The following is a 71,043-nucleotide window of genomic DNA, read 5'->3' as shown; positions in this document are numbered from 1 at the left end:
GACATTATTCAGGTGGTTTAAAGTGAACTCAGGTAAAAGCCGAGTCTTAACAGGGAGCTGACTATCCATATATATGGACTATTACAATCAATAATATATTGAAATGAATTAAAATAAATCAATTTCTGTACAAAAATGTGTCTGTCTGTTGTTTGCGTGTGTCAAGTTATATACAGCCCATGCCTACCGTGCGCAAAAGCGCTGCTCGCGCCTAGGCTATTTCATTGTTTAGCCTTGATAGGCTATGTGCGTGGTGCGCCAACTTTTTTAAGAGATATCGACCCCCTTAGAGACAAAAAGATAATTCGAACCCTGCTCCCCGGTGAGGGATGGCTACCGCAAAAAGTCCACGTTTTCTGTCAACAGAGGAGTGGATGGAAACCCAAAGACGGTGGGATTCTACGTGGGCACAGGCCGGCAGGGGAACATCATCTGCGTCAATGGAGACCACCTGCTCAACATGCCGGAGAAGCTCAAACAAGTGGCCAGATACTACCAGGACTTCATCCGCCTATCCCCCTTAGAGCCCTGCCTGCAGTTCCACACCGGGGGTCACTGTCGAGAGGTCACAGTGAGGACCAACACGGAGGGCCACACCATGGCTATAGTCTACTTCCATCCGCAGAGTCTCACTCAAGAGGAGGTGGCGGTCCATAAGGCTGACCTGGTGGGTCACTTCACGCAGGGTCCTGGATCAGTCTGTCAGCTGGATTCACTGTTCTTCCAGGAGAGTAGCATGACTCACTGCACTCATGAGGAATCCCCCTACCAGCTGCTGCATGGTCAGCCACACATATACGAGGAGGTAATATGGACCAAATGGGCACAATAACATTGTTGTCATGGCTTCTAAGTGACATAATCCTGAAGACACAGATTTTAAGAAACAGTTTTTCTCATTATCAACAATAAAAAATAATACTGGAAAAGATCCTTTTGTAAAAGATACTTACAAATACCTGTTGGACATGACTTCTAAATGTAAAGTTGGGAGGGATTTAAAAATATCAGACCTGGATGTTTGAGCCGAGTCTTTTTTGGTTTTCAAGTCGACTGACTTTAATGGGAGTCTCCTCTCTGCAACATGAGACACACACAGAGGTGAAACTGAAATTTTATTTAGCTCAAAGGCTGCAATTGCTGCTGTGGCAACATGTTGGGGTATTGTGATTTTTTGACTTTTGTCCTGTGAGAATGTGGATGTTTGTATCACAGTTTCAGAACCGTTACACCCAGAAGGCCGCTCAGAGAGCACCTTCCTCTGCCAAGACTAACGCCCTTTCTGGCCATGTTGAACAATGGACAAATTCTTGCATACACACCCAAAATTCAATGAGTTCGTACAGGGGTTATTCCCCTCCCCTCCACAAGATTTTATGATAATCAGTCCACTAGGTTCTGAGTACTCCTGCTGACAGATGACAATGAAAACATAATCTGCTTGGCTGAGTAAGAAATTGGGGATAGTAGTAAGTATTGACTTTAATATTTGTTTTCATTTCTGATCCTATGTCTCTTGTCATTCACAGTTGCTGGGATTCAAGTTCCGCATCTCTGCTGATGCCTTTTTCCAAGTGAACCAGGCGGCTGCTCAGGTGATCTATGGCACAGTGAGAGACCTGCGTGTCCCAAATACAGAGGAAGGCAGAGAAAGAAGGACACTTGATGGTAATCTTTTAGATGTGTGCTGTGGGACAGGGGCTATTGGCATTACCATATCACCCAGAGTGGACAAAGTTATTGCTATAGAGCTCATAGAACAGGCAGTGGAGGATGCAAGACACAACGCAGCTTTCAATAACGTCCCGAACTGTGAGTTTATTCCTGGTAAGGCAGAGGTGGTGCTTCCTGGACTCATGTCACAGCTCAGTTCCACAGGTGGAGGCCTCACAGCTGTGGTAAACCCTGCTCGGGCAGGCCGGCACCCCAGAGTGGTCAGAGCGTTACGAAACCAGCCTTCTATTCGCCGTCTGGTCTACGTCTCCTGTAAACCACACGGAGAGGCTATGAGGAACTTTAGGGAGCTGTGCTGTGAACCCGACCCGCAGAAGAAACTCACAGGAGACGCGGTCTCTCCTACTCTGGCTGTGCCTGTGGACATGTTCCCACACACTCCTCACTGTGAACTGGTGCTCCTTTTTGAGCGCTAGCAAATGTGTCACACTCAAAGGTTTAACGGGTTTAATCTTTCACCAACAACGCTGCTTTAGAAGGAGTACACAGGGTTGAATAATGATTTACATTTGCTAGATGATAATAGAGATGTTTGTTACCACCACTATCTACACACAGAGTGGTTTTTTACATGATTAAACCTCCTTTCAGAGCTATGTGGTACCACTGATTATTACCTCTGTTAAGAAGGTTATGTTTTCATCTTAACCATTTATTTGTTTGTCAGCAGGACTATGGGAAAAACCACTGAATAGATTTCTTTGTGCAAGTACAGGACCTGGGCATAGAAAGAAACCATTTCATCTTGGGGTGATCGAAGAATAGTTTTTCACTTTATTTAGCATTTTGAGATATGTCTATGTGAGATACATTTTCATAAATTTCCCAGGGAATAATACTCCTATTGTCTTTCCCCATTTCACACTCGCACGGTCCTGTCAATAAACGCAAAAAGGGCCAAAAATATATGTGCGTGCAATTTGGTGCAGCTTGAATTTAAGTGGATGACGTGGAGGTCTGCGCTCTAATCATTTCCGTTTAGCTATAGGGACTTTTTTTCATTAACCATTTACTCCATACAATCTCTTACACTGTCTTTATCTGAGGCTATCACATTAGATTTATTACATTATAGTATCAACTGTGCACAATCTCTGTTGGAATTGCCGCTTACTCTGCCCTGCAGTAGCTGTGTTTGTGCAATAGGTGGTGTCAGTACTGCCTCTTTGCCTCCATCCCTCAAGGAAACTGGGTGAAAACAGCTGTTGCACAACCCCCATGTTGGTCCATCCCATTCATATCAGTTCACTAAAGTTCAGAACATGGTGTCTGAATGGTATAACCGTTAGTGGCCACCATCGTTTAAGTGTGGTCATACATTACGACAGGGCTCGAAGATAGGATGATCTTTTATCTCCGTGCATGAAGTAATGGGATGATTATGCTTAAATCATCCAGGCAGTTCCAGGGTAAACACTCAGTCAGGGAACTGAACTATAATAGCCCCACAACAGCTGCCAGGGTTACTTGGTACATAAATGTCACCAGTTATGTTTTAGTCCGATTAACTTCTGCTCTTGAAAACGTTTTCACAAGTGAATATTACAAAATATATGTATATATTAGCTATGTCTTTAAGAAAATAAAATCTAAACTTTGTTAAGTCATGGCTGCAAAGTGCTGTCCCACTTATTTCAGGTTTAATGGGTACAAATGTCCGTGTTGCCTGACATCATGGTGTCTGCAACCTCTTGCACTGTTTCACCAGATAAAAGAGTAGAGACGTTCATATAAATGATTGAGTAACAGTATCCCTCTTATGATAAGACTGATAATAAAAAACTGAGGGTGGTAAACGTGAGTTAAGCAAACAGCCAATGAAAATTCAGAGCATGTGACATCAATTTCCCCTTCGAGCATTTGCTTTAAAACAGACCCCAGAATAGGTAATAAGAGGATTTCAGAAACCAGGGATCCACTTGACACAGCTTTATTTTTCATCTTTATCTACATCTCAAGTGTTGCCTGCATCCCCGCAGCTCCGGGTTCCTCTTCTGTAAGGAAACATCTCAGCGCACAGTGAGTATAAAATTACCCATATTTTATTCTTTTAGAGGGACTAAATAAGCTGATCTTTAAATCAGCTTATGAAGTCAGTTTAAAACTTGTACTAGTCAAATTGTATGTGTCACTGATGTTTGAGCTCTTCACACCACTTTATGATGAGTGATTACTGTCATAATGCTCTGCTGTGTGTTGCTGTGCAGCTGCTGTGTGGTACATGAAGGCATCACTGTTAAGCACTGCACCTGTGGGGGTGCACACATGGCCAGATTAACCTCCCAGGGGGCCCCGGGGCAAAAGTTTGTAGGGTCCCCATTGACCCCCATAGTATAGCTTACATGGCTGTTTCATTATTCCCCTTAAGCAGAAACCAACCAGTGATCTGTGGCACTCTGTAAGAGAAAGAATTGGCACCAATCTTGGTTATGGATTATTAGTTTAACTCATTATTTAATTAGATAAAATGCCAACAACTCACCAATTGCAGCTTTTCATGTGAATACTTGCAACTTTCTACAACTTTATTAGACAGTAGACTCAAGAGATTTGTGTCTTTGACTTGTAGGACATAAAATCCATTTGAATATATTGTCTAATAAATGTGACGTATTCATGTCTAACAAATGTTGGGGCTTTGGGGGCCGCTGAGGGTCTTTGGCCCCTGGGCATGTTATAATCCAACCTTGACCACTGAGATTTGGCACATGTGGTGTAAAGTGGAAGCCAAACACAAGAGACGGTTGTCTATCATGACCATGGGCGATAAACAGGTATTCACAATATAATTTTCATTGATAGCAATATAACGGAAATCCGGTAGGCTTATATACATATTGCGTATGCATTGTGCAAGCACTATGAGGACGTATAACAAATAATTGATCTACCTCAGATGTGTTTTTTCAAACTTACATAATGTGCCATTTATCATGATAATTATTCATATGCAATTTTTTTCAATCCTGATATGATGTTTGACCATATCGTCCAACATTACACATAACACTGGATGAGCAAATAAGAAGCCAATGGTACAATACATGTCCAATATCTTTTTGAAACATTTTTCCTAAGTTCTTATCTTACATAACTAAGTAGAAATGTAAAAAAAATTTTTTTCCAGATTCAGTCATTACAAATGATCATTGTATATGGTTTTCATGTGTTGACATGTACATATTTAATACATCTTTAGGATATGTCTATTGTGTTGTTCTCCTACAGTAGAAATGTAAAAAAAAAAGTTAGGTCATACTGAACATGAGGGGTGTAGGGATCAGTAAAAAAGTTTCCAGATCAGCATTTAAAGTGATCATTATATATCGGTATATGTTTACATGGCGAAAATGTTTTCAAAACATGGCTAAATTCTATCCAACATATTTCCCAAATGGTATTCTCTTACATAACCATTAGAAATGTAACGGAATCGTCACAATTTTCCGAGGGGAATTAATGAATGCAAGGGCTGGGTTCTATTAAACTGATTATGAAATGTCAATTATAATGTTGTCATTGTGACAATATTTGTATACAAGGCTGGGTGGGGTCCTTTGCCGAGATACATAATAGTTTATGCCAACATGGAATAATAACTCGTGTTTTCAGTCTGTACTTGGCTCGTGGCGCCGCGAAGTGCAGTATGTACTCAGCCAGCCTCCGTACCTCCCCCCTCTCTCGCTCTCCCTCCCCTCTCTATGTAGCTCTCTTCCTCCCCTCTCTCTCTCTCGCTCTCTCCCCACTGCCTCTCCCCCTGCTCTCCGCTCTTGCATCCTGCTGTGCGCATTAATCTCACCAACTTCTCCCCGGATTTGCTCTGCCCCTCTGCGCTCCGCACACAGGCAAACCTCCCCTCAGCCCCCCGAAAATGACCGAGACGGGAACCAGGGAGCGCCAGCAGCACCACGGCGGCGACAAGCAGCAGAACGGCGACGCCGTGGCAGAATTGCCGACGACGACGACGACGACGAGGGATGATGTTTTCGACGACACCTACAAGGAGAAAGAGGGACCCAAACCTCCGAGAATGCTGGTGTGGAGAAACATCATCCTCATGGTGCTGCTGCACACCGGCGCACTTTACGGACTCACCCTCCTTCCCTACGCCTCGGCGCCAACTCTCGCCTGGAGTGAGTATTGTGGCGCACACGATGTTTCAGCCTCCGCAGCTGGGTTTCCTCTGCTGCCTACAGGCCACAGGCAGAGGACAGAATGTGCTGATGTTGTGTGATCACTGTTAATACAGTACACACCGGCCGAGGGGTCATGCCACTGGCAATAATGGAGAATGAGTCACCCCAGGCCTTGTGATTTTCATTATAGGCGTACACGCTTGTGTAAGTCTGCCAGTCTATGTCATCCTCCTCAGTTATTTAAGAGCCCTGACATGTGGCTGCGTGTAAACTACTTGTTGGTCTGTCAGAAGTATGTGGATTTCACTCTGTGATAAATAATTAGTGTTTTGTGATCTGTTTAGACTTATGTAAAGGCATGACTCAGATTCGTGAACAGTCCCAACTTTGTGTCGTCCACTCTGTTGCTGCATAATTTTTCCCCTCTCATTGCAATGCTGAGCTGCATATTATTTCACCAGGGGGAAGACAAAGCACAATCAGCCTTCCCATAGACATCCCATTGTGAGGCTGCATGCATGGCACTACAACAGAATGCTCTCTGCCAGCCCAGAAGCCCCCGCTTCTCAAATCCTGTGTCGTCTTGTCTGGCCCTCGCATAGTCAACACATTCAGCGCGTGGTTTTGAGAGGAGCAACACAAAATTGAGAGGGCAGAGCTGCCCCTGTGCCGTCCCATCTCCGCACACACGTGACTTTTCTCACAGTCCTCCTGGACAGCAATGGAAAGAACTTGGCGTCCTAGTGACTCTGCCCCCTCGGGTGGTGTAAAAGCAATCTCAGGGTAGTGGTGACACTTCCTGCTTAACATTTCCACCTCTCTCTTCCTTCCAGCGGTACTGTGCTACCTCCTCAGTGCCCTCGGCGTGACTGCCGGCGCACACAGATTATGGAGCCACAAATCCTACAAGGCTTCATTCCCCCTGCGAGTCTTCCTCGCTCTCGCCAACTCCATGTCCTTTCAGGTAAAGTTAAAGAGTCAAATAATCCACCTCCTCCTCTGTGCAGAATGATGCACGTGCAGGGTTTGACCACATGAGGCTGTCGCTATGTTCATCTGTTGAAAGTTTCACAAGTCTAAACACATTATAGACGAGGTAGAGCATGTGACTTCTTGCATCATACATGTTATCAAAGATGCCAATGGGGGATTTATTGATTGAAGTCAATGAAAAGATATAATCTGAGCCGTAAACATTTATTGTTTTGTTGCCACATGTTTCCTGACCTTAATCTGATTGTGCATACCAGGGGTGCCTCAAATAATCCTCTCTGTAACTCTGCCTGTGTCTGTCCCTGTGAGCAGAATGACATATACGAGTGGGCGAGGGATCACCGCGTCCACCACAAGTACTCAGAGACAGATGCGGACCCCCACAATGCCCTGCGGGGGTTCTTCTTCGCCCACATCGGATGGCTGCTGGTTCGCAAGCATCCCGACGTCATCGAAAAGGGCCGGAAGCTGGAGCTGTTGGACCTGAAGGCAGATGAAGTTGTTATGTTTCAGAGACGGTGAGCAAAAATACCTTGTTTGTAGATTTACTGAAGTCATAGTAGGGCTGCTCGATTAATCGAAATTTAATCGTGATTACGATTATGGGGTCAAACGATCTCCAAACTACAATAATTGAGTTGAAACGATTATTTGGCATTTTTTTCAAAAGAGACGCGGATGCGCCTTTCAGTCCTTCCCCCAAAGCATTCAGCGGCCCAGCTGACTGGCTCTCACTCTCAAACAGCAGTAAAGTGAAGGAGGCGAGTTGTGTGTGTGTGGTGATCGGCGGTGAAAAAAACAGCACGAGTGGAAAAGCAGGGAGGGCAGCAGCAGACCATGTAGCAGCCGCGCCGCGCACCGCTATTCTCAAGCGCGCTCCCGCCTGGCTGTTCAGACCGGTCACACCGGACCAGCATTTCTCCGCGCCGGTCAGTCGGTCAGAGAGTCTTAGGGTTGCCATCATTAAGGGTTTGAATAACCGGGCACCGATATCCTGGTTTCACGGAGGAATAAGACACACAGCCGTCATCGGTGTTTACCGGAACCGGAAGTGATTCAAAAAATAAAGCATAGACTTCAGAATAAGGGCACATATTAATAATCGTTTAAATAATCGTGATTTTGATATTGTCTAAAATAATCGTGATTGCCCTAATGCCCTAAATCCCAGGTTCTGGTACTTCACTATTGTTTCAGTCATCTAGTCTTGTGTGCATCTGTTTTCCATAAGCAAACATGTTTATCCCTTGTAAACAAAACATTCATACTACTTACATCATGTCTTTCTTCAGAGTATGGTAAAACTCTCCTTTTTAGATCTGTGTTAAAGATCCTTGAGGTTATAGAACTAAAACCAATTGGAAAAGAACAACAATCATCATTGACGATTAGGATGTCATTGACTGTATAGCTGTTCTCAGACATGCTCTAAAGTCCAAATATTTTCCTGACATTATTCAGAGGAGCTCTATGTGAACATGCAAATGTCCCAATCCGCTGCTCTGGACATTTTACTGAACTCTCACTACCAACAAACTTGTACATGTCAGAGTGAGCCCATGAGAGAATACAGAAGGACAATGTCGCAGCAGACACAACACTAAAAAAAACTAAATAGCAAAGCGAATACAAGTATTCCAGAATTAAATAAAGATGCCACACACGTGGAAGATGTCGGCAAAGATGTCAACCTGGAAATACAAACTGATTTGAGAGCTTCTGGTGTCAAGAGCGGATGCTGGGTTGCCTGGATGTTCACATCTTTCCCTCCTAAAGTGATATATGAATATCAAATTCCTCAATTGGCAGTGAAGGTTAATATTGAATATATCATTAATGACGTATAGTTACCATGTACATTTATTTCCGGGGTTTGCAAGTATCTGACACAAAGTCACTTCCCCTCTGGCTCAGACAGGATGTGGTCGCGTGGCTCATACGGGCCAGAGGTGCCTCGTAGTGACAGACCCAGCGATAAGGGACGTTTCTAGAGAGTGAATCACAGCGTGCTCACGCAGCGTCCACTCGCTGGTCATTTGTCAACCTTTCTACTCGTCTCTCTGGAAGCGGTCCCAGTTTTTTCATTTGTGCTCTAAGGCAAAGGGGATTACCATTGGCATGAGTGACCCAATCAAAGGCCCTGTCAACTGTGAACAGTGAACTGATGTACATAACTGTGTTACCATGTTAATAATGTAACGTTTAGTGTTTTCTGGTGTTTTTCTGCTTTGATTTAAAAAAGATAGGAGAAGTGAGGATTGATGGTTCTTCTCTTGTTTACAGTCACTACAAGATGTCTGTGCTGCTCCTCTGCTTCGTCGTGCCCACCGTGGTGCCCTGGTACTTCTGGGGTGAGTCCTTTGCCGTGGCATACTTCGTCCCCGGGCTCCTGAGATACGCCGTTGTGCTCAACGCTACCTGGCTGGTCAACAGCGCTGCACATTTATGGGGCAACAGGCCTTATGACACCACCATCAACCCGAGGGAAAACCCGCTCGTTGCTTTCAGCGCCATGGGTAAGGAAACAGCATATTGATGACCTACTTATCCTAAAGCTGCATTCATGTTTGTGCGATTTTGTGTGTCATTTGTTTGATCTTTGTTTTTACTTAAAACTTTCCTTTTCGTGGTGACTGGTAACACCATGACGTGGCAAATGTCATCAGCTTTGTTGTAAATAACTTTAAATAAATCACAAGTACAAACAAATATATAAAGCTTGAATTAAGAATAAAAACATAATTTTCTTTATGTAAAACATTAACATAAATGCACATCTTTTCTGCATTGTTTGTTTCATAAAATAAAGGTGAAACAACAGCAAACCTAAACGCACATACTGGTATGTTTGTGGAGTATCTTTAAGAAAAAGCATCTGAAGTATTTTCCACTTAAATTCACAAATGTAGGTTTCTGATGATATCCGAACATCCGGATACACAAAAACCACCATCAGGATTGTTTACTACTCGGTGCAGGAGATGGGAATCAGTTGTTTGAACATAGTCAGAATGTCATTGTAATTAGGGGAAACCGCTGTACTAAAAGTTTTAGACCTAATCCCAAAGAGACCTGAATAAACTCTTACATATTACCTGTGCTGGTTACAGGGTCTTACTGCAGGTCTCGCTGGGATTCACAGCTTTTCAATGAAGTCTTTATATAGGAACATCTTTTACTGTAACCATGACAACTGTGCAGCGTGATAATGATTACAGAGATTAATTCAGCAGATCTGATTACGATGGTTTGTAAATTACATCATGTGACAGTACGCCTGTAAGGTTTTCCCATCCATAAATAAGTCTCCACTTTAGCCTCCAGTTCATGGTGTCTCCACCAGACACTTCATGTGTCTAAATTATTGTACATTCAACATATCATAATAATTCTCCTCATTATAAAGTATATAACATTTTTAATTGTTTTTGTTTGTTTTACAGGGGAAGGCTTCCACAACTACCATCACACATTCCCCTTTGACTACTCCACCAGCGAGTTCGGCTGCAAGCTCAATCTCACCACTGCCTTCATAGACACCATGTGCTTCCTGGGTTTTGCCCAGGACTGCAAGCGGGTGTCAAAGGAGGTTATCACCGCTCGCGTTCAGCGGACGGGTGACCGCAGCATCAGAAGTGGCTGAGTCCCGTTCGCCTGCGAACTCGATTGCAACTGATACCAACATGTCGAACCGAGACAGAACGTAGCCACAGGTATAGCAGCATTTCAGTGGTGGGGTGGTGATTGCCATGCTTCTGATTATAAGTTAAAACTCTTCCTGAGATTAATACTGGCTTCAAAGAGCTATAGCCCTTTTTCATAAAAATTGTGTGGGTCTCTTATACGTTTTGAAGTGTCCTCACCGATTATTAGCCACAGCCAGCCCCTTTGGCGGCAGATGCAAGCACAGCGTTTTTTTCACCATAATATCAAAACAGGCACAAAGAGAATGAAGGTGACTAAGTAAGGATTTAAGTCTTCTTTTTGGCAGTGGTAGGACAGACAGCCAAACTGGTCTGTGTGAGCGCTGTGTAAAGGCCGACATTACAGAATAATTTACTGTATCTCCTATTTATTAATGTGCTATTTATTAACAGTCTTTGGCACTTTTTGAGAGCTTTATGAAAATCTTTAACGGTGTGGTGTTTCTACAAGCCAGACTGAGGGCCTTTCTCTCTGAACTTCTGTCAGTGCTTTGTCCCATTCCAAAAGGAGTGGTGCTTAATCCTTGTATTTGTCTATTTTTCATTTTTTCATTTTTGTAAGCTCGTAGTCTTACTAAAAATAAGCTGCTATGTTCAAGGCCGATCTTTCAAGGGCCCGTTTATCATAGAAGAGTGACCCTGGCTGAAAGTAGGGATGCGTTCAAACCCACCCTCTCCAAACTGTCCGAGGGAATCTAGAGGAGGATTGATGTGGAGCGCTCTGGCGTAGCATCGCGTATACGTTGAGCCGCCTCACACTTCGTCATTAATCCTCCTCATTCAGATGCTTCTAAACTGAAACACAGAACCAGACTGCTCGCTCTTAATCTGAAGAGACCGAGGTATTTGCATTTACATTCTATTGGGTTTATATACAGTCAGTTGTTTTATTGCCTCTCCCTCAGATACGGCCAATGACGCAGGTGTAAGAGGTGCATTTACCTTTTGTGCTCTGTGATATTACATAAACATGCCAAGACTCTTGACCAAATGCCTTACGAGGGTTGCACATCTGTTTAAAGAAAAAAAAAAAAAACTAAAAGTGGGAGTTATGAAAGACAATTAGTGCTTCAATTTTTTGTCTAATCTCGGCTATGTGGTATCTGTTTATAAGGAAAACTTGAAAAACCTGTCGTCCCTTATTTATATTGAAAAGAGAGGGACCTTTCAACAAAACAATGCTTTTGAAATATGATTTAATTTTCTCTATCAAATACTTTGCTCTTATACAAGAACCAAACTTGTCATGAATATCATTAACAATACTGTTGTAATACTTGTCCAACTTCCTCTTTTACAGAGCAAAGTTTATTTTTATTTTACAGTGTTAACTTCTTCAACTTCGAATGCCTTAAAACGGCACAGTTTTTTCAAAGAATGTTTTTGCCCGCAGTATGTGTACAATGAATAAAACCAAATTTTCTACTTGTGTAAAGTATGTTTTGCTGGTTTTGTTGGAATTCTGTAATATTCCTTATTCGTATACTGAATAAAAAAAATATGATCATACCCTTTCTATTTCATCATTTATCTGGCATGCTGCATCAGCAACCTATACATATATTGGACTATTATTGAAGTATTGTAGGAACTATACTATAAATAACTATTAACAAGTCCCTTTAGAAACATGTATGACATCAAGAAACATGGCATAAAAGAATAAAACGTAAGTCATCGAAACTGGATGCGTCGTTATATATTACAAATCATATATATTACTCACATGTAAAAAGCTATGTTTTCAAACTAAGCAGTGGTACATTTGTTATTTTCAGAAATTAAGTGATAACAGCAGAATTAAATGTAAAAATTGGTTTCATAAGTGTAACCGCTTATAACCATGTGTAAACATTTTCCCATAATGCATCACAGTGACGTCTTTTAAGTGATGGTAGGAGTTAAGAATTTTTGACGGTTTTTATCCTTATCTTATCGCTGCCATATTAAAGCCAGGGCGCCTCAGCCTACATGGTTGGGATCATACTGTACCTGTGCCGTTCAGGCTTTATCTCTCGCTTGTCTCACCCTCATCTGTTCTCGGGCGGTGGCCTTTGCACCTGTGACACCTGCGTAGTGCACATATTTAAAATGTCTTCAGATATTGTTTCGGACATTCCTAGTGTGCACATTTCTATAGATACAGCACAGTGTGTGGGGTAATCTGCAGCTTTGTGTGTTCACCTCTGCAAACAGGCTCTTTATCACTTATTTGTGTGTTCAACTCTGCAAACAGGCTCCTCGTCACTCTGTGTCCGCATGATGGGAGCAGCACGGTGTCGTCCAACAGGCTGAGATCCACATTTCTTGTCAGCAGTTACCGGGGCCTCTAGATCAAATTCATGGCAGCTCCCACTGTGTGAGTCTGGTGTGTTCCGAGGAGGAGAAGCAAGGAGAGAAAGCCTCCTGCATTTGAAACATCTGTGCACTTGCTCCCTCTGCTGGAGAGTCCCTTCACAGTAAACCCACCCTGCCTTCCTAGTGCATCCTCCTTTGTTGTGTGGGAGAACAATACGTGTGTTTTGTTTTTTTGGCAGAAAACAGTCCGCAGAGCACAGGCACCACAGTGAGTCTGAGCCCAAATACTTTAGCAGCATTGATCCCTGTTGACCCGGTCGGTGACATCAGCTCTGTGTCTATTGGCTGCTGACTGTCAGGCCATCGTCCTCTTCATGTAACACCTCAGTGTGGTCACACAGTCAGCTGGAGCTCGGACGCTCTGCTGGGGTCACTCTCTCGCTTGTGCAACATGGACTTGTTAAAATTTATAATGCTGCTGCTGGTGCTGATGTTCACTTTGTCACAAGTTCTTATATATATATATATATATTTTCCTATATACATGTCCAGGGTCACATTCCTGTTCAGGTGATTCCATTTGTGCAAAAGTTAGAAATGCACGAACAACACAAAGCCTGTTGCAAGTTTGCTAGTATAGTTATTTCTTCACTGGTTATCTCCTTAAGCCAAAAACAACAGGATGAACCCCCCCACTTTTGTCTCATTTTACTTGTCATTCCTCTTTAAATCGTAATCCAAAAACATCCCTCAGAACCGCCACCACCCCCTCCTCCTCCTCCTCCCCCTCCTCAAAATCACTTTTGCTCTAAATCCTAATTTGCACACAAGACGTTTCCTAAAGGGGGAAAGGGACCTGTGGGTCAGATGGGGTTAGTGGGAAATAACCCTTCATCTCACTGTCAGCTGTATAGGGACCATCTGGATTAGTGATGCAAATGTAGCCTATCATACCTGATCAATGGCTCAGTCCCAATCCTCCTTTTTGTTTTCTGATGGGGGGATTCTCTGACCTTTTAAATTCTGCAGACACAGGCACCCACGGAATTTAAAACATCGAAAAGGTACCTCGTGGATGTTGTTGTTAATATTGTCCGCAATGAGACGATTGCAGGCAATTACACACATGCATAAATAAAACTCGTCTTGATGACACGAAACAAATAATAATACTACTAATAAACATGCACCACCACGGATTATAGCTGTTAAATTGATTATTCATTGGTTATTATATCAATATTATGATTGATGCCTTATTAGGATAATCATTTCACCGCATGAGATAGAAATTTAGTAATAGTAGTATTGTATGTCATCATCATCCAATAGTTGCGTAGATCTAGACTCGCTATTCTTGATGATTATGCGAAGAATCTGTTGCGCATCCACGTGCAGTTCATTTCTCTGGGGAGATCTTTTTGTTTATTTTTGCGTGAATTGCTTATTCTGCTAATTTAACGTCACTCGACGCTTTTGGTTCACTGGCGTCACGCGCCTGAGTGATAGATAGATAGATAGATAGATAGATAGATAGATAGATAGATAGATAGATAGATAGATAGATAGATAGATAGATAGATAGATAGATAGATAGATAGATAGATAGATAGATAGATAGATAGATAGATAGATAGATAGATAGATAGATAGATGATAGATAATAGATGGATACTTTATTAATCCCGTGGAAAAAAATTCAGAGTGAGGGACAGTCCCCGTGTTTCAGGACGATAAACTGATCCAATCACACTTTTGTTACAGCCATGAACAACTTCCTCTAAAACAAACACACATTTCTCTGGTCCTATCGCAAAGTGTCCTCCTCCTTCCACCAAATCCTCATCTGCGTAAAATAACTTAAATAAACTCGATCTCGCTCCTCGGAGCTGCAGAAACTCGGGGGATCAGTGTTACACTTTCCTCTGCGGGATTAAACTGATCTTCCATCCGCCGCTGAATGGAGGCAGGGCAGCCACGGTTGTCCGGCCCCGAAGGCCCAGGGTGCCCCTTTGATCACTTCACTCTCTCCCCGGTGCAAATACCTCTGATTGGCCCGGAGGCTGAGAAGAGGGAAAATCTTTAATTAAGCAGATAATCTCTCGTTGGGACGAGAGTGGCTCCATTTCACAGCCCCCTCCTCGACTCCTGCAGGCCCACTGCTGAAGTCTGATGTGCAGGGAGCTCAGTTTCCTCTCCATCGTCGGAGCGTCTGGACCTCACCTGGCAGGATGTTCATGCATCTGGAGGTTTTCTACTACATCTTCATTCTCCTGGCTCACTCGAAGTCCTGCTGCTGCTGGTAAGTTTGGTTTATTATAGTATATTGTTTGTTTTTAAATCAGCACATCCCTTAATTAGTCTTCCTTTTTAACTCCAATATCACTTGGATTGCTTCATTGACTACACCAGCACTACTTCTTAATAAAGTATGAACCCTTATAGATGGTTTATAATTGTAACAACCTGTTTTAATTAATGTGTTAATATTCTATAAATCAGTTGTACCATTACTAAGAACAACATTTGGCTTTGCATGTTATTAAAACTCATTTGGACTGGATTTTATCATCTACTTGCAATAGGGCTGCACCAAATTCAAATTATCAACCATCTATCATCACTTAAAACCAAACAATGGAGGATTTAAAACCATTTATTAATAATTCCTTGACATTTTGACAGCCGATTTGATGCTGTATCAGAAAAATGAGACATTCAAGAGCTCATGAGACTAGAACAATATTTTTATACATAGACATTCCGGCTGCAGTTAGGCTAGTCTGCTGGTTTATTTATTTACTGTTTTACAGATTGCTTGCTCTTTAATTATTAAATCTGTTAATGCCATCCAATGCCGCAGAGCTGCTGAATGGCTTACCATTGTTCTCAGAGCACATTGACAATAAAAATCTATCTATATCTGCTTTATTTCCAAATATAAGGGATAAACAGCAGCCAACATCATTGACAATTTAATTGAATTAAGCATTTATATTATATTTAATTTCCTACCCAGTGTGCTTCAGCTCCTACATGTCCTTACAGTTTTTCCTTCTTTTATGAATGTATAAATATTGCTCAGTAATGTTTGGATGCCAACCGGTGTCACGGTTTAACAATTTACAAAGCGCACTAATGAGAGATGTGAGCGGAGGAATTTGTGAAGCACTCTGAGCTTCCCTGAGTGAATAAGCTGTCTTCTTTTCCAGGTCAGTGAATAATTTCTTGATGACTGGACCCAAGGTAAGCCAACGTTCTTTTGATCTTTTTTTTTTTTTTTTTTTAACCCTGTCCTTTTGCGAGAGAGTAGGCGGTGAAACATGGTTTTCGGTCTGTGTTGTGTTTTTTAGGGATATTGTCCTTGAGATCCCTTAAATCAAGGGCATGGACGAGCTCAGGTATCTGCTCAAATGCAACAATGGCTCTGATGATATATCAGTGATGTTCTTGGCCCTTTGTGATTTTTTCTTTCCCCCCTCCGTACACTTGACCTTATTCAGCGGCTCATGTGCGGGCTGAATGTGTGAAGAGGCGAGGGCAGCCATGGCTGTAGTGGGTGGTCATCATTAGCGGGTGAGACCCCTGTGAAAGAGGTGGTGCTCCATCTCCCCAACGGCCACTTGAGACATATTAGTTATATTATCGTTCACACAGTCTGGACAAGCAGCAGAGCGGCAGGCGAAAGCCGAGGACAGAGCCCGCGGGTTAGAGAGCTCTCTGCAGTTAAAAAAGTATGAAGATGTCAAATTTCAATCAGGTTGTTATAATGACAGTGGAAGTCAGTTTTTATCTCAATGTCTGAATTGTTGAGGCCTTTTTTTGTAATATTTATTATCTACGTCTTTAAAAGCAAAGAGGCGAGACACATTTTAAAAACCCCAAAGCTAAACAGTGACAGAGATTTATCTCAATATTTGACATTAAAATGAAGTTATGAATATAAAAGAGGTTAAAAGAAACTTTCATCAATTGCATGACCCAGGAATGTTCTCATAATTTGTTGCATCCATCACATCTGACTCTTTGGGTGGAATCTGTGTCACACTTTTGCATTTGGTAAATCTTTACTAAAAGGGTTATGATGTATTTCATTTTCCTACTGTGCACATATCTGGGTACCACATCACACCACAACCACCTCATCTTCCTCAACCTATGTTTCTCAGGATGGTGGTTTAATACGTGTCTTGTTTGCAGGCGTACCTGATCTACTCCAGCAGTGTGGCGGCGGGCGCTCAGAGTGGCATAGAGGAGTGCAAGTATCAGTTTGCATGGGACCGCTGGAACTGCCCCGAAAGAGCTCTGCAGCTCTCCACGCACAGCAGCCTGCGCAGCGGTAAGTCCCCCGAGCTCCACCAGCTTTCAGACATCTCCAGATAGCAGCCATACGCTCACAAACAGAGAGAGAGAGAGAGAGAGAGATGGAGTTCTGGATGGTAAATATCCAAAGAAGTTTGAGAAAAAAACATCTTGTGAGCCTCTGCGTCTTTCAGGCTGCGTGTCCCGTCTCAGGGGGCAGGGTTTTGTTTCCTCCGTGAATGGGAGATGTTTGCTCAGTGAAAACATTCATCAGCCTGTAGAATAGTTACAGTGGCAATGGTCAGAGGCAAATCAAACACGTTAATCCACTGCACAACAACACCAGAATTACTGCCTCTCTTGGCAGCTTCTAAAAGAATATGTTGACAATCACAAGACCAACAGTCATTGAGTTAGGGAAGAAAAAAATCTACTCTAAGTTTAGAAACCTGGATTCATGTTGTTTAACAGAATATGAGAAATCATATCTTCTTTTTAGAGCCATTTTATACATGAAATGTTCACCTAAATACTGCATGTAGTCATCAGTTGTATGCAATTACTCTTAGAGGAGAGTTTGATATAAAGGATAGGAGTCCTGACTGGCCTCTGAGTGATAGTTAATAAGTGTCTCTGTTTGCAGCAAATCGGGAGACGGCATTCGTTCACGCCATCAGCTCTGCTGGGGTCATGTACACTCTAACCAGGAACTGCAGCCTCGGAGACTTTGACAACTGTGGCTGCGACGACAGCAGGAACGGACAACGTGGTAAGACGGACGTCTGCATATGTCCCCACTGCCAAATGCTAACTTTTGAATATCAATGAAAGAACAGAGGTAAATTTATTCTTTAACATTTTCCCCAGGTGGTCATGGTTGGCTCTGGGGCGGCTGCAGCGACAATGTCGGCTTTGGAGAGGCCATTTCCAAACAGTTCGTAGATGCGCTGGAGACGGGGCAGGACGCACGGGCAGCCATGAACCTCCACAATAACGAGGCTGGGCGCAAGGTACAGTAGATGCTCCCTCCGTCAACTTGGCAGTGAGAGTCGAGCCCCTCGTGGGAGCTGCAGGACGATCATGAGACTTCAGTGGCTTGATTTTGAACCATACAGTATTTAAACGGTGCCTCGTTGGAGATTTTTTTGGGGAATCTCTCCCGGGGCCTCCGACTGATTCCGCTGTGTAAAGCACCTTTTGAATAATTTTTTCCCCGCTTAGAATTACACTGAGTGTGCCACCCAAGCATCCCTTTCACGTCGCTATAAGTGAGGTGCCACTCGTCCCCAATCATAACAGTGTGTTCGGTGTACCAGAAGGGCCTATTTACCAGTGCTGAATGCCCCTTATGACAATACCTCAACTCGAGAATCTCAGGATCACTGGTGCAGGCTTAATTAGAGATCCTGCGGAGCCAGACATTGCACAGCATTCTGTATTAGGCTGCTTTTTAAAATAAGTGTTTAGTTTTTATTCTTGCAATAAGGATCCCACATTTATGTTGGTCTTTGTTTGGCCCCGAGGGAGTCTGAGGGGACCACAGGCGTGCAGCTGAAGTGCTCTTTGTTTACGGTGCCTTTGCTCCCCCCCGTCGGGCCCTAGGATCCCCAAGGCACCTGGAGCATCATTGTAACAGAAAAAAATGGGGATAGAATGAGAGAAAAACTCCTTTTTCATTTCTCCACTCAATGGGACCCTCCATTTGGTCTTCTCACACTAGAAAACATGTTGATAATGAACATGCTAAATAAATACTCCTATTTCTTCCTGGGGGACAATGGGGCTCGATGTGAAACTTTGATTCAGCCTCACCTCAACAGAAAGTTCATCCCCTCCTTGCGAAAAGAAAACGCTCCTTTTCAGACGACAGCTCTTTTGTGTCGAGTAAAGTCAGGAAACACGGGGGACGACACAGAAACTCAGCAATGGACCATGAAACTATCATTTCTTCCTTTCAGCGTATTCATCCTTTCTTTACTTAACTGGAAAACTAGAATACTATCAGTTAATCGTACAACACATCAATCAGGACACAATGGACAACCAGGCCTTCACCAACATACTCTTATGCACATTTAAGCCCACAGAGAATCCTATTGCACACAACCAACTTCTTACTATTTTCATATACAACTGTGGGCAAAACATAATATTCTTCAACAAACCATCTCTCTGTTTCTCCCCCTTTAGGCTGTCAAGGGGACCATGCAGAAGACGTGTAAGTGCCACGGTGTGTCGGGAAGCTGCACCACTCAGACCTGCTGGCTGCAGCTGCCAGAGTTCAGGGAGGTGGGCAACTACCTGAAGGAGAAGTACCACAGGGCGCTGAAGGTGGACCTCCTCCGTGGAGCCGGGAACAGCGCGGCCAGCCGAGGGGCCGTGGCCGAGACCTTCAGCTCCATCTCCCGCAAGGAGCTGGTCCACCTGGAGGACTCCCCAGATTACTGCCTGGAGAACCGCACCCTGGGCTTCGCGGGCACAGAGGGCCGCGAGTGCCTCAAGAAGGGCAAGAGCCTGAGCAAATGGGAGAAGCGGAGCTGCAAGAGGCTCTGCGGGGAGTGCGGCCTGGCCGTGGAGGAGCGGAAAGCCGAGATGGTGTCGAGCTGCAATTGCAAATTCCACTGGTGCTGCGCGGTGAAGTGTGAGCAGTGCAGAAAGACAGTGACCAAGTACTTCTGTGTGAAGAGGGGAGGTCAGAGGGGAAGGAACGAGAGCGCCGGCAGCCGCCGCAAGAACCTCAGACTGAAGAAGAAGCACTAAGCATCTTCATCATCTGCTGTGCCACGACCACTTTCGGACTCTGTGCATGTTCAAATAGTGTGTGTTAAGGACAAAAATTCACAATTTTTTTCTTCTCTTTCTACAACCTTTATTGCCAGTTTTGTATTAAAAGTTAAAAAGAGTGGGCCGCACACAAAGCCACATGAAGCCACGTTTGGAAGACATGTATTGAAGATATATTTTTTTATTCTTTTTTAACATTTTAATAGTCACCAAGCATTTGATCATAATTTCTTTAACTTCAAAGTTCTCCACAACATGATTTATTTATTTCCATACATACAGAATAAAATCTAGGGGAAATAATTAAGCAATAAAGCATAATTATTCTTCGAGTGATGGATGAATCGACTTTTGAACATTGACACAATTAGCATTTAAAAATCCCAATTTTTAAGAATCAGTCAGGGTTGTGTTCTCATGAATTGTGCAGCGGATGAATGCCATGTATCACTGCCAGGCTTTGAATTTATTCAGAAAACATTTTAACAATTTTGGACTCTCTATGCTCTCCCACTGCCCTGGCCTTTGCTGCCCTCCTGATGTATTTAATTGTACATAAAATGAAGCACTTTGTACTGTACATTGTTAATTTATTGCACAGCGTTTCCTAGTTTTGTTTGTTAGTCGCTTATATGGTTTGTTTTCTATTAAAATGTAAGGAAAGACAAATAAATTCTTGGATCTTATATATTATACTGCCTGAAGAAAGCGCTCGTCCTGCTCTTTGTGACAGTAATACCTGATGCTCCGCAGCAAACTCAGCCTCGCTCTCCTCATTGTTCACGTCGGGGTTAGGATACTCGGGGGCCACAACAAGAAGAATGGAAAACTTTCCAGCGCACTCTTCCGTCCATCACGCCTTTCTCAATTTCGCCTCAACAAATACCTCCCCGTTCTCCCCCTCATCATGGTAATCCTCAAAGAGCCCCCTAACTCCCGGGCGCTTGGAAGTTTCTTTACTGTTTAATACTGGTTTAATTAACTTTGTCCAGACAGAGTAGGGCTGTGGGGGTGGAGGGCATGAGGCAAGTTGCCCTTAAAAAATCATCCCGCCTCTAATTTTGTATGCTAATCTCCTTTTTCACGCTGCACCTCCTTAGGAGCAGGGAAAAGAAATGTTGGGAAAACTTTGGGCTGCCTGTGCAGGGCTTCCTGCGGCTGTTTTATTTCTGGGCCCACCTATTTGGATCCTTTCACTCCTCTAGGGCCTTCCTTTGCTCGATTTAACAATGAATGCAGAGCTAATCAGCTCTCTCGGAAATGCACCACTGTCGAGGAAGGTAATCCCTTCTTCTCCTCTCTCAATGGGCCGTCGCCTTCTAAAGGACTTTGGGAAAAGGCTTTGCACAGATTCACACTGTTCGCTCAAAAGAAGTTAGTTCAAGTATTGTGCCCAAACAAGTGGGTTTTATAAACACATGCTTGCCAGGATACTCACCCCACCTGCGAGTAAGAGGTGCCAGGCCCAGGCGGACCAGCACATGGCAGCTGAGGCCGAGACCCTTCAGAAGAGACGGGACATGAAAGAGCAGATTAGAGTTCCCATTGAGAAGGGGGCGTTCATTTCTGCACCTTCCTCCTTTTGCTCAATGAAGTGTCAAGGAACCACCTTGTTGACATCTTATTTACCAAATAATGATCATAATCAAAACTCCTCCTTCCTCTGGTGACCCCTGTGGTCCGGCTGGATTGCTCTGCCTGGCACGCAGCGAAAACCCTCTCAGCAACAAAAGGACCAGCATACCAAGCTTTTACCCCACGGCTCTGTGGAAGCTCTGCAGTTTACTGTGATCAGGGAGAAAGACTGCGCCACATCCAAATCCAAAAGGTTCACTTACAATATTCTAAAGGCAACGCAAACATTTTAATCAGTACTTGGTAGTTTGTGGCAAGACATGTTTTAAAACCTTGAAAATCATTTCAACATTGCCTTTTCCTTTTTATCAAGAACATCTTTGTGAGGAGTAAAACATTTGCAACAAGTAGAAACACATTTATGGATTCAAATCAACAAAAACACTTTAAAAGTTCAGAAATCATACTTTAACACTGGTTCATCCTCAGCAAAAACTGTCCTTCTACCCACATGTAAATATAAGCAAACAAAGGCGAGTCTGCTGACACAACAGTCAGTGCATGTGTTGGAAACCACAGAAAAACCTGTTTGGTCTTTTTAATATTCAGCAGTTTGACACGTTAGTCACACTGACTGCTTATTTAGTCAAGATGAGGCTCAGACGAAAACTAGAATAGCACTCAGAAGAGCACATACCTCCGCCAAGGCCCAACAGTCCCCTTAAATTCAACTAAGCTGCACCAAAATGCACATACTCCTAAATATCAGTCCTCAAAGACTGTTTTTCTTCAAGATCCATGGATGATTCCCTGAGAAATCCAGAAAAGAAATTCCTGGATCTTGTGGGCTCCTCCCTACCACACCCTTCCAAAATATTTGTTTGTTGTGCCTGGAGACTTAAAATCTGATGCTGTCTGTAGGTTAAGCTAATGTTTACATTGCTTAAGGTTACAACTGTCACACTGACACTTTACTCCGCTGTATCGTTATTTACTGTCTTTAATCATAGTTTTTATGTTCAAAACATTATGGACTACTACTGTAATAATAATAATACTCATACATTTAATTCATATTACACTTTTATCAATGCTAAAAGATACAAAAATAATCACACTTTAAAGTTTAAAATAAACATCATAATCACATATTAAAGTTTAAAATAAAAAATTCACATAAACAGCAAGACCACAGTTTGAGGTTCACAGAGGTTTAAAAGCATCATTGGCTCTTTTCCGCTCTCTCTCTCTCTCTCTCTCTCTCCCTCTCACTAGTCTCTGTCTGTGTCCCTCCCCCGAATGCACCCCCAGCTGAACTGAATGGTTATAAAGATGTGTGAAACAGCACATAATGTTGATCATGACTCGGACTCACAATTCCCCCCTCAACCCACCCAGAGGGTGACACGACCTCTGACCGAGGGGTCTGAACTTCCGTCTCTCGGCCCGGCCCTGCCACCTCCTATTTGCAGGCACACATGAGCCCAAGGTGACGGTGAGAGAGACGACACCTCAGAGGAAGATGTGGGGCTCGAGCAGAAGGTTTCTCCCACGGAACCCTTGAATTAATTACAACTCAGAAACAGAGATTTTACTGACAAAAATATTTACATGTTGTTATTTTACTGTAGCTCCTAAAAAGAAGTGTTGTCAAATATTCAGTTCTGAATGGCGGTGAAATTGAACCTTTTGTTTAAGTTGCATTCCTGAACCTGCAACATGCCACTCTGACATATAATTAACGTGGAGAAATGAATCAGACAAAGGAGGCCGATTTGTTTCTGCTACTGAGTGATAGCGCAATCACTGAAAGATGGGAAAACGACTTATAATGCTTCAGAGAATCCTTGACTAATAGGATTTAAGGCTTAGGGGTTCTGGACCTACAACACCTACAGGGGCGAGGGTCAGCATGAATGTGAGAGAAAGCCAATACAGATGAGTATAGATGCTCTTAAAGTGGTCGACAAAACTGTGGGAAATCAGTCGTAAGCCGTGCGTTTATATCTCGATTTATTCCATCGGCTGTACGCTCAGTAACGGAGCTGTAACGAATAACGAATAACGAATGGGTGTTTCACTCATCAGGGAAACTTTCAGTGTAAACAGCAGAGTCTTTGTTTTGACAGCAGTCCATCTGAAGGGGAGAAGGTGAATGAGTGAGCCGCTATCAGCAGGATGGAGATACAGACTTCTCGGGGCTCAACAGGGTGGTCAATCTCCTGGTATCTGCAAAGAATGGGGAGGAGCGGAGCATCACAGGGATCAGCTCAGCTCAACCCACTGATCTATACAGGAAACACGGAGCATGGGAACTCCCCAGGGGGCCTGGACAAGTCCCTGAGGTGGAAACCTGCTGATAAAGCATGACTCAGGAGACAACATATGGCTTTAGGTTCAGGAAGAAAAAAAGGAAATGTCTTTGTACTGTTGAGCTAATATTTTCCCTGAACTGATTCCATTAAAACTTTCGCCCAGAGGTGAAAAACAAGAACTGATGAACCGATCAGACGTTGATCGGTCAAAGTGATTGGTAACGTGCACTCCAGCGAGTTCAATACCAGCCGGACACTGACCAAACTGAGCGGGGCTGCATGAGCTGATGAGTCCACTGTGCAAGGTACAGCGTGCACTGCTATCTCATGAAGAATGATCAGCCAGATCAATGGGGTAATGCTGAGGGTATGATTGCCACAGCTCAATATTGTCTCAGTGTTTCAAAAGTATTTGCTCAGTGGAGAGCAAACACAACAGAGATAAGATAGATGTTTGATGATATGCATAAAATATCAACTAAAATAAAATATTTCCATCTAAAGTGTGGAGGAGTAAAAAAACTGTATGAGTACCACAATGGAAAAATGTTAAGTGTAAGCGCCTCATAACTAACGGTTGAGTCAGTTTTCTGATAAGAATACAACCCCTGCATGCACCACTTACTACAATCCCTCATAAAGTAGTGAAATACATGTACTGTTTCCATGTGGTCTCTACTGCAATTAACGTTTCTGTTTTTTTAAACTTATTTCTTCAAGGTCTTGGTCTCTTTTTTTCTTATGCATGAAATTTCGTTAATTATATATCTAGGTCTTAGTAGTTTTACATGTTTAATGTGACTTAGAGACCTGAAATCCTCCGTCAAGTACTACTCTGCCTCTAGAATACGTATATGTACCGAATGTATTCCCTTACCAATTACTCTGATCTGTCGCTGGAACAAAAACACCAGGGATGTTTTGTCAAGCCGAAGCTAAATAATGAACTGCAGTGTTGTGTGTTTGAGTCCAACCGGGACCTTTGTGGGTATGTTGTCCAATCTAATTAATGTCAAAAGTAAAAGTACGTATTATGGAGAATGGCCACTCTGGGGGTGCTATGCTAATATTTGTTGTTGTATTATTAGGATGTAGTGATGCTAGTATCATCCTTAAAACGTGGCAGCTGATATAAATATTTCTCAATTTAAGTGAATGTGTTACTTTCTACCGCCGGTGCAGTCCACATTCTCTGATGGTGCAGCCAAATGAAAACACATATTTAAAGAGATTTTTTAAACTGTACAATAAATTACACTGGATAAGAAAATTGTTCACCAATTAAATTAACACTTCATTACTTCAACACTCGAATGAATTGAGTCTATTCATATTGAAGTAATCAGCTATGCTCAGACGGTTTGTTAGCTTCATTTTTGATTGGCCTAAATCCTTTGAGTATTATAATTGAAGTATTTCTCTAAATTTGACCGACAACTATTTTTTTTAGAACATTTAAAAAAAAATTATATATTATTTTCAATCCAAAATGATCCCTGCCTATGTGACAACAAGTTTCTGAAAACCTATACTAAACTACAATTGTTGTCGTTAAGTAAAGTATAAAGTCAACTACAACAGGAGCTTTTTAATTTTTTACTTTAGACTATATTTAATATAGTACACTGGATAGGAACATTATTTACATATTAAATAAACACTCAAATGAATTTACTATATATAAAAGCTACCAGCCGTGTTCATATGACTTGTTAACTTCATTCGAGTGTTACAATTGAAGTATTTCCTAAAGTCGGCACAACAACTTACTTTTTCTCGTGTTTATCAGTTGAATTCTTTGTTTTATCATGACTCTAGCGTGGCGTTCTCTTTATATGTTGCGGTCAGTGGGTTGAGCAATATAAAAATGTAGGTTGTTGTGGCCGTATCAACGTACATTTAAAAGAAACACTACAAAACGTATGTCTCTGCCTGTTTGACTCTACTACACTACAACTGTTCCCTCTAGCGGTGGAGTCACATTACCACAGCAGGGGCAGTGTAGTCCCCCGGTGCAGTAGGTGTCGCTGTTTGATGTCCTGACCCTGGACTGATCGAGGGGCTCTCCTGTCTCCGGGTCGGTGTCGTTGTTTGTCTGCTGTCAACACGGTGTGTAAACACCTCCACCTTCAGGCGGCGGGACCGCGCACACACACTCCCTCCGCTAGCGTGAAAACCGTGAATGGGAAAAACCTGCGTGATTCTGACTCCGTGGCCTGGTCCGGGGAAGAGTCCGGTAGAGGAGCCGCTGTTCGTGGGTTCACAGCCCAGAGAACGCAGGCAGCTGAGCGGCGCTGGTCGACGGCCATGGCAGCAGCGTCCGTGGTGGAGCCCGATCCGGCGACGAGCGAAGGCGGCGCCGCTGCTTCCCCCGGCGTCCAGAGCCGAGACTGGGACGAGTCTCAGCTCCGCAAATACCCGTTCACCACCAGAGCCATTCCCCGGTTGTCCCACACGGACCCCCGCGCTGAGCTGCTCATCGACAACGAGGTAAAGCTGATGAGAGAGAAACCGCATCTCTCCACACTCTACCTGTCAGATGAGGGCTGTCAGACATGTTCTATTGATGAACCAACTGAGCGATCCGATGCTGTTAAAGCCTGAAAACTATATTAAAACTCAGTGTTATTGTTAAAAGAGAAAACATTTCCTTGGTGAGGTTTGGAATATGAAAGTAAAAGCAGTGACAACACCTAAGGTGAAGCAAACCTTCATCAAGGCTGCAACTAACTATTATTATCTCGATTAATTGATTATTCCTTTAGCTTTTATTATAATTATTTCCCGGAGCTCTAGAGAATGTCCTTAAAAGTCTTATTTCTCTGACACTGTCCCTAACCCAAAGATTTTTCACAGTAAAACCACCTTTTACAAATAAAGGCATCACATTCTTACACTTAAAGAAGATGTAAGAAGTGAATATTTGACTTTTTTTAACTTTACAACTGACCCAAAACACATTTTTTTGTAGTTTGGGGAATGAAGGCACAATAAAACTACAAAGCTCGTTTGGGATTCGATCCAACGGGGTAATACAGTCAGATTCATTGCTTCAGGTAGTTTGACTTCGACATGTGGTTGTAAAACACCTGTGGACAGAAACACAGCACGGAGCTGAAATGAACAGAAACCAGTCAGCAGCAGGTTTTCTACTGTACGTGATCCACTGTGGATTATCCTCCTTCCTCCTTCTCACCTTTTAAGGGGAAACAGCAATGACAAATCTGACAGCAATGCTGACTCTGTGATTTCAATGTGCAGGTTATGTAGTTAAGACAACAACCTGCTGTCTGGAGGATATTATCCCTCTAACGACTAACATGTTAAGTTGAGCCAAGGTTGGCAAAAATTGCTTTGACACAAGAGGAACGAACGCATGATGTTAATTTGATTCACCCAGGGACACAAGCCTCATTCAGTTATATTCAGTGTCAGGCATCCGGAGCCTCTCCCAGCAGAGTTATCTACCTGTTGAGCTTTAATAGACTATAGCTCAGCTGGTGAGGTTAGAATATAAACTGTGTCTCCATTCGACTTGTCTGGTTTATAATCGTTAGTCAATAAAACCATAAACAAAATGTTTATACTACAGCATATATACAACTACATTCATAAGCACGAGTTCATAGATTAATGCTGTCAAATCATCATTCGGCACAACATCAGATATTAGTATAAAATTCTATCAAAAGACTTCAGAAGAAAAAGGGTTGGACTGTATCAGCCATAGTCACAGGACAAATAAAACAAGCCATCACCTGAAAGAGTAAAATACTTTATGTATTTTTATTGCACTCAGAAAGGTAAAAAGTTGATGTTGGCAATCACAAACCAACAGATCACATCAAGTGTTCAAACTGACACAAACAAAAGAAACACAAAACACTTTCCCTTATCAAACCCAGGTTTACCAAACGTCTGAGTTTTCTTAAGAAACATTGTCTCGGGTTTGCCTTTTTGTGGATGGATTTGATCAGTTGTCACAGGCTCCACTTGAGATAAAGCAAGAGAAGTGATGCTACTTCAACATCTCTTTGGTCTTTGACACGTTCAGTTGTAAAAGACTGTTAACAACAACTGACACATTCTTCTACCATTAGTCTGTTTCCTCTGTATTGCTTTGTGCAAAAGGCAGATTATTAAAGAATGATTGGCATATTTAAGAACACACCTGCCTTTATAATGAGTCATTTTCACAGGAGAAAAATGAGGAGTGTACTTGATAGAGAAGCTTTTACTGCAGCTCTCTGTTCTCTATTTGTCCAAACAATTAGCAAGCAATGTTGTAACCTAAGTTTAACATCAACCAAAGATGCAGGGCTGTATACAATGAAGAGACATCGGTGATCAATGAGGAATGAGTAATCATACAGTTCTGTAGAAATGTATGACACTGTAAATTGTCATTTGTTATCGTGTCTCATTCTGAAGAAACAACACCCACCTAACCACACCCTCATTTTCAACACAGAAATTAACATTACTTAATTCTCTCACATCCTTGGGTCTCTTGAAAGGTGCTATATACATTCCAGATAAATAAATATTATTATTTGTCTTAGAGCAAGTTTGCCCTTTTGTCTAAATGTGTTGATTATTATGTTTTTGGGATAATCTTCCATGTAACCCTAACAGGTTGAATAAAGATGACCCTTTATGGAGCTGTGTTGATGTTCTGACTGATAAAGCAACAGCTTTACTGGTACACAAAGGTCATTCAATGGGCTTTACAGAAATAAAAGAAGCATAAGAGGACAGATCAGAATAATAAAGAATTTAAATATTAAACACATAAAACATTAAAACGTAAAGAAACAGTTTTAAAGCCCAGAAGGATAGAACAGGAACCTGTTTATCTTCACAGAGATCAGGTTGGATTTTCTGCTAGTCCGCTCGAGTGTGTCTCACTTAAGACAAAAAAGATGTTAATTTAGCAGTTTCCATTCTGCATTAGTAGAAATGATCCTTTCTGCTCTGTCTAGTCATTGACACAGACATATGACTCCACTTTCATTTTAACAACGCTGTTGCACTTTAAACTAATGACAAACTTCAGATCTCAAGACACGTTTTACAAGAGCAGCACAACCATCTTGTAAACATCTTCAGTAGTTTGCTTGTCAGAGCTGGAATATGCAGAGAAGGTGGGATGGGCAGTCAAGGGTCATATAATAAATATGGTCTCTTATCATGTACAATAAATATTAATTATTATTAAAGAACATAAGAGCAGAATATTGTTCTATTCACTACAGTGGTTTGAATGAGTTCACCTATAGACTTTAAAACAGATTGAAAATTGAATGTTATGTATAGGACAGGTTCGTTCATACACTGTCACTCAGTTAGTTAACTGTTAAAAAAAACGTCCCTGTTCATGTTGAAGTCTGTGGGTTAAGAGTAATACTAATAAAACTATTATTGTTATTATATTTGTAAAGCACGTTTTATACAAGAAATACAGCTCAAAGTACTATACATATAAGGTTAATACCAATAAAAACATGTTAAAACGTCATTCATATAAAGTCACATCAATATGTTATAACCCACACCTGTGATTTAAAAAGACACAACAATGATTTTAATACTACACAAAGATAAACAGAAAAACAGGGACCTGAAGGTGAAGCACAGTCGCTGCATGAAGACACAGTGAAGTTATTAAAACCTGTGTTTCCTCCATCGTCCGAACTCTTCGGCATGGCACTTCACGGCACATACACTACCACACACCCACGCGCACGCATACACTCCCCGCGTGCTCCTGCGAAAGTGAAACCGGGAGCAGTGAGCGGTGGGCGCGCAGTGAGCGGTGGGCGCGCACCGGGCAGCGGGAGCGCGCTCACCGCTCTACGTTCTGTTAGTCACGTAGCCCTCTCACGCACATCCGCGTGCCACGCGCTGTTGGCTGCTGAGGACGTGCTGCGTTCACGTCTGTTGGTCACGTTCCTCCAGATCCTGTTCAAGACATAAATATAACATTTAAATAAATATTGAGGAGATTTATTTTGGAAATTGTGACACAGTCATTTGATATAAAATTAAGGTTTAGATATAAAAAAAAAATGTATGTGCAGTTTTAATTACTTTGCACCCATTTAATGAAGCAGAGTGTTAATATGTTAAAGTTCAACCATAAATAGCAGTTTCATTCATAAAGCCGCCCCCCAACCAGTAAAATTAAATGAGATAAGATGCACCTGTCTTGATCCTCCATAGATGTAATTCAAATCTGACACAGCTGCACAACAGTGCAGCAGTGCAAGAGAAAAATTATATAATATGTGATATAATGAGAAATTATTTAAGAAAAATAGATAAAATAGAAATACTGCAATAACACCACAACAGTAGTATACAATGCATGACGACAGTTCTATAAACATAGAGTACACAATGTACTACAAAGAACAGTGATAATCCCTTTTGAACGTCATGCAGTGATTATTCCTCAGTCCACCATTAGTTTGAAACACTTTTAAGTGTATATGGGCCAATAAATATAATGTTTTGTAGTATTAATGTTTGTTTTTAAATGTCCTTTGTCCATCTCCAGGAGCCGGTGGTTTTAACTGACACAAACCTTGTGTATCCAGCGCTCAAATGGGACATTGCATACCTGCAGGAGAACATTGGAAATGGAGACTTCTCTGTTTACACCGCAGAAAACCACAAATTCCTCTACTACGACGAGAAGAAAATGTCCAACTATGAGAACTTTGCCCCCACGTCACGGCGGCTGGAGATGAAATTCTCTGAGTTTGTGGATAAAATGCACAAAACGGAGGAAGATGGAGGAGAGGAGAGGTAAGAGTTAATTGTTAGAAAGGAAATTTCAGTTGTGAGTTCTGCTTTGTTGTGTTAAACAGGAATAAGATGTTAATATTAAACCTTTCTGGGTTAATGCACAGTGGAAACACACTCCTCTCCTTGAAGCTTAAACAGTAACCTGGGCACCAGGATGTGATTTTGCTGCAGGTGTGTGTGACAGCGAAGGGGGTTTTCTCTCTGGAAATGTAAAACAGCACAGGAAAGTGCTGCAAATGACTAAGCATTTACTCAGGAGAGTCGGGGCAGGAGCAGCTTCCTGTGACCTGACTTGGCCACTCAGACACAGATCACTTACTAAATGTCTGGAATGCCTCCCAGGCTTCCAGGTCATGGTATTGCAACACAAAGGCAACTGGACTCTCCTGAGGTTCTTGAAAATGTTTCTCAGACAAGTTCAGTTCATTTTGCACGTAATAAATCCCGCGATCATGTGAACTCGCTGTTTGACTTGATGTAACAATCCCACTGGCTGTTTTCTTTCCATTACGTTTCCACTCCTGTCTGTTTGTTATCAAGATTACACAAAAGCTACTGGACTTGATACAGGGTTGCGTTTAAAAAAAAAACATTTTAGTTTATTTCGCAGAGAATAATTCATGGATATAAACAATCAGACATGTTTAGGGGACTGATATTCATGAGTATGTGGAAGTTTGTGCTCTCAACTCAGAGGATTATGTGTATTTACATGTTTTTTCATCAAGGGACACTTTACTGTGAGCCATTAAAATGTTCTATTATTCACTCTGTCCACCTCCCTCAGTACCGTGCTGCAGTGGTACCTTGTGCAGACACATCTCTATATATATATATATATATATATATATATATATATAAACAAAAATGCCTTACACATTCTTTCTTGTGCTTTTCCAGAGTTTACCTGCAGCAGACCTTGAATGACACAGTGGGGAAGAAGATAGTCGTTGACTTCCTCGGTTTCAACTGGAACTGGATCAACAAGCAGCAAGCCAAGAGGAACTGGGGACAGCTGACATCCAACCTGCTGCTCATCGGCATGGAGGGTAAGGGATTTGACAGGAGCCACTCACTGCATGAGGAATGCAGTAAAACCTAATGTCAGCAGACCTGATCCAAGTGTTTCAAATCACCTCGGTAGCTGTAGATGCTTTTGCGTCCGTTGTATTTCACACTACATATCCTCTCACCACAGGGAATGTGACACCGGCACATTACGACGAGCAGCAGAACTTCTTTGCACAAATTAAAGGACATAAGAGATGCATCCTCTTCCCCCCAGACCAGTTTGAGTGTCTCTATCCGTATCCTGTGCACCACCCATGTGACAGACAGAGCCAAGTAAGACAAGGACAAGTAACAATCCACCCACAATGTGAACTTATTTTTATGTTATTGCATGTTAGCGATTTGGAAGGAGAACAAATCAAAACTTTGTGTGTTCATTTTTTTTAACGATTGTGTGTTTTTTCATTTCTAGGTGGATTTTGATAACCCTGATTTAGAGCAGTTTCCCAGTTTTAAAAATATTGTTGGCTATGAGGCTGTTGTAGGCCCAGGAGATGTGCTCTACATTCCCATGTATTGGTAAGAAATACATCCACAAGGCTCGTGTATAGAAATGATTTTCTTTAACATGAATTAAATCAGCTGATAATTGAATTTCTTGGACAGACCATCAGCTGTTGTGTTTTCATGCTCTCTGCTTTCAGTGTAACTGTAACAGCTCAGTTAGGAAACTGTTTTTACTTTATTACGTTGTTTCTTTTTTTGCTTTGTTTGTGAAGCACTTTGGCTCAACTCCAGATGTTTTTAATGTGCATGTAAATATTAATGTAAATAAATCTGACTTTCAGCTACAAATTACTCCTTCAGAGTTATCATGAAAAATATTATGATTTTAAATTACAACATGCAGGATATTGAGAACCTATCAAAATGTGTTGGTGACCATTATTGTAATTTGAATTTACCTGCTTAAACGTTATAGAATTGAATAAGTTTACTTAAAAAACAACAAACACATTTTTAGATTGGGATACCAAGAGCAATAGGAAAACAGCATTTTACTGCAACTTTAAAGACTGGACGTGCATCACAAATTCAAACGTTTTATGCTTCAATTTATATTTAGTATTTTATTTGTTTGCTGGAGGCTACACTCAACTGTTTTTGACAACAACAACCTGAAAATGTGACATTTTATGCATTTTTCCTTCTCATTTTTTCAGGTGGCATCACATTGAATCATTGTTGAGCGGTGGAGTGACGATCACTGTCAACTTCTGGTACAAGGTAAATCAATTGGACTCTGTTTACTTTAAATTTTACTATGTTTGTATTTAGTTCATGACACTCACCTGAATGACTTATTTTGCTCAGGGCGCCCCCACCCCCAAGAGGATAGAGTACCCACTGAGAGCCCATCAGAAGGTGGCCATCATGAGAAACATCGAGAAGATGCTGGGAGAAGCTCTTGGAAACCCACATGAAGTAAAAATTACTTAATCTCCCCTCTCCTGTCATCAGTGTACTGATTATATAAGTCGCACATGAAAGTCCCACTGCCAGTTTCTAGAGCATCGAATCAGATCCACATCTAGGTCGCCTGTTGGATGAAATCCCCGGGGCATGCTGACCCTTCCCTGCAACCCAATTACTGTGAATATTTATGGCTTACCTGATTTTAGTAGAAAGGAAAGATATATCCAGGGTGGGACGATGAATAAAACAATGTGATCTGTCTCTATAAAGTGGCTGAAACTAACCAACAACTCTGTGTCTCCGTAGGTTGGACCCTTACTGAAAACCATGATCAAGGGGCGATATGACCAGGATTTCAGTTAGAGGCCCCCTCCCCTTGCCCCCTTGAAACTGTTAACTTTGTTCCTTTTGAAACGTGTGAAAGTGAGACTGCTGCGTGTGTCATGCGCATCCTGACTGTGGAGCTACGCATCACTGCATGGCAATAAGCCACCATTTTGAATACCATTCCGCTTGAGTCGTCTCCAAGTGCCATCGCTATCACAAATATGACGATTACAGAAGAAGCTCCTGCCTAACTCGTAAGAATTGGCGCCTACTTGAAGAGGTCTTCTTTTTATTTTTCCTTTTGGCCTCAAGTCGAGATAGTTTTTCTGTGATGCAGTGTTCTGTCAGCACTCATGATTCAAGCTGGTGGGTGTTAAGGGTGTATTTGCTCACCCAGTCAGTAACAGTTGGCTGGAATCGGTACCTTTTGAGCAACCTCAACATTTTGTAAAAAAAGAAAACAGTCGTAGCTTGATTAGTAAATATGTGGAATGGTCGTATCATGTTCTACGTGTTTATCACAAACTCGTAAAGATGACAGGTCCTTATTTATTAGTTTGATCTGCATCATCTTGATGCCTAATAACAACATTAGTTTCTGTGAGTGAAGACTCTCTGCTGCAAAGAAGACAGAAAAGAACCATTGATGGAATATGATCAAAAGCGTGTTGGAGTGCAAACAGAGGGTTTATATATTAAGCTGAAGGAATATGCGATGGCTGATGCTGCTAAATGATTTTTGCCGAGTGTTTGCCTTGTGCTTTATTTATGCTCTTGCTTGTTTTATGTTAGAGGAATTTCTGGACGTGTTTTCCCACAGACCAGTAATAGGTCAGGAGGCACTGACGATAAATTGAAGTACAATCTGCAATTTTAGTTGCAAATGTTAAATTTAAGACTTACTGTTTTTTGGGAAACTTCAGGTAACTACAGTTGATGTTTTCTTGAATATTATGATTTGAACTGTTATGAGTGTAAAACTGCTTAAATGGTTCGGTTTATGTTCAAATGTTATTCACTGACTGATCTAGCAGGGCCATCTGCTGGAATCTCATTCATGTACTCAGCCATGGCAGTGCAACATAAAAGCACCATCTAGTGTTCACGTTTGCAGTTGCATGTTCAGCTTGATGTGTCTGGTCCGTGCACTATACTTCTGCAATACAAATATTCAGTGTGTTGCATTAAATGCCACAGATCTGGGATTAAATGACACTGTAATGTGTATAAAAGGATGAATTCCAGTGGAAAACATGCACGTGCTCCTATAATCACTATAGATCCTCAGAAATGAACTCGTCTTCACTTTCCTGCAGCCGCATTTTCACCCTAAGGAGTCTCGAGAGCAACTTAAAATGTGCCGCCGTGCAGTTTGCACACGCTTTCTCTCAAACTGTTGTGAAAATGTACATTCAATGAAAGGGAAGGATCATTTCACACACCGTGCTGTATGTGGCAAACCTCCATAAACCATCATATCCTTATTTTCCTGTGACATTGTATGAATCAGTAAGTGATGCACTAAAAACAATATCATCCGAGCACTTAATTCAACAGCAATACACAGGTTTTCAATGGTTTTGTTCTGATTAACTTATTGCTGGTAATGTGCAGATCAACACTGCACACTAATTCAACAATGCTACTTTCTATGTATTTTATGCTACGTGCAACTATTGTTTCAACTGTTCTGTTGCGATGTTACCCAGTTTACTATGTGTGCCTTGCTTGACATGGAAAGGTCACTAAATGCTGCACGATCATGATTTCTCTTTCTTTCCTTTTTTTTTTTACAAAAGTGTTTTCACTTTGGAATTTAACACTTAACAGGTGAGAGTGACAAGAGTTCATAGAGCTAGTGGCATGTTTTTGATTGATGGCTGCTGGCTTTCTGTTTTGAACATTCAGTTTGTGTTCACCTTGTTCCTCTGATTAAAGTTTGTTTGCAAAGTTCGACCCTGAGTTTCTAATAACTGCTGAAAGATACCTTGAGTTATTGTACTCGTAAAAACAGAGATAAAACTAGGAGGGTACCCGAAGAGCTCATACCTCCTTCAAGGCTCATTTCCACTTTACCACCATATCCCATTTACATCAGATACCTGCAAACTTTACAGTAAAAACAGGTAAAATAACATCCTATTTAAAATATTAAATATTTGTGACTGGAGAGTAACTGAATAAAGACTCCTCAAAATGAAGATACTTAATTTGATCCACAGAATCCAGATCTGCACTTAAGTTCATAGATATCTGCCCCCTACAGATGTCTGATTGTTTTTCATAAAAATTTCAATCTTTCTTGAGAAATGTTGAAAAATGTGATATTCTTGAATTAGCACCTAATGAAACATGTGAATGAATCAAAGAAAACAACCTGAACGGTAGTCTACAAAAGCTAGTATTTATTTACTATAAATTGTGCGTCAGCGGTTTCTGAAAGCGAGGAGTTAAAACACAGTTGTGACCGATCAGCTCCAGTAAACCTGTTCCATGATCTATAGTAACATAATATATCATAGGTAAAGACCACATTGCTGCTGATATTGACAAGTATCAGCAAAAACACATCTTTTTAAACACTTGATTGTGTTACATCAACACTCAGGAAAACGATATTATACCACAAATCAAAAACAATAGCTTATAGTTCCTCTGAATAGATGTAGAGGGGAATTAACAACTGGTATATGTCAGTTAAAAAAACAACCTGAACATCCTAACATTTCTAATATAGCTAATAAACAAGAAATAAGATCCCAGTCATAATAATAATTAAAACTTCACAAGTTCACAGAACATACATGAGATGAAAGACGGGCGAGGATCACTTCAGTAGCATCATGTGACCCTGAAATCACACAACAGTGCCTCCTCACGGTAAACACATAACATGAGCTTTGGAGAATCTAAATGTTGATATCAAAGATAAAGACAATACTGTTGGAGTGAATTTTAAGATAGAGCCCCTAACCCCTGACCTCCACCTAATTGTGTCAGAATTTATAGTGCTGTGCTTGTTTAATTTTTTGTGCAAAAAATGTAATTTACAGACTATCTTGATAGAGTAACTAAATCGTATTTAATATGTGTGAAAATACAAGAAACCTTAGCTGTGTCACAAACAGATATTAACATAACCGTAGGACACTCAAGTCTGGTCACTTTTGGATAGTTTGAGGCAAAGTCGCCATGTTAAAATTTCACTTTTCCTATTTAAGAAATGATAAATAACAACACTAACTTGTATAGTATTAAACTTTTGCATATCACACATGTTCCTTTGTTTTCTCTAAGTGGTTTGATAGAAGGTGACTAAAACCACTAATCTTTGGTCTTCCTCTTGTAGACTTCTCCACTGCCTCAGAAACATAAAACCTCCTTCATCAAAGTTATCTGGATAAAGTGTCTCAAACCTGGAACATGGACTGAGGGCTCGCACACACATGCGAGTGCGAAGCGAATAGGAAGCAAATGTTTTATTGGTCCTCCTGCTCGCGCTGATTGGAAGTGAACTGGGAGGCGAAGGTTTCACCACTGTTACATTGGTGTGTGCGACTGGGCCATGAGAGAAAAATGATTTGTTCAGCAAAGATATCCAGATAATTCAGTTACTCTTCATCATGCCAATTATTCAGTACTGTACAGTAATGCCTCTGTAAGTAAACAATAAAGGTTCTATCATGAGTAAAGTACTTTAAACTGAATGGTGTTATTCAACCAATGGAGTCAACGTATTAGGTGATGACAACCTGCGGCTACTGGCTGAACAAATGTCTTGTTTATGTGTGATCTGAAAATAATTTTGTAGCACAACAAATTGTCCACAAGCCCGACCAAACATTTTCACAGCACTATTCCTCTATGATGTAAAAAATAGAATTTTAAAAGTTGGCATCAATGATTTAATATGTACATAAACAAACCGCTGTGAGTCGTAACTAACTACCTCGTAAATTTTACAGTATCACTTGAACGTATCTACAAAAAGGAAAACAGATTTATCCGAGTTATGAATCTAGATTGTACTAAGTTAAAATACAACATCAATAGAACGATAGAAAAGATGTGTTTAAAAAGAAACGAGAACGTCAGTGCAACATCAGACCTGCTGAGATGGCAAAATGTCGATAGATCAGGTTGTTACAGAAACTAGAATATAAGTTACAACATCCCCACCAAAATATCACACGATTTCAAAAGTTTCTCACAAAATAAACTGTGATAGAACAGGAACACTAATGTCATGATTTAACCAAGGCAAATAATGGTAACGTTTTTAAAATAAGCCACTGACACCAACTAACAAAAATGGTAAACAATACAGTGTAAACAATATTGTCAGTACTACGCTGATGTGCTCATCATTAATGGAATCTGTATTTCCGTGCAGGCTTGAGGTTGACATACGTCTTCTTCATGTCCTCTGTCTCGTTTGTCTTCACAAGCTGAAACCTCTCACCTTTGGTTGTGACCACCTGGTTGCCGTGGTACCGCACTAGCTTCTTTGGAGCCTGCAGAAATCACAGCAGAACGTGTAAGTTTCAAGTTTCATGTACGAAACACATTTGATAAAGCTACACGGTGAATATCGAGTACGACCAGAGACTTACATCTTTGGGGGGGACAGGTCGGTGAGTTTTTTTGTCCTCCTCTCTGTCCACATGCATGTACCTGAGGAGATTGACCACAGTCACAAACGCTGAAGCAGGAAGAGAAGCTACTACCTCTCTCTAAAGGGCAACAATAGTCCAACTTACTTCTCAAGGATGCTCTCTTTAAGTTTATGGTCCGCCACTGAAGAACTACTTTTCCCATGATTTACCTGAGAAGACAGAACAGCTTCAAATCAGACTGTAGACGCACACAGGGTCGACAGTCACTGTTATTCTGTGTGTGACAAGAGACTCACATTAAGAGGAGAAGGGTTGAGTTGGATATCGCCCTCTATGATGAGACGCACAGCTTCCTCCATGTCTCCTATGGCAATGCACAGGGCACTACGAGCCTCCGACAGACTACACTTGGGAAACATCTCCAGCAGGTGCTGCTCCTGGGCCTCCCATTTGGACACTGATACCTGGACATACACACATTTTAATCACCTATATTTCAAGTGGATTCAAACAACACCAACAGCAGTAAAAGAGAAGCGCTACAAGTTAAATTATTGTATTAAAAAAATGCTTCACGAAAAGGAGAAGAAAGTGCTCATGTGTGCTGAAATGATCACCTTGGCGGTGGCGCCCTCTGTTGGTGTTTCTCTGCACTGTGCTTCTCTCTCTGGTGGAGGTTCATTGGGCAGGGTAGTGATTTTCAATGAAATATCATCCGTCCTGGATTTAGGGGCACCCTTGTCTTCAACAGCTAAAAAGGGAAACAAAATTATAGAATAAAATTAAAATAAAAGTGTATAATCCTTTGTTTTCTCATTTTCTCAACAACTGCTGGTCTGATTGAAGAGTTTCAGTTTTTTGTAAAGGGGGTGCTCAAGAAAGTTTGACACATTGCTTTTAACTTGATGTGAAGAAAGACGCATTATTCCAGTGTATGCCAGAGGGCAGAGCAGTGAATAGGAATATACAGTTGGAGACCAGAATGATGAAAATGAAGAAACCATTTGGAAAGTGTAAGATTGCCACAACACTGAGTGTATCAGGAATAATGACAAATGCAGTACCTGAGGTCCGAGCAGAGGCTAGTTTTGAAGCCACGTTAAACATCATTTCACAGACTTTTACACTGCAAAAAATAAAAAAATGATTGTAATGACAACAAGTAATGTTGTTGTTTGGTCATGTTTAACTCTAACAAAGTACAACCAGAGCAGATACAAAAGGTGTAGCTGTCTGTTTACCTGTCAATATCAGCAAAACCAGGTATGTAAGCCTCTAACATCTCTACAAAGACCTCCACATCAAAGTTCTCCTCCACACTCTGCTGGGAACCAAGATCCTCCAGGACTGCAGTGATGTATGACAAAAGTACATCGTCCAGTGTGCTGCATTGAGAGGTGAAACAAGAGCTGGTTTTAGACATGTACTGAAGTCTAAAAGCATACTGAAATTTTACAGAGGAGCTGTATGCGAAAACACAAATGTCTGGGACAGTTGTTCCAGTTTCTAAGACGTGAAAGACTTAGCACTGGAAAGAATACAAATGAAAACTAAAGAATATAAATGTTTCTGGATGAAAGCTTGGAAAGACAGTGAGATTTAAAAGCTTCTGTACCAACATTTTCCTGTTGTTGTGAACACATCTAACAAAGACAATCTCTTAACATTGTTTATATGTGAAAGGCAAACTCCAGACATTTTCCAGAGTTCTTGTTCAAAGTAGGGAGTACAAACAATAGCTTATAAGCTCCTGTTAAACTAAATGAAATTAGTTTCTCTTCTCAGGATAAAAAAAAAAAGACAGTGAACTGTTTACCTGAGATCTGCGTCCGGGATGTAAGTCTGAATAAATTCGTGCATGGCGCTGTGGATGATCTTGTGGAGGTCCATGGTGTTCTCCTGCTGTGCAGTAGATGAGGAGCTGGGGACGGAGCAGAGCAGAGGAGGTTATAACCAGCAGCTGGGGCTGCCAACCTCACGTAACCACACACAGCAGCTGTCCTCCATCAAACCAAATATGGTTCAGCTGCGGCTCAGGCTTACGAAAGCTTGGTTGTGAAAGCTTCACTGACGCTGCAGCATTTTAACTTATGTCACAGTTGAGGGTGTGTTGGCCTGAGTGATGCTAGGAGTAACATTGAAGAAGCTGCTTTGCGTAATAGCTAAACGAACTGATTGATTTAAACAACACACACAACTAACACACTTATGCACAACGTACATATAAGTACGAATTGTATACAAACTATTATATTGCATCTCTCACGTGTATAGTTACGTTATAACCTCGTTACGTTGTTTTTGTTGCTCAGCGTTAGCATCACAGCTACTCAGATGTTAGTTATCAGCTAATGGTTTAGCTAATAGTTCATTAACAATTTCGCAGCTAAGCTAGCATCGTATGCTACCATCCAGCTTCACCCCAAATGCATTTTGACACATTTCCATCGCCCATCAACCCAAAGTGTTCCCCATCATCTTCGCAGTCTCAGGGATAAACAGCGGTGGGCTGTCAGAGAACTAGCGCTGGCTGAGTGGTTCGTGTTAGCTAGCTCACTGCTAACGCTGAAAGCTCAACACACCTCGGTTGTTCACACAGGAACACGTTGTGACGAGGTGAAACTCACGGAGCAGGAGTTATGGAGACATGAAGAGAGTTCCCTCAGAGGAAGCAGAGGTGAAGCAGCTCGGTCTCACGAGGAGGATGCAGGTTCCTGCTGTGGTTCAAAACACAGTGACGTCACTTCCTCTCGTGGTTAAATATTGCAGAAAATAAGTTTTATAAAACGGTTTGACCCTTTTCTTTTTTTATGTTGAATATCATTTTGACATGATGTGTGTATGTTCTATATTTTTCTTATCAATATTTATTTATCTACATGACTATTTAACTGTGTGGTCACTTTAGCTGGACATGTTCTGTGTGGAGCCCCTATCTGCGATGTTTGTGTTTACATAAATAAACTATAAAAGGCATGAAGTATAAATAGTTTTAGGAGATGTTGTCTAAATATCTGTTTAAAGGACAAATGTATCATTTATTTTTATCACCGTATTTACACTGTTTACAATGTTTTGGATGGATTTTCAGTAATATATTACATAATGATGAGGACCATGGTACTGTTTGAGTACTGTTTAAATAGTCTATGCAGGCCAGTCCATAGATTATTGGAGGAGAGAGAAGACAGTATTTTTTAAACAACTGTGGCCGAGATTGAAGGTGATTCCTGAGAACACCCCCTTCAGTTTACAGCAGAATGGTGCAGTCCAATCATTCAGCCTCCTCTACTTAAACTGTGGCGTTGGGGCAGGTCAGTCTTTGCCAGGTTGCTGTGAGGATGGTGGATAACAAAACACTGACAGAAAAGTAATTAACAAATCAATTTTTACCTCACTAAATTTGTGTGCCTTGGGTTTTAATGGTGAATGAAATTGAAACATCACCTTTAAGTTGCAGAAGCCGTCACAACTTTGTTTGCTTTAGTAAGATTATGATTTGATTACCTAGATAAATATTTCAGCTCCAGAAGCCAGATACTCTTCCTACCCACTGGCTCAACTTACCACTGTATTGATTTTTATATTTTGGGAAAATCGAGATTCTGATTTGTACCCGTTTGTTTTGTTGTAGAAAGTTTGCCTGATTTATCCACCAAGTCACCATGAACTAAAGCCAATTTAGAAATTTTACTTTTTTTTTTACTTGTTTTACTTTGTCTCTTTTCCTTATTCACCGTCTTTATTTGTATGTATAATACATTATAGTTGTATAGGAGTTATCTAAAGAGGACCATACGTGATGCACAACCCAACATACACAATTTCTGTGATTAGACATTAAAGCATTGACATAAGTTCATCGATTAAAACTCCCACAGGACCCCTTCAAAACATGTTCCTGAGGAACCTGCTGATCCCAAAATGTCAATATATCATCTGAATAATTTTTCAAGGCAATATCCACATATGTGTTGTTCTCCTCTAATGGGAGATATTACTGGTTTTGCATAATTGAAAATAAAGATATATTTTTAGGTTTTGACTACTGATCGGTAAACATACTTGATGTTTGTTATGTTCTTTCCTTACATTTTTCATAATTTCGATTTAAAAAAACAATACAATAACTCATAAACCACCTTCTCATACTCAATTGCAGCTGTTTATTAGCTATTGTCATTATATATTTTTTATAACAGTATTTGATATTTGATAACAAAGTGATTACAATGATGTGTTTGATATTTTATAGAAACAGAAATTAAAAGAAGGCGAGGAACCTCCTGCCTCAAATAAATAAAGATATATAGAACAACACATAAACGCTTCTTTAAAACTCTCTCCACTTTAAATATGAATCTTTCTGTCCCATCTTTGGTTCCTGACTTAACCCTGGTCCCTCTTCCATGAGGCTAAAAACAAATGGTCGACTCTCACTGGGACATTATCTTGCATCTTTTGCCAGATCCATACATAGTTGATGATTGAGGTGTTATCTGAGGCAGCATCATTGATGCCATCAGATCCCGCTCTCAGTTACCTCCGTCTGTGTTGGCATTATAGCAGATATGTACATGTAAATCATTAATGCCTGTTCAATTGTTTTCTTGCTCCCCTGGCAGTATCTCTTGCCGGCTGTAGTATTTCATGGGGAAATATGGTACACGCCACTGATAAAACAAACAAGAACAATCCTCAACTTGGCTGAACTCTGTTTCAACCCTGAGCTCACGGCTAGACAGGTGGGGCTGAGGTATCGATGGGAGAGCGTGTAAGACCTGCAGCGGAGGAGAGCATCTCGTTTTTCCTCCATGTGTTCTCATCAGTAACTCACACTGATGCACTTGCACACACAAAGTTGCATCAGTATGCTTCTATCACACAAATGTTATAATTGTACAGACTCAAGCTTCAGGCAACAATTAGTTATGTTTTATCTGCAAAGCCAAATCTGAACCACACTGCAAAATTGAAATAGAAATTTTCTGTATATTCATGTTTTTCATCTTCTCCAATTCAGAAATCAGTTGTAAATATGAACTCATGCTGACAGACCCAATGAAACTGACACGGTTTCATATTTCTGGGATATTTTTTACAGGAAAAGGTGTCCTGACACTAGGTGGCAGCATTGAGTTATTACTGGCATCACCTCCTTTCTGAGAGATGCTTCGATCTTAAAACGACAAAGGAAATTCACTGCTTTAGCAATATTTTTACTTTTGGGGAGAAATATTCTCATCGTCATATTTTTATAAAGCTCTTTTCATTATATAACATCAATTTTAGAGCACAAGTCGAGAGGAGTTTAACATTAAATAATTAACATTATTGCACTTACATTTTTTAATTATCCATAAATAATGAAAAGCAGCTAACTGTGGAGAAAATATTGTCCTGACTCTAATCTCATAGCAACGCTCATTAACCTTTTACATTATGTCTGGTCAGGAATGAGTTTTTCTTTTTGCATGTAGTAGTTTGTAGTTGGTGTAAGTTAGTGTTTTTGTGTGAGTGAAAGAGGGAGACACATACATGCATGCACCCAGCTAGTCATGCAGTTATCCTCTAACAGTTACCTCAATTATATTTACATTGGTGCATGAGGATACCTCAGAAAATACTATTTGAGATGCACTGTTAAATGTCTTCTATGAGTTGAGACTCCTATTAGAGATACAACTATTTAAAGATTAAACTGAGACAATTTGTATGTTAACCTCCTTTGTTCTTCTGTTGCTGCATCTCAAGAAACAAACATCCTGAGAAACGTGCAGGCATCCCACTGTATAATTATAGTATAATCACATATAACCACACATGCAATGAGCTGAATCAGTGTACACAAATGTCATATAGCATCAGTATTAACTGGGAACATATTGCACCTTTAGCCTCAAGCAACATTATTATTTAAAAATTGCCATTGAGCCGGGCACAAACAAGTCGAATGGTTGAGTTAAAGTAGTGTGACGAAACCCATATCCTCTTTGACTCCTTGTGATGATTGCGTGCTTGTGTGTGGCAGTAAAGTAAATGACTAAATATATTTATAAAATGTATTTAATGTGAGTTTGATTTCGCAAAATTGCTGCATTTCTTCTGTGAAGATTTTTCTACAGTCTTCTAAGACGTGTTATATTCAAACACAGCAAGAAAATCATTGAGAAACTTTAGAAACTCACACATCACACACTGCTGCAAGTGGAAGATAATCCTTAATATGTGCTAATGGTGTGTTGACACTTTTCTCTTCCTATATGCCGGGGCACAATCAAGCATGTCATGCAACAATGTTGAGTCAAGGCACATAATGTGGATATTGTACTGGTGGCACAGATTTCCATTTTCACACAGACAGTAGAGATGGGGGGGGGGGTTGGCGATGGCAGTGGTGGGTAGCGGTGGGGAGGGAGCGTTGGGGCGGGGGTGTTCAAGGGGAATAGAAAAAAAAGATTTTACAATTCTGATCAGAGTCACCAAAACACTGAACGATTTACTGGCAAATTAATTACCCCTTTTACCTAACTTTTGACAATAATGCTCGGAGCTGTCTGTCGGAACAGCATTATTCTATTAACGTTCGATCTGCAGTTCAGCCAGAGTGACTTCATATTTAGATTTTATTGTATTTTCTTAGTGAATGTGTAGCATTGCATCCATAATAGAGAGGCGCAGAATTATTATCGTCTGATATTTCTCAGTTTAATCACCTGTGCAGAAGAAATGGGATCAGCACATTATTTGAAGGGAGGATTTGTTAAAAATATCAAACACGTAACATATCTGTTCCACGGCTTCACAAAAGGTGCATTTACAGAGTGAATTCAAGCTTGGTGCAGTTTAATTAATTGGAAACTCTCACAATATAAAAACCTCCGCAATCAGCACCCATCTTTAATCAAATATTAGACTTGGTTTTGGAGGTCGTGTGATTCAAAACGTTATTGTGTAGAGTTTTTTTTCTTTCTTTTTACAGATGGCATATGTTTTCAATTAAAACTTCACCTTTCCACTTTATTCTTTCTATGATGAGCTGCAGGTTAGAGAGACTTGAAGAGACTTGGAGCATGAGCTTGATGTGAGCTGGCCCGGTTTGTGCGAGGGGGCGAGGGCGACCTGATCCAGATCCGGGCCACCTGTGTGGGCCTGCCTGCCGCCCCGTCTGCCCCCTTTTCCTGTCTCCAGGAAGTGGTCACCAGGCGGCCTGTTGCCTCTTGTCCATGGTCACAGGCTAAACAAGTGTGTGGGTGTTAAAGAGGCTGTGCAAAAGCCTCTAAATAACATAAACAATTCTATATCTAATAGAGATGTATGTACAGTACATAAACATATGAAAATAAGAGATGTTTAGTGTTGCAGTTTTGCAGAAGTAAAGTTTTTTTGGGCATAATTAAGCACAATAGATGGCAGCAATAAGCAGGACATTTCCAAAACACAAGTATCTGGCTCATCTCAGTAAATGGGATGGTCTCCCTTGTCTTGTCCTGTGTGTCTCTGTTCAGCAGTCGATAGGTTAACCTGCCTGTAGCATCCATCTTATGTGGCCCCCCTCACATTACCATTGATCTGAGGGAAATAAAGAGCACACGTGTTATTATATACAGCCCAGAAAAACACCCTCTCCCCGTGATGGAGTGAACCGGCCAAATGTATGAAATATTGCCCCTCCAACATATTCTGTCTTCCTGTCAATAGTGCAGCCTTTGCCCACAACCTGGATCAATAGCAACTTATCTTTTCATGATAACACATAACAATGTTGTCTGCTGTCTTTTTCTGATATTGAAGTTCTAATTCTAATGTCCATCTCTCTTTTTTTTCTTTTTAAATCATCCATGCCGATGAGTCTATTTGGATATTTCTCAGTTTTCCCCTGAAAGAAATAAAATTGGCGCGGCCCTGCTAGCCTGAGACATGGCAGTTACAAATTTACATGTTGGTTTTCTGGACGTTTCTCTGAAGCTTTTGGGGGTCTCTCATGTGTGAGACTGCTCAGTGGAGAGAAGACACCCCTCTGTAGAAACATCTGTTGTGGAAATGGCTGTCAGACTCCCTTTTGTGGGCTCCCTCTCTTCTTTAGGCTGAGATTGTCAATTGTCTTGATCATTTATGTGGGTGAAAGAATAATGATTAAAAAAAGAATCTGGAGAATGTGCCCATGCAGTCGAGTAGTCTGCAGCGCGGCTGTGTTTGTGTTTTTGTTTTTGAAGGAAAGGAACGTTTCTCTCTGATTTAGTGGCATTGTGGTCTGCACATTGAGGCATGTCTTATATAATGTAATGCGTAAACTATAATGCAACGTGAGTGATGTGACAAAATAAAGTTTTTAAAGAAATTTCACTGACTGAACATTTGTTGGTCACGCTGACCAGCTGCAAAAAAAATATTAAAAAAATTAGTCTTTAATTATTCACGATGTGGTGTTTGTTATCACATATGGCAGAAGTCAATGGAAAAGAGAATCTGCATTTTCTTTTATTATTTACAATGATTCGATTGTTGAAAATGCATTTTCTTTTTGTGCTAAAATACCCACATTTCCAGTCTCCAAGTTAAAGAGGCAGTCGGCGTATTTTTTAAATATAAAGCAACTAAATGCTTTAAACAAGTGAGATAGGAAGTGATGAGGATAAAAGGTTGGTGTCCTGTTACAAGAAAAATATTTTGAAAACAAATTCTCTGCATTGTGTCTTTTATTGTATGGCCCGGGGTGCGATGATGCCGGCGTCTTCCACCTACACAGGAAGTGTCTTGAGAGCACCTGTCTGCCACAAGGCATGTCACCTCCATGTACCACAGGTCAGCCGCCATTTGTCTCAGTCAAGCAGCTCACTCAGCTATAATTTCCTTTTTTTTTATTACTGTCCATGCCAAAACAGCATGAATCCAATCTAAAACAATGAATTGAATAGATCGGTTGCGTTCAGATGCATTGAATAAAGATTTAAATAGATATTTCCATTCTTGTTTGTTTGTGGTTTGAGGAACCACACACAACAGGAAAACTACTGCATCAGTGAAACAAGCAGAAAATGTATATAAACAGGTATAGATCCTGTCCTTGTAATATTATGTGATTTTATGTCCATGTTACCTAAACCATGTGTCTGAGAGTATGACCAGTTGTCATTGCTTCATAAAAATATGCGCGCAAACTTAAACGTAAAACATAAAAAAAACATCAAACATATACTATTTTAAAAGTCTTTTCTTTTGTAAAGCCTTTATAAAACAATCTAAACATTGTGCGTAAGACCTGGTTTAAAAGTTGTAAAAACACCTCTACATGGAAATGGCCCACAACAGTAAGATCCCTGCATGAATCAATGGGACGCCTGTTTGTGATTCTGTGATTTTTCCTGCCGCACAGGTGAGTGTTTGAGCAGAGTGACACCTCATAAACTAGCTGATAACCTGTTCCTGTGTCTTATCTGTCTTCCAGACAATCTCTGGTCCCTGAGCACGTTGTCGTTTCCCCTCGGGCCCGTTATCAGATCCCTTCCATAGGCTCTCAGTTGCTGCAGTTATTGTGGAGGACTTGACTTTTATGGCCTTGTGATGTCTGCGACAACACAAGGTTTTATGAGTGAGTACATGCTCTCCACTGGTCGTTGGGATGGTAGTTAACTGCTTTTTAGGGGGGTTGACTTTCAAGTTTCACTATTGTTTTACTTCTATTGAATCTGTCAGAGCTACAGAACAAGTTAAAGGTTTTCAAAAATATAACAATACCAGCCTAATTTTAAACTGTCAGTGGCAAGAGGTGTTTTTATCCAAAATCTGAAATCTGTTAATAACATATTTCCTACAAGATAACAAAAAAAGGAAAAGGCAAAAAAAGGCTGAATTTAACATTCATGTTATTTTCAAATACCGTATCAATAATCATCTTTTTCCTATCATGTGTCTGCACTGATCGGACCCAGGCTCTATCTGTGAGAAAGCGTGTTATCTCCCTCTGCCATTCATGTACACATTTATTGGATTCCAAGTCTCCAGGATCAATCTTTTGGCCACCAGAGGAGCATAACTAATGGCAACATTAGAATGGCTTTGTGAGAGGGACTGGCCGGATGCGGGTTAACCAAGCAGGAAATAATCTAGGATTTTATATCCTGCATGAATGGCCATAGGATATGCTGAGAATAAATTAATCCCCCCCCCCAAATTTTTTGCAGCAAGGTTATCTTTGAATGGAACAGTTGCAGAGGGGTGGACGGTTTATTTGGCTGATTATTTTTCTGGGGGAGGAAGAGGAGGGTGATGGTGTTGATGCTCCCTGTGTGCACACGTGGAATTTCTTGGCAGATAATGACCGTTGTCCTAATGCTCAGCCAGGGTCAGACTATCTATTCTCTCTCTGACCACAGGTCTAGACAGCCTTCCTCTGGAAAAGCTTTTTTTTTCTTCCTCAGTTCCTTCTTAAAGAACCACTTCTTTTTTCCTGTTGTGCCCAAACAAGGATTTTATAAAACGGGTGACATCGCCACACAAGCTGTCTGCCGAATCCCCCTTAATTAAAGTGACGTTTAAAGCCTTCCTCCGACACTAATAAACCCTCTCTCCATTAAGATCCTCCTAATTACTGTGTGCAAAGGAAAGGGGACACACACAGACAGACAGTGCGGAGGTAAGCCTGCTGGCATTTGGCCCCGTAAGCTCAGCGCCACACAAAAGAAAATGTCCCCTGGGTTACCCATCCTACCAGACAGATTCCTTTATTTTTTTCAACCTTGCAACCCCCCCTCCCCCCCCCCCCTCCTGTTTTCTTCTTTATGAATGAAAGTATATGACATGTGTGGCTGAGAGTGTCCATTCATGGAGATGCTGGAATGTGTGGAGAAAGCATGAATGAGGCATGAATCACAGCCACCTGATTAGACATTAAAGAGTCTTTTGACATTACCATTGTTTAAATGTGCATGGTGGAAGTGAGAGTGCTGTCAACTATAGTCTCCTGTTCGCTCATGTGAGGCTGATTATAAAAGAAAGAAATTCAGTGTAAACAGAGGGATGCCGGGATCTTCTCGGGAAGCATCCATCTTATATTGTTTCTTGATATATATAAAAAAAACTTATGAAACACTTCATGAGCATTTTATACAAAAGCGTTGTTGGGTAACATGTCCCATGATAGTTTCGAATGGCTTTACGAGGCCTTAAATTGATGTGGACAAGAGACTCTCGCATCGTTACACGTCACACTGAGCCACAAGTACAGAGTGAGCGGACAGTCACTACAGCTTCTGTGGCAGAGATCAGCCCAGAGAGGTTAAACGTGTTTGGTTCATGTCCCGGTCTGCAGATTAATGACATTAACAAAGTTTCCATTAGTCGTACAACGGGGGGAGACATGGGCGTCCATGCGGAAAGCCACATGACCGAGGCAGAGATAAGAGAAAATGAAATACGTCTTTTCGCAGAGGAGACTGGAGGGGCCAGGAAGTGCCACTCCAAATTAGCCGCAGGCCCAGTTTGTTGTTACTTCATTAACCCAGCAGCCCCGGGAAAAAACAAAAAGTGGGGTCGCAACCTGTAGCAACAGGGAGGCCTGAAATTTGCAAAGCGATGCTCCATTCAAGGTTCGGTTGGATGCAATAGTGTATGAGGGAAAGTTGTTATTTAAAGGAAAAAATCCAGGAAATCTTATTATTGTGTTTTAACTCAAATGATTGTGTTTAACTTGAAAGTAAATCCGTTTCTAACAGCTGCAGTATAATGTGAAGACCATCAAGAGAAACCCAACTTTACAAATTTAAAAATATTCTTCAGGTTAGCATGTATGTATTTTCATATCGTTAATCAATTTCTTTACAATATCCTGACAAGCTGGTACTATGGTGATGAACCAGTTTGCTGGCTGGTTTTACACAGCATGATCTTTTAAATGTTAAAAATATAAATATCCAATAAAAGAACATACAGCCTTTTTCAATTCAATCTAAATATATTTTGTTAAATTAGATAAAACAATCGCTAAAGGTAGGTTAATTGTGATTAAGGCGAAAATGAATAATCATATGTTATTTTGGTTTATATCTGCCAGTATATTGCTAATAATTGATATGAGTCAGTCATTTGAAACTTTATACAATATTACATCAAACTTTTTAACTAAACTCACATAAAACCTAATCATCAGACTTTATTACAAATGATCAAATAAAATATGATATTAGTGGATCATCAATATTAGATGTGCACTGTGCTCTGTGTGATGCTCTCCAACGTGTGGAGAGAGAGAGAGAGCTTCAAAACAGAGCCCAGTCGTATAATGGCGTCCTTGTTGTTGAAAGATGAGCCGAGCGGCGGCTCTTTATTTGCAGCCAGTGACTTTATTAGAGTCTATGGTTACAGACCCCCTGGAAGGAGGGCTATTGTATTCTCAACCCTTCTCTGGCAAATATACCTGTGCTGCTCTCCTCCTCCGTGCACGCTTCATAACAAACAGGCCCGATGGATTCTGCAGAGACTTGGGAGAAATCTATTACTTATATTTTTAAGATGTGGGGTTTGTCACGGAAAATATGGCCCCATGAGTCGCAAAAAATTCGTCGCCATAGATCTGAAGTTTCTTAAAAAGTCAGCAAAGTGCACACTGCTCTCTCTCTTTCACTGTCTCTCTCTCAACATGGATCACTGGCAGCTGACTTGGCTGGAAACTCTGTGGCACAGGTAGACAAGAGGTAGGGTCCAGCGAGTGTCTACTGAGGCTGCAGACACATCTGCCTGCTTGATTTCACTTGGTAACTGAGCATGTAGTATTTACTTCTCGGCTGAAATGCAATCAGGGGCTGGTCGCTGGCAAGGAAGCAATGAGCCTTCCATTTTTTTAAAACCTCTCTCAAGAAGTAAGGAAACATTTTTAGTGGAAAAAGTGGAGTGGAAAAATATGCATTGTAATATTTTGGAAAGTTTTTTTTAATAAATAGTATATTTTTAAAGTTACAACATAGATATATAATAAAAAAAATAAATTAACTAAATCAAAATCATTCTTCTGTTTTGAAATCAATCTAGTCCCATGTTTTACAAGGAAAATGACCAACACCAATGAGCTTATATATAAGAGTTTGTTAGTTTGTTGGTTTGTAATTAAGATCACAAGAAAACTAGTGGACAACTGACCATGAACCTTGGTGAAAGGATGAAGTATCGGCCATGGAAGAACCCATTCGATTTTGGTGCAAATCTGTATTGGGGTGGATCACGTGGTAGATCAAACATTATTAAATGTCTTTAACATTGAGAGATGTTCATTTTCTTGATTTATCAGAGAATAATTCATGGATTTAAAATCAGGGGCATGTTTGGAGGACTGATATTTATGAGTGTGTGCAATTTGGTGCAGATCCAAATAAAAATGCAGACGGTACCGTTCTAGTTTTGTCAAGTGTCAAACAGAGAGTTGCATGTTATTAAACTTAATTCTTCTAACATTTACTTCTAAAGCAGTGGTTTTAATAATATTCAAGCAAGACGACAGGTCATAAGGAACATGATTTAAATAGTTTGAACTACATCAGTATGAGCTGTTCCACTGCTGAACTCCTGATGATAAATGTAAAAGTGACACTGCTGCGGTTTCCTACGGTAGACCGATCCCCGGTGTGCGTATAAACACTTAACATGCTCGAGACAAGAGTCACCTCTCTAATCTGGCTGAAGGAGTGTGTGGAGAGGCCCTTTATCCCACCCTGCTTTAACCGGTTGCTCACAGAAGAGCCATTTACCTCCACTAATGGGGAGTGAGTCTTTCACCAGGGCCTGTTTGCCTCTCAGCCCTCTGAAAGAAACTTCGCCAGAGAGGAGACATTAAGAAAACCTGTTTATCTCGAGCAGTCTGTCTGTGTGTGAGAGTGTGAGTGTGAGTGTGAGTGTGAGTGTGTATGTGTGTATGTGTGTATGTGTGTCTGTCCAGGGATTTGGCCGAGCTCCTTGGTGCCTTTTCAAGAGGCTCCTCTTCACAGCAAGTGTTGGATCAGCACTTTTCTCTGTCGCCGTCATGAAAACACAGTGGCTAAATAAATGAGTGTTTAGCCTTTTTACTTATATATTCAACTTGCAAATTATAACGATTATTTAATAAATGAACCACACAACATTCATTTTTACTCTATTTAGTGTATTTATTACTATATACCACTCATATGCCAATGATTTATCATACATCCCTTCAATTTTACAAAAATCAAGTACAAATCATGGTCCCCATCTTAGTTTAGCCTCTTTGCATGATAATAATTACCAGATGGTCCTATTGACTGAAGATAAATATGGACAACTTCCTCCCACTAATCATACATAAAGCCAAAACTGTACTGTGGAGGTCAGTGGATTGAACCACAGTATCAAGGACCCACTGATACGTGCCCTCAACCAATGGCGATTCAGTCTTGATATTTAATCCCTTTTTTATGGTATCAGATAACTTCTTGAAACCAAACTTACTTGAAAAATAAAGACTTTATCCAGCTATTCATGAGCTTGATAAAGTGACAGAAACTCTGTTTGAGAAAACTTTATTTAATGTGTATTTTGACTTTTTAGTTTGGCTGATGTCCCATCATTGAATGCCCTCTGCAGCCAGCCAGCAGAGGTCAATCAAAAATGATTAGGCTTCACTTTTATGGAGCCGTCATGTCGTCCATCTTTACATACAGTCTATGTTAAGAACTAAATGCAAAGTACAGCTTAGGCTGATGGGGATCTCATTGGTATAAACCTGATAATGGTCCTGAATGAAAAGTTGATGTTCTGATGAGGAGGAATATGTGGGCTGTCTATCCATCCAGCAGTTGTTGAGGTATTTATTTAATGCAAACTCAACTAGTAGTTGTTGAGTTATTTAAGTCTGGATCACTTGTGTGAGTGTGAACAAACTGACACTGTACATCTCAAAAAGGCTTTTGACAAGAAAATTTTAATCAGACACCAAAGATTTGTAAGAACACACAAACAAACACTGCAGAAACAGATTCTTTCTCTTTTTTACTATGTGTGTTCAATTCTCACTCCAGCCTATATAGAGAAAGCAAATATTGATCAATGAAGCCTCGCTCACTCTAACAGGAACCTGAGGAAAGAGTCGCACCAGGAGAAACAGATGCCACATCACAACCTATAGTCACCGTTACTTACTTTTGTTTGTGACAGTGGGGCCTTTAAAACCCGCAGACACCTCGTCTTTACTGACCGTTTGTGGAGCAGTCCTACTGTGGCAGGGCTGATACACCGGGGTCATCAGTGGCTGCAACCTGTCGTTAAAAACGGGACAAACAAACACAGGAGGAACTCTGGAGAATGGGGTTAATCAGGGTGGGCAGACACAATGGCAGGTGGTCAGCAGTTTAGGGTGAGCAGGGAAACAGGACTGTTTGTGTGTGAGACGAAAATGGGAACACAAAAGCATGCACAAATACATAATATATACATACTCTAGCCTCCTACACTAACCCTAAACCGGGGGGGGGGGGGGGGGGGGGGGGCTGTGGCTGAGGAGTAGAGCTATCGTCCCTCAACCAGAAGGTCGGCAATTCGATCCTAGTCTTCCCCATCTGCATGCTGAAGTGTCCTTGAGCAAGGCACTGAATCCCAAATGGCCACTCAGAAAAAGTGCTACACATAGATGTACTGTATGAATGTATGTGTGAATGGCAAACTGTACTAGAAAAGTGCAATAAATACAGACCAAACTAAATGCCTAGCTAAACCCTAACCCGCTAACCATAACCCTAAGCCTATCTCTTCCCCTAACCCTAAAACCAAATCATAACCGTCAAACAGATCTTTGAAAAACTGCGGATCGGACAAAATGTCCTCAGTAGGGTCTATTCTTATAATGGTCCTCACAAAAGTACAAGTAAAGGAAAAGACACACACAAACACATATTCTTGTAACCTTTTGACAGCCCCTTTCAAAATGTGAGGACCGGCCCAAATGTTCTCACTTCGTAAATTATCTGCTCTTAATTGTCCTTAAAAATACAAGCGCACACACACACACACACACACACACACACACACACACATACACTCAACACACACCCTGGCGCGACATATGCTGTATGGACCACTGTATCGTCAGCAGTGAAGGAGGGCCTTCAGGGTCTCCGCTGTGTTACACCAGGGATCAGCTGTGACACGCTGACACCGATCCCCCTCCCATGTCGCACACAATGCTTTCTTATCCCCACTGCATGTGTTAGTGTGTGTGAGTGTGCGCGTTGTGGGATTTCATCATGTCAAATGTACAACAGCAAATGTATTCATGTCAGCAGTGTGACATTGCTTTGTGCACCTTAATGCACATACACTTGTCTGTCATACCAATATTCTTTTTTCTTTTAGTTGCTTAAAAAAAGGGTTTAAAAAATATATTCATCCAGATGTTTTTTTTTGTGTACAAAACATAGTCTCGATAGTATTTGGTTGGTGTCAGTACACACAGTGTTGGAGCTGGGAGGTGGAGCTATGGGTTGTACTGCTCATGTTTGGCCAGTTGAGGCCATGCTTTCCTCAGGGTGAGCAGAGCCTTTCTCCAGCCTCTACATCGACTTCAAGGCAGCTGTATATATGGGTCATGCACAAATGGGGCACAATCTTTACTTGTTAAGCAGCAGCAGGATGTAAAAAAGTACATTTATTGAGGCTCTAGATGAAATATTGAGCTGCTAATTACCCATCTTGATAAGCATTTGCATTGTAGGTGTCTTTTCTTCTGCATTTCAATTTTTTTTCCTCTCATTTAATACTTTGCAATATTTGGTTTTACCTGTAGACTAGAATGGCACTGAGCACTTATTTCCGCCAACAGTACCCTTATGCAACCACATGTAAATTCACTAGATCCACATTTTTATTTGGATTCTGCACAAAATTTCATACACTCATAAAATGCAGTCCCCTTCACATCACTGAATTATTCTTTGAGAAATCAATAGAAATGTTGACCAACACCCTATGTTGCAATATTAAAGAACATCATCACCAAAATCTATGGTTCCTTCCCTGGCCAATCATTAAACAAAGTCAGGTCCTAACTAACTAACAAACAAACCCATATGAAAACTCCTACTTGGCAGAGTAAAGAGAAAACATTCTAATATTGAAAAATAGGAGGCTTTCACCTGAAAACATTTTATGCAAGGCCATGCATGAATAATTAAACAATGGACAAGAAGCCATTCATCAGAATTACTTTTATTTACATTTTACTGAAAATATTTGTATACTTTTTCTTAACTATAAATTAAGGTCTTGGAGGATGTCTTTGGTGGAGGATTCTCTTTTTTCCTATGACTGTGCAGCAATCCTTCCAATAAATAAGACGAGTTGAGGAAATAACCTTTAAAAGAAACATAAAAGTCAAAATAATCACCACTTTTTAACCAGAAGTGAACTTTTTATGGTTCGAATTTCAACTTCAATCGATTAAAATTCTGTTTTTAGCCTAGTTGTTTAAAACCCCATCATCTCTGCAGCTGCAAATAAACACACATTTGCCTGGGAATTTTATAAGATATATTCAAGACACATTTATGGATGACAGACATAAAACTACAGTACAGGTTGCAGAGACACCGAGTTGACGTTTGCCTGCTCTCCAGCAGTGGGGGTCCATGTACCATGTTGGCCAGTCTCTGTCCATGCAGGTGCAGACCCTCTCCATTGAAAACCACTGTGAGTCTGTCAAATAAAGTCAAACCAGGGAGATGTGTGGCCTGTGAAAGGGATATCCTCACCCCGCTAGTGGGCTCAGAGACGCTTCTTTGTTTCCTGGCATGTCTCACATACTTTCAGAGGCCAGATAAGCTCCAGCACCATGAAACGCCGCTTTATGTTTGGCCTCGGTAATGTCCCGGAGAGGGCAGAGTGGGCTCGGAGGAGAGACCAGTCAGTGAGCAGGTAATATGTTATTAGATTTGCACCTTATTAAAGGGACGGACACTTATGAGAGGCCTGGTTTATTTGAAATAAAAAGTACTCCCGTAAACCAAAGCTCCAGTTTAAATATTCCTCCCTCTCACTGCTTTTTCTGTCACTCATTTTTCCTTTTATTTCCGTCTCTCTCTCCGAGGAGCTTGGATGGTGAAAGGCAAGGAAGGAGGGGAGGGGTTATGTGACGGCTAGGGAGGTTGGGGGGTTTTGCTGTTTCCTGAAATCGGATTAGCAGCTACTCTACACTTCGATCGCAGGGACTGGGGGCTTTAGTTTAGCCCAGCTCAAGACCACCCAACAGGTAAACAGGTACATTACTCTGGAGCAAAAAAGGAAAGTGAATGTTGAGGGGAAAGAGGATAAAAATACTCTTGAGAGATGGGGTTAGTGAAATAAATACAAGACTTGGCAGATTGGTGAAAGTGGATCCCTCAGTGCGGTTAATCTGAAATTAATTCTTCATGAAGGGGTGAAAATTTTAAAATTGCAGTGAAACAAACAAAAAGTTTCTAAAAAAGCAGCAACCATACCATACATACTTTTTGAAATGTATTCCAAACTACCAATTTGTGAACTTCCTCTTCTTGAACCAATTCTCTGGACCTGCACAAAAGACCTACATATCTCAGCCCCAACCCTCCCCCCCGCTCGCCAAGATATCTAAACCTCACATTGTCATGCTGCTGCCACTGCATCCCACAGAAAAACCTCCTGAAAATTAGTTTTTGGCAACCGGCTCGCAAACACACTCTCCTGTCTGCTGCAAGCCACCAAGGCTTTGTTAGGCAGGCCTGCTCTGAGCCCAGAGCCTTCAAGACCCCATTATGCAGCAGGACTCAGCGGGGCAGAAAGAGCAGGAGTGTTTTCGCCAGTCATGTGGGCACACAGGCATTATACACTCTTCAGTGGCACTGTAGATATTTTGTGAGTCTTACAAACAGAGAGGAGGCCTGTGAGGCTGCAAGAAGAAGTTTTGGTAATTGGGAGTTATATAAGTTCCCAAATCCTCACAGGAGGATTTTAAGTTTTCTCCCCCTATTGTGTATTTTGAAAAGCCGTGTGTGAAGGCCCCACTGCGAAGGTGACAAATCTTTTGACATAAATCACTGTGTAAAGGTTAAAGGAATACAGTCAAGTGCTCAGGAAGAACACCCTCTAATTGCCTGCTTTGCTCCGGCTTTGCTGAACAGTGTTTTACAAATTAAACAACAGCTCCCGCTCCCTGCGCAGCGTTTGTCTGTGCGCGTGCATGCCTCCCATGCACGCGTGTTTGTGCGTCTCTGTTTACATGTGCCTCCGTGTGTGTCCACTTATGTCTTATTGTGAAAATAAGCTTGTTCGGAGCTCGTGTCAAAGATCCAACAGACGAGCACATCAGCTGCAGCCGGACAGGAGGAGCTGGAGTTTTTACTAATCAGTGATGGACAAACTCGGGGCTCCCTGCATCTCAAACATCACTGCTTCTGTCAGGGGCCCCGAGTGCAGAGGAGGGAGGCTGAGCAGCTCTGATCAGAGGGGTTGTGTGATTCTTTTTTGCTCCCACTGAATCACACTGGGGAACATGTGTGTGTGTGTGTGTGTGTTTGAGATGCAGGGATGCATGGTGCTAACCCTCCCCTGAGTAGTAATGCATGAACTGTTAGCAAAACATTGTTGCTCCTGCTGTTGCCTTCTATGTTAATAAGATGCCGTTTGGGGGGTGGGATTGGGGGTGTGCGTGCACAGATGTAATAAGAATCATAATGCCCCTGTAGTACAGGATATCATGCATTTGGCTGATCTTAGGCCAACTTTCAAAGTCAATACAGACGAGAGCCGCGCAGTTGTTCACAGATAATGATTTCACATGAGGCAGCTTGGGGGGAAAAAAAAGGAAGACAAAATAATTTTAGATTAGATGTTTCAAATTATTATCAAACAAACTGTTTTGGAAATCAAATATATTCGGTAACGTGTCGACGCGGAGAGCTCTCGCAGCTCATTACAAGCCCTGTGTGTTTGTAATGGCCGTGTCTTTTAGGCAGCGATTCCATCTGTCAAAGAGGCTCGCAGCCGTGTCACTCAGTTACGTGTTCTCGAGACAAGAGTTCAGGGTGTGTAAATGTATTTATGAATGCATGATTTTGTGAAAGTGTGTACTTGGCTCTCTGCTCTTGCTGTCTAATAACTGGTAACCCCAGCTGTGAGTGTGTGTGTATTTGTCTGCCTGTGTAAAGCTGAGGCTCGCCGGGGCACTGAGGCGGAACTTGCTCCCAGTCAGGCCTGTGCGCAGAGACCAAAAAGCCTCCAGCCGCGCTTTCCCTCGCTCTCCCTCTCTTTCTCTTTCAATCTCTCTCTCCTCCGCTGGGATTTGGAAATAGGTAGCCTGGAAGATGTAACATATATTTATTTTGTGTACAGAATAAACGTCCTTGTGTAGGTGCACATGCGGTATGTTCTTCTGAGCATGCAATGCCCGGATATAAAACATTAACTTTGTAAGATTGTCCAATTTCCCCAGTACAAAACAAAGACTTTATAAATAAATATTCTTTATCTTGCATGTGAAGTGGACAGAGGTTTTTTATATCTTCTCACATCAACTCCTTCCTCTCAGACAGTAACCTGAGGAGGAAAACCAGCGTGAGCCATGGTGAAGGATTGTCATGCTGGATTTGAAATCAGATTATACATGGGCCTGCTCAATTGACTTAATGGATTTGAAGAGACTAGATCCTATTAATAAAGGAATAAAAGAGATGAAGGAAAGGAGAGAAAGGGGTGACTTTGCCCCAGAGGCTGTGGCCTCACCGGTGGGACTGCAGGGCTAATCTGCTATGCAAATTAAATACTGCCTCTATGCAGTGGCCCCTCTAATGTCCTCCATTACACACCTTTTATTTGTTGTGATCTGATATAGCGCACAGATTTGTTTCCAGCGGCAGTCAGACTGGTGTGGGAGTGATTACTGAGCAAGATGGAATTTGCGTCTTTTCTCATCCTGACCAGGAGCTCTTAGCCTCGGAGGAATGAGCAATGGGAATATCCCAGCTCGGTCCTCAGATTGGGACTGACACCCGTTTGATTTCCTCTCTGGATGCTTTTTTTTTTCTTCTTCTCCTCTTACAGAATCCACCTTCATAAGTTCCAGGCAGGATTAGAATGCAGTTGAGGCTGAGAGGTTTAATCAGTGAGAGTGGCAGTGTTTGGGCTGTAACAGAGCTTACCTCGCTGTTTTCTCTTTTGTCTTAATGAGGTTGTACTTTGCTTCATTCCTTGGAAGTCTACCTCTCACACTCTGTTTCTGTCAAGCTGTCAAAACTGGCTGTAAAAACACACATTCGCCGCATACGCTAATCCGATTTGCACTTAATCATGACAGGGATTATACTGTACGTACAGTAGCTGCAGGGCTGTGAAACTTTCTTTGGTGTTTTCTAGCAGCAAAGTTCACCTTCCTGTAAGTCGGGCAAATTTTTTTCTACAGGGGCAGAGACTTTGTCTGTGCTTAGGAATTAAAACTAAACAAGGCTAGAGAAAGAACAAACCTTGCATAAGTAGCTTTTAAGGTTCCCTTTTTAGCCTGTTTCCTCGAATAATCGCAGCAAATGAGTAGATGATGTGCTGGCTCAAGTATTTGTTTGTTTGGCCAGTTGGTGGGAAAGTCTGCTTTCTTTGCAAGAAGTTGTATACTTTCAACTACCAGGGCAAAGCGTAGAGCACATGGACCAACAGTCCCCCTAAGAAACAACGTTTAAATTCACTAGATCTGGATTTTAATTTGGATCTGCACCAAATTCACAAACACGCTCATCAATATCAGTATCCTTAACACGTCTGTGTTTGTTACTTAATAGCCATGAATTATTTATCTTACAATGTTAAAGAAAGTGAAAGAAAAAAATCTGCTTTTACTTCGGACCAAATTGCACCTTGCGTTTAGCCTTTTTATTCTATTTTTTCTTTCTGACCGATATCACATCTTTCCACTAAGTTTCATGGTAAACTGTATGATGTTTTTTCCATAATCCTCAGATGAAAAATGACCTCCTCTGCGGCGTCAATAAAAATATTGTTATATTGAAAAATATGATTCCTTGGACCTTAAAGCAACCTATGAATGATTTAACAATGCTTAAGAAGCAACTCTTCAGAATCGGTTCATTTTTACATGCATTTTACTGTAAATATATATTAATTAAACAGAGTTAGATTAGAAATACAGGTCACAGAGTTTGTTTAGTATAGTTCAGGATCCAGCCTAACCATAAACAATATTTGAATGACAAAACAATACAACACCATCACAGATCTATGCCAGAAATGAAAATGTTATGAACATACAATACTTTACCAACTGATAACTGGAACATAAAACTTGATAAAGCAAAAGTGCTTTGACCCTGAATAAACCTGTCACCCAAAATAAAAGCATACATGTGTCCACAGTACATAAATATTTCATGTGTACAAAACATATCCCTGAATAATCCATGATCCTGTCTCATGGTAAAAGATCCAATTTATCATCCTTTCTGTCTGCGAGACTGGTCAATACATAATCATAACTCTCACCTCTGTTTCACAAATAGACCTGATGTTTTCTACCGGGTGATGAAAAGGATGTTCTCCTCTTTCTATTGCCTACTTCATCAGTGTAGGAGGAGCGTTATTTCCGTCCAATCACGGCTGAGAAAAACCCACGACTTAAGAACCAAGAGCTAGCTTTCCTTTATTCAGCCTATCACCAGCACCTGAGCGTTTTACCAATCACTGCAAGAGAAACTGCTCCTGCAGGATAAACATAAACTAAATATGGAATGTATCGCGTATCTTTGATATCAACATCCTGCCAAATAAAAAATGAATATCCACCTTTTCCAACAAAGGTATGCCTGGGAGTGTGGACCTCATTTCAAGCACAATTAACTTGAAATGGAGTGCTGCAAGATCAATAGTCCCCAGTTGATCCAGAGGGAGCTGTCAGTCTATGGAAATGGCACACATATGGTAATATCCCCAGCTTAACAACAACTTAGAGGATTTACTGTTGCTGTTTTCAGACCCACATGAATAACAAACAGTGGGCCACCCCCTGGGAACCATTTTGTTTTATCCCAGCTTCAATTAATCTTTAAGGGGGAGGATACCATTCAGGAGAAATGGCAGGGGGGATATGAAGAGGGCGTTTTGTGGATGGGAAAGGTATTCTGCTAATTATAAAAATTACAAATAGATGATCCACTCATGCAAACTTGGTGTGCCTTATTGCAGTGTTTTCTTCACCTAAGTAGCTTTTCATCATCACAAGCACACACACACACACGCACACACACACACACTCACACACACACGTACAGTCAGATAAAGTGTGTTTGCACTTTCGTTTTCTAATTAGGACACTTATGTGTCAGTGAGAGCAGCTATTGACAGCCGCACAGACATTAGCAGGATTATGAGTTCTTACACAGATGATTGTGATGAGATCTCGGGAGATGCGTATGGATTTTACCTCCCGCCGACCGCAGTCCTCTCCTCTCCCAGCCTGGGGCCACAAACCTGTGGCTTAAAAAGAATCTCGGAGAAGAGATGAGAGTGAGGAGAGTTGGCAAGCACGAGCGGCCATTCGCTCCTGTGTGATGTCATTAAGTCAGATTCGTTTAGAGGCGTCAGGTGCGGACGGCCGGCACATATAGACAACGCGGCGTCACCTGAGATAGCGCTGAGACTTAGGTCAATTCAAAATTGATTTACCTCAACATTCCGCAATTGATGAAGTCCGCTCAGGTTAAACTGCAGAGTTCTCGATTGGACATGCTCTTTGGGGAGCTGCTATTGGAATTGACTCCTGCGTGTCGCCCTCAGCTCAAGCCAGGTGGGAAATTGAGTTACAAAGCACAGTATGAGAGGGATAGATGACATCTGTGACAGTTATACAGTCTGCGTCTGCCTCTCATAACTCCAGCTGCAGAAAGTCAGTCGACTGAACTGAAAAGGAGACTAACGTAAAAATCCATATTGCTCTCTCCTTACTCTTGTAATCTTGAGGAGCTATTTGACTCCTCATAAGAATAAGGGTACTGGGGGAAACACTCACATTTTATGTGTATGGGTGGGTGGGTGGGTAGGTGGGGGGGGGGCTGCTGTTGGTAAGATGGGACAGTCAGAGGTATGTTAAACATTGTCCCTGCTTCTCATTCAGGAAGGTGAGATGCAGGTGGAGGCACGTGTCATCCGCAGAGGCAATTCCCCGTCCTGTTTCCCGGGCAGCGTGTTGAACTAAATCTAAATTGCCACTATGATTTCGTCACTCGCCTCTGATGAGGGAGAAATGATGTTTGAATAAATGGAAATAAATTGAAAAAAAAGAAGAGGAAAGCATAACACCACAGCCTCGTGGCTCTTCCTTGACTCCAGGCTTTTATCATGTAAATAAGGCGAATGGGACTGGGTAAGGGGGACAATTCCCCAGCCGCCACTTGGGCCAAATACAACTTTCCCGGGCTTTAGGTTCACAATGAGGAATGTATTTGGCGGCCTCAGTTTTAATTTAACTCGAGTGGCAGCTGAGGGGGCACCAGGGACCTCATCTCATGACTGCTACCATCACTCCGGCGGAAGGAGGGGAAACCTCAGCCTGGTGCCGTACATTTCAATGCGCAAGACTCTGATTCTGTGCGTGTGTTTATGCACATGTTTGTGTGTTGCAGCTGACTGTTGCACCCGCACCGTGAAACCTCTCGGGGAGGAAACACGCTTCTTGCTCTGCTGTAACATTTGATTCATTACGATCCGAAACAGCACATCAGTTCGCTTATTATGTCTTAAAAAATCCTCCCAGCATCCCAAAGAGCAAGGGGGGAAAAATCCACCGAAGAGGCGCTGCCTTGAAATTGACAGCTGTTATTGTGCTGTGCCATCTGGTGCGTTTGCCAGGGACCAGAAAAGGGTTAATATTCTATGATGTGTGGTAGCGGTGGCACAGCCTCTTTTGCACAGCCAGAGTGGAATAGCGGGTGCCAGGAGTCTGTGCACCCGATGGAGAGAAACCCTCAACATTAACATGGCACCATATCAACCAATGTGGCTAATTTAATGGGTCAAATATGTTTGGGAGGATGCCAAAATAACAGCCGTACCTCCAGAATTTCTACCGGGGCGGAGAATCACAAAGGAAAGTTACAGCTCCACATGGCATTCAGCAGTGTTTTCTGCTAAGAAACGCAAAGCAGCTCCCAGAAATGTTGTTTTCCTCCCTTTTTAACCCGACATTTAGAAAAGTCTGTGATCAGCTTGTGTGTCTATTTGTGTCTCCGTGAATTTGTGTGCTAGAATGTACTTTGTCGTGTTGGAGCTGTCATTATTCATTGACCACAGATGTAAATGGATCTAAACAATGGGACGCGCGTGCTGTGGGTAGCGATCGCCCCTGGAGAGGACAGGGCCTGCTGAAATTAATAGGCCTCCCGTGGCTAAATAAGCAATGGCAAAATAAGCCTAAATGTCCCCCAATCGCATGACAGACAGGGCCCAAGAATCCAAACAGCAGGTAGTTATTATATGAATTGCTGGAGAGGGACATATTGCAGGCCCAACATGCCACATCAAAACCATCACACCACACAGGATCCGATTCATTATGCGTGCGTGGTATGTTTCAGAGGAGGAAAAAGCTAATTTGCTCCACAGCATATTACTGCTTTCACAAGACTAATCATTTACCAGCATATTAGCCTTTATGAGAAAAGTCAAAGAGTTGGTTTATTTTAGATGACAGTGATTATCTTTTCTATTGTTTTTCTAAGAAGAGAAGCAATAATACCATCTTTGGAAAAGAAAACACTGCATATGGCATTCATATGCCCAAAAGCTCCAATGTTGGAAAAAAATTGCGTGAAAAATATGGGTGTAAATATGCTCCTTAGCTGGAAGACACTTCTTTCAGCCATCGGCTCATTTCTAATTCTGAACGCCGGTTCCCAAAATGGTCCAACATTTAAAGCGACTGGCAGGGGGTAAATTACTGCTCCGAGATGAATTATCATACAATTAAGGAGCCCAGAATGTGCCAAAACACAAAACACACAATATGGAGGAAAGACCTAGTTTCCTTCTAATACATCAGAGACAGACCAGTGTCCCATCTTCGTTTAAAGGAACAGGCTCTGACTTCATAGTGCATTTACACCAACTCTTGTCAAAATGCATTTCAAGCAATTCAGGAATAATACAAGTCATCTTATTGTGATAATGATTCGTAATACACAGTTAACAACATGCATTTAACATAAAATACTGATATTGTCAGTGTCAGCCTTACATTCATCACAACATCGACTCCTGATGCTGTTGCTCTCCGTCTTTTCTTCTATCTTCTGTGTGGCCATAGCGGCGCCTGTAATGGGGGATCTGAGCTGTGTGGAGTGATGGGACTGCTGAGGTGGTCAATAATCTATTACGGCACACAGCCCTCCGCAGAGTGACAAATGTCTGTCAGAGAAATGGGCCCAGAGAGGTCAGAGCTGGGCTACTGACCTCAGCCCCCCACCCCCTCAGCGCCTGCACACAGATCAGAGCGACGCAGTGACTGCAGTGAAATACTCAGTTTGAAGGCAGGTGTCTGTTTTTGTGTCCACACAGCTCAACAAATCCTGTCATCTTGTTACTTGTCATGTAAAATGAGGCTTGAATATTCATGAACCCATTTTACTGTTAGATTTTGGGCAAGGCACTTTATGCTGGTGTGAGTAATCATCATTCCATCACAGCACAAGTAAAACCCATTGCTTTAGAATGAGATCATGTCTGAGTTGGTATACAGTAGACAAAGAAAGTACACTGAAAGCTTTTGCATTGACTTAAGCGAGCTGGTTTCAGTATTCTCAAATATTCTTGTTATAATGTATGTTGTGCACCTGGACCGACTCAAACTTTTGCTTTCCGGATACAAGCGCATGCAAACATGTTGGTGGTATGTCTGAGAGCACTATAGATAACCAGGTTTAATTATGTTTCATGTAAGGGCAATATCCCTATCAATATCAGCAGAACTACAGTGATCACATATTCACCCATCATTCAAACTTGTGCGTCTATAAAATAAATAAAATCAAAAAAGGTAAGCCTTTATAGAAAGAATTGACACAAAACCTTTTTAATAAAGTAATACAAGTCTATGTTTTTCAAGCAGGGTTATGTTCTCCTGCCTTCTTAATCTATTTAGGTGTTGTATTTGTGTGTTATCATATTGCATTTGAATAAATGACTATGTGACCTCCTGGTGCTGAGCATATAAAAACTCCTACACAGCCTTTAGGAGTCACCCTGTGAGGAGTCAGTGGTCCTGGGTATTGGCAGCCCTGCTCCCAGGCTTTAATGATAGGACTGGACGTCCGACCATTTACGTATCAAATCAATATCAAATTAAATTTTTTAGCAGTGCAAGCTACACCCAGAATCACCTGTAATTAGCCTTGACAGTCTCTCGTTACACTGCACCATGTCACTTTGCTCCCGATGCAGGCGCTGCCTGGACCTCCACCCGGAACACCTGAGCTCCTGAACTAGGTTAAGCAGAAACACATGTGTCCTCCCCCAGTGGTGTGGTTTGCATAATGAGCTGGGACCTGATTTAGATAAAAACATGATGACCCACCGGCGCTGTTAAAATGAATTGCCTGTCCTCTGAGCCTTTGCGTTTTTCCTGCAGCTTCCTACATTTGTCATCTTCATATGAATAAACAGACCCAGTTAATCTCTTTGCCCTTTCATGGGACCTTGTGGCACATATATACATGTGTAGCCTACAAACATGCTTGTTTAGTCCCGTTTCCGCTGAGTGGGTATCCAGTCGAGAATCTCCATTGCAAATTAACTGCAGAGAGATGCAGCGCCAATCCGTCACTCTCTGAATTTATGTGGGAACTCTGGGATATCGCATTTTTTTTAATTATCTCAGCGTAGTGATCTGTGTGGTGGGAAGATCTCTTAGCATAAAGAAACAGCTGAAACGTCTTCAGTCATTTTCAGACATTCACTGACTCTGGGATATTCTCCTGTATTAATCCGGAGAGGCTGTATGTGAGAACGCAAAGGACCAAGAGTCCTCGTAAGCGTCGGAGGACTTCGGAGGATTGATGACGTTTCTCAAATATGATTGACGCAAAATTGGAAGACTGCAAATATCTCAGGATGAACAAGAGGTAACCCACGTGGGTAGAAGAAGATGTCAACTTGGAAAGACGATGAGATTCGAGACGTTTTGGTGATAAGGGCCGACATCCCTGTTGGTGTGCGTGTGATTTCCACAGCAGAATTTATACGTATTGCTCTGCCTCCTGTATTCTCTACCACCCAGACGCCAACCTTTGGAGATTTTCCTGCTGATGTGAATGTGTCTGACAGGATAATCTCCTGCTGGGTTCTTCAAATGTGAAAGGAGAATGTCCAGACCCTGTTGTTTGGACATTTCCATGTCTGAAAGCGGGTTGTAGAAGTTCACCTGAGGTCGCTGAGAGGGGCAGGGAGACGGTAGATGTGTCGATGCTGACCTGTCAGTCTCATTGTGCTCGCTGCTGCAAAAACATCTATTGTTGATCAAGTGGAAATTAACTGCACCTGAATGACACGCCATGCTGGGAATCTGCACACTGGCTCTGGCTTTTTAATAGACTTACACCTCATTTGGCCTCTAAAGCCTGTGAAACCTCCCATGGGATGGCCTGAGGCCGACACATACACACACACACACACACACACAAATGCATGCACATACAGAAAGCCAGAGTGTCGGAGTGAAGCCTCGGCCAGAGGGATAGACTTAGCAAGATGTGGAGGAAAAGAAGGAAAAAAATGAGGACGGAGGGATAAGAGAGCAATACTTGCAGGAGAAGATGGGGGACAGTTAGACAGGAGAGTTGCTGATGGCCGGGACTCAAATGACAAGACAAGAACAGACAAGCAGACGATCGTAGATAAAGGATCAAAACGCTGTCTACATCGGGGCAGCAGCGACAAAGCCTGATTAGGCCATCGCCGTGCGGTCAGGGGGGGACTGAGGGCTGAACAATGCAGTCCGCTTCCCCTTCATAACAACAGACCTTCCTGTCTGACCCCCTAACCTCTGTCACCGGCAATACGTGTCACAGTCGGGACTACGCGCTGTCAGCCCCACCCCTCCCTCCATCACCCACCTCCCGCCGTCCAACCTCAAGTCAGTCAGCTCAACCCTGTCAGCTGACGAAGCCCAAATGATTCATTTTTTAACAGCAGGTGTGATACAGGGGGATCAGATGTTCATGGTCTGAATTTTTTTTTCTTGAAAGAGGTACGTTGGTTGTCAGAAGCTTTTCCGAGGGAATAAGTTAGGATCCAGCCTTCTATGTGGAGGAAAAGAAGGACACAAATTGAATTTAAGAGTGAACTAAAACTATCGCTGGAGAGGAATTACTGTTTTCATGTTTCTGACTTTGTGTCTTAGGAATTTTGAAAATCCCAAACGAACATCAGTCAGTAGAGAGCAATACTCCCCCCAAGACCCAACAGTCCAATCAAGTTGGGCCCAATTTCACACACTCATAGATATCAGTCCTCCAGATGTGCCTGATTAAAAAATAATGTTAGTATTGGAGTCAGGGAAATCAGTTGCAAAATAAATAAATGAACAATAATAACCTGTCTTGCGAGGTTAAAGAAAGTGATAAAAACAATTCTGGATCCGGTCCTCGATCCGGATACGCACCTGAATTGAATGATTTCTTCCCTGACCCACACCCCATCCTTCCACCATAACATAACCTCCTTGGTGGAAATTATGATTTTTTGAGCTGATAGTTGATGAAAGACATATTTCAAGCAAATATGACATAAACATTTTTTTGTCCTATTATATCTCTTGAAAATGATGTCTTGACTTTGTATTGTTATGTATAATGGGATTTTATTAGTGTATGACTTTTTCTCCTGAGTCCACTGTGTTTTAATAATGTTGAAAATATAGGAGAAAAAAGAGAAAGTATATAATATACTAAGCATATCTATATTTTTTACCTTAGTTACAATTATTAATAATGTCAAAAGCAAAAAAGCCAATAGGGTTCGTCTAGAAATTTATTTTTATATAAGAATATGTGATCTGTTTTCTAAAATGTTTTAAGTGGCTATCTTTTATACAAGGAAAAGTCACAGAAACGCTATAAACATTTCGTCATTATTTCTTTGGCAAATCATTAATCTCTGTGAGAATTTCTGGGGAGCAACAGCATGAAGTTTATTCACTCTTTAAAAAAATTTGGGATAACAGATACTAATGCTCGCCGCTCTCCATCGGTTTGTTTTGTATTCATTCTGTGTAGCTTGATGCAACTGTAGCAGATGGTTACATCAGAGTTAAAATCTGCTGCAGAATGGCATCCCTCTATCAGAAGCTAACAGTTAACAATTAAAGCGATTCTCCAGTTAAACCACATCTAATTAGCTTTTGCCAGTTCCCCCCCCCCCCCCCCTCCTCTCTCTCTCCCTCGTACCCCTAAAACATTCCATCTGCTGTATTGGAGCTTCTCATACTGAGCCCCACGTATATGAAGGCTCTGCGGAGCTCCGTTTATTTTTTTCTTTCCACTGGCTGGTTTGAAGTCATCTCTTGTCTGGTGCGGGGGGGTTATTGTCTACATATTAAGTGAGGTTCTGTGCAGGTTTCAGCAGCATCTTGACTCCCCTAAGCTGAGGAGCAGCTGAGGTTAAGTGGTCTCCTTGCTCATGGCACCCATCTTCTTCTTCACCGTGACAGCTGGGGACCAGACCGTTGCCATAGATACACTCTCCACCCGCCCCCAGTCGACTGCTCATTTTAAGTAAACACACACACATGCTCGCACACATGCACACGCACTGTATATTAGCTGATAATGATTGATCTCTGATCTTTTCCTGCCCCTTTGACCATTTCAGTTTTTTCTCCTTCTTTTTATTTTCTCCCAGTGATGCATCGAATAAAAAAACAAAACAACTGAATACTGAATCTGAAAGTATAAGAGCTCTTTCTCTTTTCATGCACTCAAAGGTTTAATTGTTATCTATTACAGCTGATTATGAAAAATGGAAAGTCATTTTTTGGAACAGTAGAAATAAATTTCAGTCACTGTAGATGAACGCGTTTCTGTTTGTTTTGTTCAAATTGCACAAGTCTTCAGTGCAGGTGGAAGAATTCCAAGAGATAAGCCAGTGATCAGGAAAATAATTTCAAATATTATTTTGCAATAACACACTTCACAGGGCAACTTCCCGTGTGCCAGGCTACAGACGACAGGTCTTGTTCACTGACTGAATGAACTGGAATTGAACTTTTCCGAGGGATAATCCAAAGTTTGAAAATGTACAAGACACTATGGGAACGTGGATTTCAAAAACCAGAATAACCGACAGCTGTGTTGATTCTATAACTTTAAAATTTAGTGAACAAAAACCACAGCAAGTGATGAAATGACACAAATAAAGGAGCGATGAGATGAGTCATAAATCACTTTATTTATAAACAGTGACAATGAGCTATTATAGGGTCGGTTTAGGGTTGGACAGAGACAATCTTTAAATGAGCTCCGCAGCAAGACTCAATTTAGTACATGTACACAAAATGATTAATTACATCATATCGTCAAAAAAAAAAGAATCAAGTGGCCCAATTGAATGTAATTACATTCTTGGTTTATGGCATTTGGAGAGATTGAATTCCAATAGAACAATAGGCTACATCTCTCTTTTTATATCATGTTGATAAGGGAATTGTATAACTGCTCTTTAATACATTCATTACCTGTTATGTATTTCTTTGGCACTGTAATGCTGCTGGTCTCTATAAAATATGCCAAGCGGGTGGAGCTGGTGGATCTTCCTGCTGCTGCCACACCTCTGTAGGCGTGTCCCATTAAAAGTAACTAGTTACACCATCCTGTGTGATCGCAGGCTTTAAGAACCAAGAGGCAAAGTGTTTGGACAGGGCAACGAGGAGGCCCCACCCAGGACCCCGGACCAGCAGGCTCTGATTAGAGGACATTTGTTCCACAATATTGCTGCCTCCTGGTTTCCTGAGGCTGGTGCGTTTGCACAGAAGGCGCAGGCAGATACTTGGGCAGCCGCCAAAGCCTTTCCTCGCTAGCGGGCCACCTCGCTAGAGCTGCAGGTGCTGAGAAAGACTCCCCACTGCTTCCTAGTGTGGTCTGCGACCCCACAGGCTGATGAAACAAATGCTGGCCTCCGGAAAATAAACTTATCTCATTTAGATGACAACACATAGCCTCCGGTTACACTGAGCTGTGTTGCACCAGTTCTGAGAAACAAGTTGGATGGGGTCAGTGGCTCCTTTTGCCTTGTGAAGCAGTGAGTGTCGCACAACTGATGATAGAGGATCCAGTTAGTCTCAGGATTTGCTCCATTTGTTAATATCTGAATTGTATTGAAAACTACATATTGTCAATGATTGCTAACGCATCAAGACGAGACAAACGGGAAATGATCTTGCTTACCTTGCACTTCGTGAGCCTTTGGTGGGTAACTGGGACTGTTGGAGGTATTCTCTGTGGAGGGGCTCTCTCCTGGCTGACCTGGCCCTGACCCGGGAGGTGAACCCCATCACACAGAGGTGTTAGCGTGCCATCCGGTGTGATGGATCACCCCTCAGATCCCTGTGATCTAACAATCACGGCCAATCATCGGCAGTCTCTCTGATACTATAATGATCGGCAATGATTTGGGCCAGGAGTATTTGGATGATGGATTGAGGCTCATGCCGGGTCCTGAGAGAGGGCGAGCCAGGCTGGATAGAGCCAGGACTCAATGTCTATTGACAGCGTCGGCGGGTTGGGCGGTTGTTCACATCTTTACCGTAATGAAGTGGAGATACTTAACCCTGGAGTACGCAGAGCTCTCTCGATGCCTTAATACTGATGTTTAAGGTGACCCCCCTCAGGGAGACGCCCACTCATTGGCCAACCATTTTGCCAGATGATATGCTAATTTCCGTGACCTCAGATTGAGCTGGGCT

General features: G+C 41.6%; 5 protein-coding genes across 6 annotated transcripts in view; 4 read left to right on the top strand and 1 right to left on the bottom strand.

Moving 5' to 3' along the window:
• trmt2b (tRNA methyltransferase 2 homolog B) overlaps window positions 1-3,425 on the top strand; it is a 4,380-nt gene extending 955 nt beyond the window's left edge. Inside the window, 2 exon segments of the mRNA XM_053436264.1 lie at window positions 316-805; window positions 1,530-3,425. Of these exon segments, the coding sequence (XP_053292239.1) occupies window positions 316-805; window positions 1,530-2,150 (1,111 nt within the window). The 3' untranslated portion in view covers window positions 2,151-3,425.
• Window positions 3,426-3,598: 173 nt separating this feature from the next.
• On the top strand, window positions 3,599-12,076 carry scdb (stearoyl-CoA desaturase b). Its single transcript, XM_053436267.1, has 6 exons — window positions 3,599-3,753; window positions 5,580-5,867; window positions 6,704-6,834; window positions 7,176-7,381; window positions 9,147-9,379; window positions 10,307-12,076. Exons 2-6 carry the CDS (start codon window positions 5,606-5,608, stop codon window positions 10,504-10,506), a joined length of 1,032 nt encoding a protein of 343 aa, XP_053292242.1. The 5' UTR covers window positions 3,599-3,753; window positions 5,580-5,605; the 3' UTR covers window positions 10,507-12,076.
• A 2,431-nt stretch (window positions 12,077-14,507) lies between these two features.
• Window positions 14,508-20,547, top strand: wnt8b (wingless-type MMTV integration site family, member 8b). Its single transcript, XM_053436268.1, has 6 exons — window positions 14,508-15,167; window positions 16,078-16,111; window positions 17,066-17,204; window positions 17,811-17,936; window positions 18,035-18,177; window positions 19,358-20,547. Exons 1-6 carry the CDS (start codon window positions 15,097-15,099, stop codon window positions 19,925-19,927), a joined length of 1,083 nt encoding a protein of 360 aa, XP_053292243.1. The 5' UTR covers window positions 14,508-15,096; the 3' UTR covers window positions 19,928-20,547.
• Window positions 20,548-25,932: 5,385 nt separating this feature from the next.
• Window positions 25,933-35,418, top strand: hif1an (hypoxia inducible factor 1 subunit alpha inhibitor). The gene is made up of 8 exons (XM_053436261.1): window positions 25,933-26,331; window positions 30,401-30,651; window positions 31,552-31,700; window positions 31,850-31,995; window positions 32,135-32,241; window positions 32,886-32,949; window positions 33,037-33,147; window positions 33,445-35,418. Exons 1-8 carry the CDS (start codon window positions 26,149-26,151, stop codon window positions 33,499-33,501), a joined length of 1,068 nt encoding a protein of 355 aa, XP_053292236.1. The 5' UTR covers window positions 25,933-26,148; the 3' UTR covers window positions 33,502-35,418.
• Window positions 35,419-35,853: 435 nt separating this feature from the next.
• cuedc2 (CUE domain containing 2) lies at window positions 35,854-40,814 on the bottom strand. 2 transcript variants are annotated; one of them, XM_053436263.1, is made up of 9 exons: window positions 40,709-40,814; window positions 39,898-40,002; window positions 39,323-39,466; window positions 39,146-39,207; window positions 38,699-38,832; window positions 38,378-38,545; window positions 38,226-38,290; window positions 38,079-38,139; window positions 35,854-37,979 (listed from the first exon to the last, which is right to left on the bottom strand). In XM_053436263.1, exons 2-9 carry the CDS (start codon window positions 39,969-39,971, stop codon window positions 37,833-37,835), a joined length of 855 nt encoding a protein of 284 aa, XP_053292238.1. In that variant the 5' UTR covers window positions 39,972-40,002; window positions 40,709-40,814; the 3' UTR covers window positions 35,854-37,832. The 2 variants fall into 2 exon arrangements, with proteins under 2 accessions (XP_053292238.1, XP_053292237.1); XM_053436262.1 differs by having other exon boundaries at window positions 40,664-40,812.
• Window positions 40,815-71,043: the final 30,229 nt, after the last annotated feature.

Source organism: Pleuronectes platessa, chromosome 12, assembly GCF_947347685.1.
Source record: "Pleuronectes platessa chromosome 12, fPlePla1.1, whole genome shotgun sequence".
Classification (NCBI taxonomy): domain Eukaryota; kingdom Metazoa; phylum Chordata; class Actinopteri; order Pleuronectiformes; family Pleuronectidae; genus Pleuronectes; species Pleuronectes platessa.
Note: the sequence above shows the minus strand (reverse complement) of the source record. Positions and strands in the feature narration are given on the sequence as shown.

Bases quoted from the DNA above. Each gene is read 5' to 3' on its own strand.
- scdb (XM_053436267.1), top strand. From the start codon at position 5,606: ATGACCGAGACGGGAACCAGGGAGCGCCAGCAGCACCACGGCGGCGAC. The intron at 6,835-7,175 runs GTAAAGTTAAAG...CCCTGTGAGCAG, and splicing joins CCAACTCCATGTCCTTTCAG to AATGACATATACGAGTGGGC. The intron at 9,380-10,306 runs GTAAGGAAACAG...TTTGTTTTACAG, and splicing joins CGTTGCTTTCAGCGCCATGG to GGGAAGGCTTCCACAACTAC.
- wnt8b (XM_053436268.1), top strand. From the start codon at position 15,097: ATGTTCATGCATCTGGAGGTTTTCTACTACATCTTCATTCTCCTGGCT. The intron at 15,168-16,077 runs GTAAGTTTGGTT...CTTCTTTTCCAG, and splicing joins TCGAAGTCCTGCTGCTGCTG to GTCAGTGAATAATTTCTTGA. The intron at 16,112-17,065 runs GTAAGCCAACGT...TCTTGTTTGCAG, and splicing joins TCTTGATGACTGGACCCAAG to GCGTACCTGATCTACTCCAG.
- hif1an (XM_053436261.1), top strand. From the start codon at position 26,149: ATGGCAGCAGCGTCCGTGGTGGAGCCCGATCCGGCGACGAGCGAAGGC. The intron at 26,332-30,400 runs GTAAAGCTGATG...GTCCATCTCCAG, and splicing joins AGCTGCTCATCGACAACGAG to GAGCCGGTGGTTTTAACTGA. The intron at 30,652-31,551 runs GTAAGAGTTAAT...GTGCTTTTCCAG, and splicing joins GAAGATGGAGGAGAGGAGAG to AGTTTACCTGCAGCAGACCT.
- cuedc2 (XM_053436263.1), bottom strand. From the start codon at position 39,971: ATGGACCTCCACAAGATCATCCACAGCGCCATGCACGAATTTATTCAG. The intron at 38,291-38,377 runs GTGAGTCTCTTG...CTGTCTTCTCAG, and splicing joins TCAACCCTTCTCCTCTTAAT to GTAAATCATGGGAAAAGTAG. The intron at 38,140-38,225 runs GTAAGTTGGACT...CAATCTCCTCAG, and splicing joins AAAGAGAGCATCCTTGAGAA to GTACATGCATGTGGACAGAG.